The sequence below is a fragment of the Loxodonta africana genome, chromosome 9 (genome assembly GCF_030014295.1).
Source record: "Loxodonta africana isolate mLoxAfr1 chromosome 9, mLoxAfr1.hap2, whole genome shotgun sequence".
NCBI lineage: Eukaryota > Metazoa > Chordata > Mammalia > Proboscidea > Elephantidae > Loxodonta > Loxodonta africana.
Genome location: NC_087350.1, coordinates 118,682,578 through 118,754,666, shown reverse-complemented (window position 1 = coordinate 118,754,666; position 72,089 = coordinate 118,682,578). Strand labels below are relative to the sequence as shown.

Sequence of the window (72,089 nt, the reverse complement as noted above, 5' to 3'; positions counted from 1 at the left end):
TCCCTGCCCCCTGGGATTACACATTGGTGGTGCTGGCCCCTCCTCTCTCTCTGGGCTCTGCTAGAGAGGGCCAGCTGCTCCCAGGGCTTCCTTTTTCTACCACCCCCCTCCCCCGCCACCAGTGATTTGACACAATCCATGTTTGTCTCTTGCTGACTGTCCAGTGGGGGCCAGTTGTGGCTTTGCTCAGTTTAATCATGTAGGGATGCCATCTTTTTTTTTTAATTATAGCAAATATATAAGTAGAAGACCTGGTGGTGCAGCGGTTAAGAGCTACGGCTGCTAACCAAAAGGCTGGCAGTTCAAATCTACCAGTCACTCCTTGGAAACCCTATGGGACAGTTCTACTCTATCCTAGTCACCTCGAGTTAGAATCGACTCAACAGCAACGAGTTTGGGTTTTTGGTTTTAACAGAAGCTCAGGGTCCGCTAAGCATGGAGTCTTCCTTTCCCCTCCTCCGTCATCTTCTGATGCTGCCTGCTCAACATGCGGCTCAGGGGTCACGGCGGGAGGGAACAAACGACACTGACAAGACAGCATGAAGTGACACACGGCAGATGACACTTCCACACTTCAAGAGGCAGAAAGGACAACCCTCCTGGCACCTGCAAGGAGAGGAGAGCTGGGAGTTGAGGGCCCTGTGGCATACGCAAATGATAAGTAGGAAGTGAGTTGGACACGGCCCAGCCCACAGAGGCTCCATCATCCCGGGCATGGTCACCACAGTCCTACTCCTGCTTCCATGGTGGGAACGGTGAACACACTCAGCTGCTGACAGAAAGGCTGGAGGTTCACGTCCCCCTAGAGGCATCTTGGAAGAAAGGCTGGGCAATCTACTTCCAAAAATTGGCCATTAAAAACCCATAGAGCAGAGTTCTACTCTGACACACAGGGGGCTGCCATGCGTTGGGGCCGACTCATGGCAATTGTGGGTTTTTTTTTTTCTCTCTCTCTCTGAGAGCATGCAGCTTTGAGGTGTGAGTCTAACCATGCGGCTCTGGGGTATGGGTCTACTCCTGTAGCTTTGGGGCGTGGGTCTACCCACGTCATTTTGCCAGGATCCAATCCAAGCCCATCTGCTCCCCCATTTCAGGCTTATGAGGTGTACTCTGAAATTTTGATTTTGAGTCATTTGTGCACCTCACGTGTGCACTCAAGCCACCTCCAAGTTGCTAAACATCTGAAAGCTTCATGACAACATGACCACAGTTGTCATTTGATCACCTGGACACCTTACTGTCAGCTCAGATCAAATGAAAATCCCTGGATAGCTGACAGGCCTGCAGCTTTTGCTTCTCTCCTGTGTTGTAGCTCCTTTATTTGCTTCTCTTTTGTGCTGGGCATTGCCTTACTGGCCCCACTTCTCACCCTGTGTCCCGGCCCCTTGCCCTGTATCTTTGAATGGCCACTCCCTAATCAGGTAGAGTGTATTTCTCCACAAATGCAGAGTGAATGGCTTCACCTTCCACCTGGCGCCTGACTTAGAAACCTGGGCGTTGTCGTTGATGCGCCAGTCATCCCTCATCACCCGTTTCTGACTGCTACCGAATCATGTCAGCTCTACCTTTCAGTGTCTCTCAAATTCACGTACTTCTCTTCGTTACGGTCACTACTCTGGCTGAGGCACCGGCACTTCTCCACCAGCTTCGTGCTCAGCTCCCTGTCTCCATGAACCCCGAACCCCAATCTCCTCACGTAGCCAAGTGATATTTCCGCAACACAGCGTACTAGGCTCCTCTGGTCTGCACCACCTCTCCAGCCTCCTCTCGCCGCTGCGGCCTCACACTATGCAGTCCAGCCAAGGGGCCTGTGGTGGCTCCTCCAGGGTGCAGACTGGTCCGCTTTCTAGGCCCTTCCACCTGCTGTGCCCTTTGTGGGGTACCTCTCTCCTTCCTGCTCTTTTATCTGGCCAGTTCCTGCTTGTGTGAGTTATCTACCACTTGTAACAGCCACCCTGATTAGAGGTGTGAAACCTCAACAGTCGTTTGTAACTGTGTCTCCCTCGGTTCTGACTGGGCTCAGCTAGGTGGTTCTCTGGCGCTTTCTCATCTGCTTGTAGGCGGATGGTGTCTGGAGCTGGGTCACCTCAGAGGCCTCCTCACATTGTGGATGGTTGATGCCGGCTCTCAGCGAGGCACCTACACACGGCCTCCCGTGGCCTCCCTTGGCTTCCTCTCAGCTTGGTTGTGAAGCTCCACCATTGAGCTTCTTGAGAGAGACGACACTGGAGCTGTATCGCCGTCTATGGCTGGCTTCCAAAGGGACACAGCATCACATCCACCACACTTTGTTAGACATGAGTGACCACGCCAGTCCACGTGCAGCGGGAGAAGGACTCCCCTCTGGATGTGGTGGCAGGCATGTTTGAGGTGTCAGGCTGCTTGTTGTTGGCTGGGATGCCATGTGGAGGAGGGCGGAGGCTCTGCTGCTGGGCCCCAAAGCCCCCGACTGCTGCATGTCTGGGTCCTTCCAAGAGACACCCACCATGCCCAGGGCTTGTTCTACTGGCCCCATCTCAGACGGATCCGTGTCCCCACCTTGGGCCACACTGTCCCCCTTCATGGGGACCCCTGGCTATGTCCCTCCATTTGCATCACTGCAGCTCCAGCGACCACCCTAATAGCAGGTTGGCCAAAATGGAGAACCATAACACCCGGAACAGGCTTGCTGCAGGGAGACAGCCAACGTCACAGACCTCTGGGCCACATGACTGTGACAGCTGCTTTGGAAAGCAGTCTGGCTCTAGCGATCAACACTAATACTAAAACCCCTGTGTTCTTGCTCTGCAGTGTGGCTGCAGGAGACCCAGATGGTCTGCGAGTTGGGAATTTGTCAAGGTACCATCCCTCCCCTGGTACCCCCACATCAGGTGGTCCCCCCAGCCCTAGTCTGTACATGGATGTGCAGATATGCAGCCAACCCCCCTCCCCAGGCCTCCTTCCTGAAGGCTCTGGGGTGACTTTTCACCTTCCAGCCCCTGAGGGATCCGGGGCTAGTGGTGTTACTGCTGACCAGGTGTGTGCCATTCAGCTTTAAGCAGTGAGATCAGCATCCTGGTCTGCCAGGGCCTTGGGGTTTCCTGAGTGGTCTCTGTCCGTGCTGGAATTGCGAGTGTCCTGGGTACCCAGGATGAGGTGGTCACCCCACTTTTAAACACATCATGGAAATTCAAATCGCAGTCATGGCTGCTATTCCAGGCGGCCTGCTGGCTGGTGTTTCTTGGGTACCCTTAGCTGTGGACACTGCCACCGTGCACACTTTTTTATGGGGTGTTGCACCTGGCAAAGCACAGTAAGCCATTGCTGGAGCTGGCCCTGTGACAACCACTAGGGGTGGGCGTCACTCCCCCGGCTGCGCTGACAGGGGACCTGGCCTCTGAGAGCCACGAGCCTGCCCAAGGACACCAGCCAGGCTTCAGGCCAGGTGCAGGTGTCTGCACACCTGGTGGTTTCCCAACCAATCTCCTTTTCCCCACAGTGAATTAGAACACAACCCCTTAGATCTCTGCCCCCCGCCTTAAGTCAAGCAGGGTGCAGTGTGTCCCGGGGTCACTGAGTCCCATCCACCCATTTTACAGATGGTGAAACTGAGACCCCTGTGGTTCCCCACGTACCCCAGGGCTGAGTTTCTGCCCTGACAAAGGTGGCTCCAGGCCTCACAGTGTAGCTGGTACAGGGTGGCTTTTGCCCTGGCTGTTTGAGCCATGAAGTCCCTGGTGGCAAAAATGGTTTGTGCTCCTTACTAACCTAAAGGTTGGAGGTTCAAACCCACCCAGTGACACCATGGAAGGAAGACCTGGCAATCTGTTTTCATTAAGATTATAGCCAGGCAAACCCTATGGAGCAGTTCTCCTCTGTAACACACTGGATCGCCCTGAGTTGAAATTGACTTGACGGCAGTGGGTTTGGTTTTTTGAGGGGTTTGAGCAGAGCAACACCAATCCCCTGTCTTATTACCAAAAGCCAAAACCAAACCCATTGCTGTCGAGTCGATTCTGACTCATAGCAACCCTATAGCAGCCCACAGAGTTTCCAAGGAGCGGCTTGGTAGATTTGAACTGCCAACCTTGGCTCCAGGGCTCCCCTCTTACTACAGTCCTGTGATTTCCATGCAAACTCATTTACAGCGTTTTATTCTTTTAGGATGATGTACCCCCAGCCAAAGGTGCTAACACCCTGGTGAGTAGACTTACAGAAATTTGACATGCTCCACGGGGCTGTTCTGAAGATACTAAAGAGTGGTTCCATTGACTTTAAACCTTGGTGTGACCTTGCTGCCAGCTTCTTTTTCTTTTAGCTTTTCCTCTGGGTTTGGAGGCTCAGACAGTATTTTGCTTCCTTCCCTTTTCCCTTCCTTCAGTTTGCATTTCTGGTTTTTTCTCCCCTTGCCCCCCAAGACTTTGCTGAGGCAGGGGTCTGCTTCCTGCCAGCCTGGCGCAACTCTGCCTTTTGGCAAACTCGGCACCCCATGTGGGCCCAGCCAGCCCAGCACTCACTGAAATCGGAGACTTCAAGCAAGTCTGAGTCTGGATTTGCATCTAGTTGGTTTCCTGGCAAATGCCAAGTTGTTCTGGAAGCTGTGGTTAGCCTGGGGACCCCGAGGAGACGGAGGCTGAGGGGTGTTGAAGGGGGGGCCGGCCTGCCAGCTCACACTCTCCTGTGGCTTCTTGCTGTGCAGTCGGAGCGACGTCCTTGTCCTGACCCCTTGGCTGGCTCCTATTGTCTGGGAGGGGACCTTCAACATTGACATCCTGAATGCGCAGTTCCAGCTCCAGAACGCCACCATTGGGCTGACTGTGTTTGCCATCAAAAAGTAAGGGGGAGATAGCAGAGGGTGGGTATACATTCCCCTGAAGAGGGGTCTGCTGGCCAGCCAGGGATGGGCAACAGGTGCAGCAGCCACATACCTGCTCGAGGAACTCAGGGTCTCGGGGACACGACACACCTACCAGGTGATGGGTGTAGGGAGCACGGGGCCCTTGGGTGCACAGGGAGGGACCAGCCATCTGAGGGGGTTGGAGACTTGCCAAAGGAGGTGAAGGACCTAGGCCTAGAAGCCTATAGGTTGGATGTGAGATACCCCTTCTTCTTTCTGGAATCTTCTTCTCCCCTTTCCCCTGCCTCCAGAATCCGAGCCCGACCCCTGATCCAGTAGAATAGTTTAGGCAGACCCCTCTCCTAAACATATCAGCGGTTCCATGAAGCTCTCGTCAACAAAACACCCTCAAGCCTTCAAGGACAGAGGCGCTATGATGGGGGGACAGACATGTGGGGTTCAGCAAGACCCGCTTAGAGCAAAGAGAGCTGGTGGCTGGGTGGGTGCTCACTGGCCGAACCAGCCCCACCAGGCATAGAGAGACCCAAGCAATGCAGGGCCAGTCGGAGGGTGGGAGCTTGTAACGGTTGCCCCCTATGCTCAGGCAGAGATAGGCAGGGGTCCCGGCCCCAGCTCTCTTTGACTGCAGGGGTATAGGCACGTTCTGACCTCCTCGGCTGGGGCTGCGGGCCCTCCTTTCATAGAGTGGAGGCAGGGATGCTTGCAGGTGTACGGAGGCCTTGTGGGACAGCTAGGGGGGCTATGATGCTGTTGCTCTTTCCGGTTTTTCAAAAGGTCATGCTTTCGGCAGCCCAGAGGGCTTGGGGGTCACCAAGACCCCGCATTAACATTCTCCCTCTTTTGCTCCCGTGGCCCTGGCAGGTACGTGGTCTTCCTGAAGCTCTTCCTGGAGACGGCTGAGAAGTACTTCATGGTGGGACACAAGGTCAACTACTACGTCTTCACTGACCGGCCGGCTGACGTTCCGCCCGTCCCCCTCCAGGAAGGCCGGCAGGTGGTGGTCCTCCAGGTCCGCAACTACACCCGCTGGCAGGATGTGTCCATGCACCGCATGGAGATGATCAGTAGCTTCTCCAGGCAGCGCTTCCTGCGTGAGGTGGACTACCTGGTGTGTGCAGACGTGGACATGAAGTTCAGTGACCACGTGGGCGTGGAGATCCTCTCCTCCTTGTTCGGTACACTCCACCCTGGCTTCTATGCTGCCGATCGCCAGGCCTTCACGTATGAACGCCGCCCATTGTCTCAGGCCTACATTCCAAGAGATGAAGGTGATTTCTACTATGTTGGCAGCTTTTTTGGGGGCTCAGTGCTAGAGGTGCACAGGCTCACCAAGGCCTGTCACCAGGCGATGATGGTGGACGAAGCCAATCACATTGAGGCCGTGTGGCATGACGAGAGCCACCTGAACAAGTACCTGCTGTACCACAAGCCCACCAAGGTGCTCTCCCCCGAGTACGTGTGGGACGAGAGGATGTTGCGCAGACCACCTTTCCTCAGGAAACTGCGATACGTGGCCGTGCCTAAGAACCACCAAGCCATCCGGAACTGAGGGCTCACGGGCTCAAAGGGGGCGGGGGCTAGGCAGGCCCCATCTGCCTTCCTGCATGGTGTACAAAATCCGAACCAGTTTCAGCAGGAAGAGTGTAACGCCACGTCCTTTTCCTGTCCGGTAGAGAAAAATTTCTGGGCGTCACAAACAGTCAAGCATTTGACTAGCCAAAAGATTGGCAATTCGTATCTACCCAGAGGCACCTTGGAAGACAGGCCTGGTGATCTGCTTCTGAACAGTCACAGCCTTGAAAACCCCACGGAGAAGTTCTACTCCGCACATGCGGAGTCACCGTGAGTCAGAATCAACTTGATGGCAACTAACAACCACCACAGCACAGCCTCCGATTTAGGCAGGCCCAGCACCCCCCCGGCATTGAGGCAGGCCCAGCACCCCCCGCACTGAGGCAGGCCCAGCACCCCCCGCACTGAGGCAGGCCCAGCACCCCCCGCACTGAGGCAAGCTCAGCACCCCCCTACACACTTAGGCCTGACTAGGAGTCAGAGGTGGTCTTCCCAGCCACGGAGGGATTCTGACACACTTCTGGGATGCACACGCCCCTTCAGTTTTAAGCCAAATTGCTGCCCTTTTCAGACCTCTCGTATGAAAGCTGGAAAGCCCCTGTGTGCAGGTGGGAGGAGAAGGTGAAGCCAAGTCCAGGCCAGCTTCCCAGTGCTCAGCTCATGTCCGCCCCTGGCCAAGGGCCACCCATCTTCAGTTTTTCGAGACTTGCAGGTCCATGACGACTAAAAAAATTGTAGTATGGTACTAGGTTGTTGTTAGGTGCCATCGAATTGTTTTCAACTCATAGGGACCTCCTGTGACAAAGCGGAGCTGCTCCACAGACTTCTCTTGGCTGTAATCACCAGAGCGGGGCACCAGGGCTTTTCTCCTGTGGAGCCGCTGGGTGGGTTTGAACTGCCAACCTTTTGGTTAGCAGCCGAGCGCTTATGGTAACAACTGTGCCACCAGGGCTCCTTATGATAATATAGATTAAAAAAAAACTAAACCCATTGCCGTCTAGTCGATTCCAACTCATGGCAACCCCATGTGTTACAGAGTAGAACTGCTTCAAACATGTTCCTTGGCTGTAATCTTTATGGAAGCAGTGTGCCAGATCTTTCTTCTGGAGTGCCACTGGGTGGGCTCCAACTGCCAACCCTTAGAAGTTAAGCACAAACCATTCACAACACCCAGGGACCTAATATAAACCCAAACCAAACCCGCGGCCGTCAAGTCGATTCCGACTCATAGCACCCCTAGAGGACAAAGTAGAACTGCCCCTAGAGTTTCCAAGGAGCGCCTAGTGGATTCAAACTGCCGACCTTTCGGTTAGCAGCCGTAGCTCTAAGCCACCATGCCACCAGGATTTCCGGGACCTAATGTAGATATTAGCGTATTAATAATATAGAAATCACGTTCTTGTAATATGATAATAGGAAGTCCCTAATTGTCATAAAAACCTGTCTCTTTTACTTAAAACGATTTCTGTGCCTTCAGCCAGGCCCTCTGGTGGCCTGGAATCCTGCATTTTCTTGGTCCTGCTTTTCTTCCTTCTCACTTGCAAAAGACAAGGAACTCAACCTTTACCAGCCTTTCTTTTTCTTCTGAGGTGGTGAGTTTGCATCATTTCAGGGTCCTGGGAGCCCTGGTGGCATAGTGGTTAAGACCTACAGCTGCTAACCAAAAGGTCGGCAGTTGAAATCCACCAGTCGGTCCTTGGAACCTTTATGGGACAGTTCTACTCTGTCCTATAGGGTCATCTATGAGTTAGAATCAACTCCATGTCAACAGGTCTTTGTTTTTGCCAGCTCTAAGAGGCCCTGGTTCTAGGAGTGTGTTTTTCTGAGTCAGTGTGGAGCAAACATTTTCAGCCAGAATAATTCAGGGAAAATGTCTTCTCCCCAGTTCCAGTGCACAGAGACTGGAGGGCTCAAAGAGATGGCTGCCAGCACCCCTGGAGCACCAGTCCCCTCCCAGCCATGCTCACACCACAGGCGGTGCGGGGATGCCCCCAAGCAGCGCCTCAGGCTGCCTCTGACCCCTCAACTCAGCTGTAGGGGAACACGGGTTGTCTGTCCTTGGTTTCTGTGCTGGCTTTGCAAAGTACGGGGCCCTGGCATCTGGATACACGTCCTGCTGAGAGTCCTTATGTGCCGAGGGCTGTGTTTGAACTTGGGGATGGATCCAGACAGTCTGCCCTCACATTGTGTGCCTCATGGGGGTGCTTTCATTTCTGGAGAGAGTAACCTTCTGTGTACATTGTCATCATTCTGTGATGCCAAAATCATGTCAAAACCCCAGAACAGGAGAGTCAGGCAGGCGACGGAGTTTGGGTGGCTCTCCACCAACAAACATCTTTTGGGGCATGGGTCGTGCTGGGCCTCTGCACTTCCTGGACCAGGAGCAGTTTGGACAAGCATGTGGACCTCTCGGCAGTACCCACCCATGCCCCTGGCTGCAGGAGTGTAGGTCTGAAGTTCCCATTTCTCACCCCCTCCTCCCAGAGGTAGGCTAGAGACCCAGTGCCAGGTCCATCTGCTCGGATGGAGGCAGCCCTGGACAGCTGGGGAGGTGACAGCTGGGGAGGTGGCAGCTCTGGAAGCAGGGGAGACACCTACACAGCTGTGGAGATACGGGCTTAGCTGAGCTGATGGGCAGGAAGGGGGCAGAGACCTGGGGGCTTCTGGCAGCCAGCTAGGGGCAGAGCATAAGGAGGTAGAAAAATATCCACCATTCCTGCTTCAGGGTCCTCCTGGATGCAGCAAAGTCCCTTCCTCCTGGTCACTTTTTGCAAGGTGAGAGTCACGCCCTCTCCTGGGTCTCCTGCCTACCACTTGTCAGTCTCCTTAGCTCTGTCATCCTTACCTGCTGCCCTGAGCCCTGAAGCTCTACCCCGCCACCCACCACCTGCACAGCCCTGGACTCTGCTCCGCTCGCACCCACCCTGAGCGTCCAATCCAGTCTCTAGGCTCTGAAGACCACTGCATAGCTCCAACCTGTCTCCCTGCTCCAGGCACACCAGCTACCTGTCCCAGGTCCCCCAAGCTTCACCTGCCCTCCGCAGGTCTCCCCGTATGGCTCAAGGAAGGAAAGGCCGTTTTCCTGGTTGCTCAGGCCAGAGCATTGGTGTCATCGGTGGCTTCTCTCTTGCCGCCATATCCACATTGTCAACACCCTGTCGGCTCTGAGCACCTCCACCTCGCCCAGCCTGGTCCACGCCAGTGTCACGTTTGCCTGGATTGTCATCATGGCCTCCTCCCTGGCCACCCTGCTCCCACCCTTGGCCTCTCCAATTCGTGGGCCCCTCAGCAGCTGGAAAAGCAACAAAAAATTAGTTGCCGTCAAGTTGACTCCGACTTATGGCGACCCCACGGGTATCAGAGCATAACCGTGCTCCATAGAGTTTTCAATGGCTGATTTTTTGGAAGCAGGTCACCAGGCCTTTCTTCTGAGGTGCCCCAGGTGGGTTCAAACTGCCAACCTTTTGGGTAGTAGTAGAGCACTTAGCTGTTGGCACCACCTGGGGCTCTAGCAGCTGGAAGGTCCTAGCAATGGTCATTCACTCCTTTGTGGAGCACCCCAGGCTTTCCATCACTCTCGGAGCCAGAGCAGCCTCCCACCAACTCTCTGTCCTCATTCCTACTCAGGGATGGACCCAGGTTGTGCGGCCTAAAGCCTTCATGATTTGGGGACCCTCTGAGGAAGAGAGTAACACTTCAGGTACAAACAAATATCTATTTAGAATGACAAAAGAAGTTGGACACTGGCCTTCACCCTGTGCACCCTGTACTCCAGCTGCACCTGCAGCCTTGTCCTCTGTCATGGATTGAATTGTGTCCCCCAAAATATGTGCCATTTTGTCATCTGATGTGATTTTGCCATGTGTTGTAAATCCTACCTCTATAATGTTAATGAGGCCGAGATTAGAGGCAGTTATGGTCATGAGGCAGGACTCAATCTACAAGATTAGGTTTTGTCTTATATCAATCTCTTTTGAGATATAAAAGAGAGAAGCAAGCAGAAAGACATGGGGACCTCATACTACCAAGAAAGTAGTGCCTTTGGACCCTGTGTCCCTGTGCAGAGAAGCTGCTAGACCAGGGGAAGATTGATGACAAGGGCGTTTCTGCAGAGCCGACAGAGAGAGAAAGCTTTCTCTTGGAGCTGGAGCCCTGAATTTGGACTTGTAACCTACTAGACTGTGAGAGAATAAACTTCTCCACTTGTGGTATTTCTTTTACAGCAGCACTAGATGACTTAGACATCCTCCAAACCCCAAGCATGCACTTGTCTCCAGGCTTTTGAAGCATTCGTTGTGTCTGCCAGGTGCTTCCCTGCACATGTTCAAAGCACTCTTCTTCCTCCCTTCAGGGCTCTGCTCCCATGGCCCCTTGTCGGAGACTCCTTCCCTGGCCAATCTAGAATAGCAACCCCACTCCTAACAACACTGTTCCCTTATTTTTCAGTGTAGCATTTAGAAAAATTTTTTATTTTGAGATAATTATAGATTCACAGGAAGTTGCAAAAAACATTGAGGGAGGTCCCACATATCCTTCACCTAGCTCCCCCATTGGTTACCTCTTAAGAATAGTACGATAGCAAAACAGGGAAGGTGACATGGGTACAATGTGTACAGTTCTATGCCATTTTATCTCACATGTGGATTCCTGACACCACAGCCATCAAGATATAGAACTGTCCCAACACCACAAGAATCTCCCTCCTGTACCCCTTTATGGCCACACCCATCCACCTCAACCACCATCCCAATCCCTATAGCCACTAGTCTGTTCTTATGATTTTGTCTATTCAAGAATGTTATAGAAATAATCATTTGGTATGTGACCTTTTGAGATTTGTGTATCAACAGCTCATTTCTTTTTGTTGCTGACTAGTACGCCATGGCATGGATGTACTGCAGTTTGATCATTTCCCTATTGCAAGACATTCTGGTTCTCAGTTTGGCACTATTACAATAAAGGTGCCATGAACATTCATATACAGATTTGTGTGTGGATGTGAATTTTCATTTCTCTGGGATAAATGCTCAGGAGTGCAACTGCTGGGTCGTATGGTTAGTGTTTAAAATAATGGCCAAACTATTTTCCACAGAGGTTGTACCATTTCACTTCTCCACTAGCAATGTATGAGTGATCCAATCTCTTTGCATCCTGGATGGCATCTGGCATAATCACTGTTTTTTTATTTTAATGGTCAAGCTGAAAGAACTGAAGAAAAAATTCAAACATCTATACTGAAGGATTCTATGGGCAAAATATTGATCAATGCAGGAAGCACTGATGGAAGGAATGCAAAAAATCAATGTACCAAAAAGAAATGGTTGACATTCAACCATTTCAGGAGGTAGCATATGATCAAGAACCCATGGTACTGAAGGGAGAAGTCCAAGCTGCACTGAAGGCACTGGCAAAAAACAAGGCTCCGGGAATTGACAGAATACCAACAGAGATATTTCAACAAATGGATGCAACACTGGAAGCAACTACTTGTCTATGCCAAGAAATTTGGAAGACAGCTACCTGGCCAACTGACTGCAATTTGTACCCATTCCAAAGAAGGTGATCCAACAGAATGCAGAAATCATCAAACAATATAATTAATATCATAGGCGGGCACAATTATGCTGAAGTTTTCAATAAAAAATTATGATGCACATGTGATAGTTAAGGTTGTGTGTCAACTTGTCAGGGCCATAATTCTCAGAGGTTTGGCAGTTATGTAATGATGTAGTTCGGCAGTGATGTACTTTGGCAGTTATGTAATGATGTAATCATCTTCTATGATGTGTTCTGATGTGATCAGCCAATCAGCTATAAGGGGAGTTTCCTCAGGAGTGTGGCCTGCATCCAAAATATACAGATGTTCTGGCAAAGCTCCCTTGCACACTTTGGATTCTGCATTCGGCTTGTCATCATCTGACCTCCAGTTCTTAGGACTTGAGTCAGCAGCCTGCTGTCTGATCTGCCAATAATTGGGTTCCTCAGCCCTACAACCTCATGAATCAGGAGAGGCCTTAAACCAATGCCTGACATACAGATTTGGGACTTGCCAGCCTCCACAGCCAAGTCAGCCATTTCCTTAAAATAAATCTGTCTATATATATATATATATATTTTTTTTTTATATATATTTATATATACACTTCACTCTCTAGAGAACCCAGCCTAAGACACTATGCAAAGAGACAAGAACAATACAGCCTATACAAAAGAAATTAATAAAAACTATACATGACGAAGCCCAGACATTAAACCCTTACCCGTTGCCGTTGAGTCGATTCCGACTCATAGCAACTCTATAGGACAGAAGAGAACTGCCCCATAGGATTTCCAAGGAGTGCCTGGTAGATTCGAACTGCTGACCTTTTGGTTAGCAGCTATAGCTCTTAACCACCAAGCCACCAGGGTTTTCACCCAGACATTAGATTTCCTTTAAAAAACTAAGACTTTAAACCAATTATTTTATATTTTTATTGTGCTTTCAGTGGAAGTTTACAGTTCAAGTTAGTTTCTCATACAAAAATTTATACACACATGGTTATGTGACCCTAGTTGCTCTTCTGTAATGTGACAGCACACTCCTCATTTCCACCACAGGTTCAACCAGCTCCCATCCCCTTTTGCCTTCTCATCTCGCCTCGGGACAGGAGCGGCCTATTTAATCTCGAGCTAAGAAGCACTCTCTTCACAAGTATCATTTTGTGTTCTATAGTTCAGTCTAATCTTTGTCTGAAGTGTTGGGTTCGGGAATGGCGTCTGGGCTAACAGAGAATCTGGGGACATGCCTTCTGGGGTCCCTTCAGTCTCAGTCAGACAATTAAGTCTGGTCTTTTTATTAGAATTTGAATTCTGCACTCCACTTTTCTCTTGCTCTGTCAGGGACTCTCTGTTGTGTTCCCTGTCAGGGTGGTCACTGGTGGTAGTCAGGCACCATCTAGTTCTTCTGGTGTCAGGCTAATGGAGTCTCTGGTTTATGTGGCCCTTTCTGTCTCTTGGGCTAATATTTTCCTTGCGTCTTTGGTGTTCTTCATTCTCCTTTGCGCCAGGTAGGTTGAGACCAATTGATGTATCTTAGATGCCGCTCGCTAGTTTTTAAGGCCCCAGACACCACTCACCAAAGTGGATGCAGAACATTTTCTTAATAAAACCATGGTCCCCAGACCCCTACCCCTGCTTCTCAGTCCCTAGAAGTGTTTGGTTATTTTCAGGAAACTTCTTAACTTTTCGTTTCGTCCAGTTTTGCTGATTTCCCCGTACTGTATGTTGTCCTTCCCTTCACCTAAGATAATTCTTACTATTATCTAGTTAGTGGAAACGCTGGTGACATAGAGGTTAACAGCTACAGCTGCTAACTACAAGGTCAGCAGTTTTAGTTAATGGAAACCCTGGTGGCATAGAGGTTAAGAGCTACAGCTGCTAACTACAAGGTCGGCAGTTCAAATCTACCAGGCACTCCTTGGGAACTCATTGGGGGCAGTTCTGGTCTATTCTGTAGGGTTGCTATGAATCAGAATCGACTCGATGGCAATGGGTTTCGTTTTGATTTTTTGATCTAGTTAGTGAATACTCTCTCCCTCCTTCCCACCCTCGTAACCATCAAAGAATGTTTTCTTCTGTGTTTAAGCCATTTCGTGAGTTCTTATAATAGTGGTCTCGTACGTTATTTGTCCTTTCGTGACTAATTTCACTCAGCATAATGCCTTCCAGATTCATCCATGTTATGTTTCTTGGATTCATCGTTGTTCTTTACCATTGCGTATATTGTGTGAATATACCATAATTTGCTTATCCATTTTTCCGCTGATGGGCACCTAGGTTGTTTCCAACTTTTTGCTATTGTGAACAGTGCAGCAATACATGGGTATGCATATATCTGTTCATGTGATGGCTCTTATTTCTCTAGGATATATTACAAGGAGTGGGATTGCTGTATCATATGGTACTGCTATTTCTAGCTTTTTAAGGAAGTGCCAAATGATTTCCAAAGTGGTTGTACCATTTTACACTCCCACCAGCAGTGTATAAGTGTTCCAGTCTCTCCACAGCCTCTCCAACATTTATTATTTTGTGTTTTTTGGATTAATGCTAACCTTGTTGGAGTGAGATGGTATCTCATTGTAGTTTTGATTTGCATTTCTCTAATGGCTAATGATCACGGGCATTTCCTCAAGCATGTGTTAGCTGCCTGAATGTCTTCTTTGGTGAAGTGTCTGTTCATATCCTTTGCCCATTTTTTAATTGGGCTATTTGTCTTCTTGTTGTTGAGGTTTTGCAGTATTTGTAGATTTTAGAGATTAGGCCCTGATCGAATATTTCACAGCCAAAAAATTTTTCCCAGTCTGGAGGTTGTCTTTTTACTCTTTTGGTGAAGTCTTTGGGTGAGCATAAGTGTTTGACTTTTAGGAACTCCCAGTTGTCTAGTTTCTCTTCTGGTGTTTGCGCATTGTTAGTAATGTTTTTATTCTGTTTATGTCATATATTAGGGCTCCTAGCATTGTCCCTATTTTTTCTTCCATGATCTTTATCATTTTAGATTTTATATTAAAGCCTTTGATCCATTTTGAGCTTGTCTTTCTGCACGGTGTGAGGTATGGGTCTTGTTTCATTTTTTTGCAGATGGACATCTGGTTATGCCAGCACCATTTGTTAAAGAGGCTATCTTTTCCCCAATTAACAGAGTTTGGGCCTTTGTCAAATATCAGCTGCTCATATGTGAATGGATTTATGTCTGGATTCTCAGTTCTGTTCCATTGGTCTATGTATCTGTTGTTGTACCAGTACCAGCCTGTTCTGACTACTGTGGTGGTATAATAGGTTCTAAAATCAGGTAGTGTGAGGCCTCCCACTTTGCTCTTCTTCAGTAATCCTTTACTTATCTGGGGACTCTTCTCTTTCCATATGAAGTTAGTGATTTGTTTGTCCATCTCATTAAAAAATGCCATTGGAATCTGGATTGGAATTGCATTAAATGTATAGATCGCTTTGGGTAGAATAGACATTTTCACAATGTTGAGTCTTCCTATTCATGAGCAAGGTATGTTTTTCCACTTAGGTAGGTCTCTTTAGGCTGGTCTTTTATGTCTCTGGTTAGATTTATTCCTAAGTATTTTATCTTCTTGGGGGCTCTTGTAAATGGTATTGATTCGGCGATTTCCTCTTTGACGTTCTCTTTGTTGATGTACAGGAATCCAACTGATTTTTGTATGTTTATCTTGTATCCTCATACTTTGCTGAACTCTTCTATTTAGTTTCAATAGTTTTCTTGTAGATTCTTCTGGGTTTTATGCGTATAAGATCACATTATCTGCAAACAGAAATACTTTTACTTCTTCCTTATGAATTTGGATGCCCTGTTTTTCTTTTTCTAGTCTAATTGCTCTGGCTACGACCTCCAGCACAATGTCGAATAAAAATGGTGATAAAGGACACCCTTGTCTGGTTCCCGTTCTCAGAGGGAATGCTTTCAGACTCTCTCCCTTTAGGATGATGTTGGCTGCTGGCTTTGTATAAATGCCCTTTATTATGTTGAGGAGTTTCCCTTCTATTCATATTTTGCTGAGAGTTTTTATCATGAATGCTTGTTCAACTCTGTCAATTGCCTTTTCCACATCAATTGATAAGATCATGTGGTTCTACTCTCTTATTTTATTTATGTGATGGATTACATTGATTGCATACATGGTATGAATCCTACTTGGTCACAGTGAATTATTTTTTTGATATGTTGTTGAATTCTATTGGCTATAATTTGGTTGAGGATTTTTGTGCCTATGTTAATGAGGGATGTTGTTGTTGTTAGGTGCCACTGAGTCAGTTCTGACTCATGGCGACCCTCTGTACCACAGAATGAAACACTGCCTGGTCCTGGCATGCTCATAATCATTGTTGTGCCTGAGCCCATTGTTGCAGTCACTGTGTCAAACCATTTCTTTGAGGGTCTTCCTCTTTTCTGCTGACCCTGTACTTTACCAAGCATGATGTCCTTTTCTAGGGACGGATCCCTTCTGACAACCTGTCCAAAGTATGTAAGAAGTTGTCTCGCCATCCTTGCTTCTAAGGAGCATTCTGGTTGTACTTCTTCCAAGACAGATTTGCTCATTCTTTTGGCAGTCCATGGTATATTCAATATTCTTCGCCAGCGCCACAATTCAAAGGCATCAATTTTTCTTCGGTCTTCCTTATTTATTGTCCAGCTTTCACATACATAGGATGCGACTGAAAATATCATGGCTTGGGCCAGGCACACCTTAGTCTCCAAGGTGACATCTTTGCTTTTCAACATTTTAAAGATGTCTTTTGCAGAAGATTTCCCCAATGCAATGAGTCTTCTAATTTCTTGACTGCTGCTTCCATGGGTGTTGATTGTGGATCCAAGTAAAATGAAATCCTTGACAACTTTAATCTTTTCTCTGTTTATCATGATGTGGCTTATTGGTCCAGTTGAGGATTTTTGTTTTCTTTATGTTGAGGTGTAATCCATACTGAAGGCTGCAGTCTTTGATCTTCATCAGTATGTGCTTCAAGTCCTCTTCGCTTTCAGCAAGCACGGTTGTGTCATCTGCATAACGCAGGTTGTTAATAAGTCTTCCTCGATTCCTGATGCTCCATTCTTCTTTGTGTAGTCCAGCTTCTTGGATTATTTGCTCAGCTTACAGGCTGAATAAATATGGTGAAAGGATATAACCCTGATGCATACCTTCCCTGACTTTAAACTACACAGTATCCCCTTGTTCCGTCCAAACAGCTGCCTCTTGATCTACGTACAGTTTCCTCATGAGTAGCCTCTGTATTTTCTTTAACCCCTCCCCCCGCCATTCTGGGCTGCTTGTCACTGGTTCTGGAGGGTTGAGCAGGCTCTTCACTGTTTAGTCTCTCCTGATGTAGAAAACCCTTCCTAGAGACCACTGCTTGTCTCACCATGCTCGTCAGCCCATCTGGCCTGCAGGGTGTCAGTTCCCACTGGGTCAGGTCTCTCAACTCCTCCCTGCTTCTGAACTCTCTCTCCCTTCCCCTGCTGCTCAGTCTGGTTCTTCAACACTGCCTTTGATGTTCGCAGCTCCTACACTGTCATGTATTATTGATTCACTTGTTTTTTTTTGGTCTTTGTTTTAAGAGGGACCACCAGAAGTGTCTGACTACTTCACCATCTTGGCCCCACCTCTAAACCAACTGTTTTCAATATGCTCAAAGAGCTATATTAAAAACATGGACAAAAAAATTAAAAGAAACCAGGATAACAATGTCTCAACAAATAGAAAATATCAACAGACAGAAATTACAAAGAGAAACCAAATACAAATTATGTAGTTAAAAAGTACAATAACTGAGTGTTGTCCTTTGCTTCACCTAAGATAATTCTTATCTACTATCTAGTTACTGAATGCCCCTGGTCCAACAACAGATACACATTCATAGACCAACAGAACAGAATTGGGAGTCTGGATGTAAATTCATTCACCTATGAGCAGGTGACATTTGACAAAGACCCAAAGTCCATTAAATGGGGAAAAGAGAGTCACTTTAACAAATGGTGCTGGCATAACTGGATATCCATTTTCAAAAAAGTGAAACGAGACCCATACCTCACACCATGCACAAAAACTAACTCAAAATGGATCAAAGACCCAAATATAAAATTTTAAATGATAAAGATCATGGAAGAAAAATTAGGGACAATGCTAGGAGCCCTAATACATGGCATAAACAGAATATAAAACATAACTAACAATGCACAAACACCAGAGAAGAAACTAGATAACTAGGAGCTCCTAAAAATTAAACACTTATGCTCATCCAAAGACTTCACCAAAAGAGTAAAAAGACAATCTCCAGACTGGGAAAAATTTTTGGCTATGACATATCTGATCAGGGCCTAACTTCTAAAATCTACAAGACACTGCAAAACTTCATCCAAAAAAACACAAAAAAGACAAATAGCCCAATTAAAAAATGGGCAAAGGATGTAACAGACACTTCACCAATGAAGACATTCAGGCAGCTAAAGAAGCATGAGAATATGCTATCATTAGCCATTAGGGAAATGCAAATCAAAACTACAGTGAGATACCATCTCACTCCAACAAGGCAAGCATTAATCCGAAATACACAGAATAATAAATGTTGAAGAGGTTGTGGAGAGACTGGAACACTCATACACTGCTGGTAGGAAAGTAAGATGGTACAATCACTTTGGAAATTGATTGGCACTTCCTTAAAAGGCTAGAAAGAGATGCACCATATGAATCAGCAATTCCACTCCTTGGAATATATCCTAGAGAAATAAGAGCCATCACATGAACAGATATATTCACACCCATGTTCACTGCAGCACTGTTCACAATAGCAAAAAGATCGAAACAACATAGATGCCCATCAGCGGACAAATGGATAAGCAAATTATGGTATATTCACACAATGGAGTACTACGCAACGATAAAAAACAGTGAGTCTGAGAAACATTCTATAACATGGATGAATCTGGAAGGCATTATGCATAGTGAAATTAGACAGTCACAAAGGAGAAATAATGTATGAGACCACTATTACAAGAACTCAAGTAAAGCTTTAAACACAGAAGAAAACATCTTTGATAGTTATGAGGGTGGGCAGCAAGTGACAGGGGAATTCACTAATTAGATCCACTACACCAACTAGATAGTAGACAAGAATTATCTTCGGTGAGGATGAGGAGCCAAGATGGCAGAGTAGTCAGATGCTTCCGGTGATCCCTTTTACAAGAAAGACCCCCCAAAACAAGTGAAATGATTATATATGACAAGCTAGGAGCCCTGAACATCAAAGGCAAAGTTGGGCAATCAGACGGAGAGGCAGGGGGAGGGACGGACAGCTCATAAGCGGTGAGGATTTGCCAGATCGGACCAAGTGGGAACCAGCGCCCTTCAAGCACAATTCCCTGGACTGACTACGGTGGAGCTGGCAGTAGAGTTTGGGACGCAGTTTCCTCAGGGAGAGACAGAGAGCTGCACAGTCTACTCACACCTCCGGAACCAGAGAAGAATGGTGCTCTCGGCAAAAGCTAAGTACTTGCGTTTATTTTACCATGCCTTAGGCCCCAAGATGGCTTCAGTGCCTGTCAATTCCCCTGGGCCTGAGATAAGTCCTGCTGTGGGCTCTGTGCCATCCTCCGGGCCCTGGAGAAGAAATAAATGAGCAATTGGGGGAAAAGATAATCTGCCAGCTCCACTAAGCTGGGGAGCTCAGGACAGAAGCAGCTCCTGTCCAGGGACAAACGGTCTGTGGACTTTGACTACCTTTCACCCCTGCATGGACCTGTGTGGGCCCATTTCAGGAGATTAAGCCCTTGTTACTGCAACGGTGTATGTTCTTGAGATCTCACTTCAACTGTTTCAGCTGTACAGTCTCTGTGGTCCAGGAATGTGGCACAGCTTAGCTGATGACTCTGTCCCATGTTCTCTCACGAGGCTGGGACCGTGGTCTCAACTGAGGCTTGATTGGGGATGATCCATTCCCTGCTCACTCTGTGTTGTGGGCAGGAGTAGTTCTTGTGAGCTGCTGGACTGGGGTCCTCAGTTCCTCTCTGTTGATGGGGGCATTTTGGGTCATTGTCACATGAACATCATAGTGCAAGCCATACATCACAGCTGCTTTCCAGGGGGAAAGAGTGGGAAATGACAGAGAGTGAGAAAGAGAGAGAGAGAACAAGAGAGGAAGAGAGAGAGAGAGATGACAGAAAGAGAGCGAGCATAAAGGCAGTCGGCATTGTCCCTAATGGAGGCACTATGAGTTGAAACTGACTCAAAGGCATCTTACAACCACAACGTTCTTTTTTTTTTTATTATTGTGCTTTAAGTGAAATTTTACATATCAAGTCAGTCTCTCATACATAAATTTATATACTTCTTGCTACATACTGCTAGTTGATCTCCCCCTAATGAGACAGAACACTCCTTCTCTCTACCCTGTATTCCCCGCATCCATTCAGCCAGCATCTGTCTCCCTCTGCCTTCTCATCTCCCCCCCAGACAAAAGGTGCCCACACAGTCTCATGTGTCTACTTGATCCAAGAAGCTCACTATTCGCCAGTTGCATTTTCTATCTTACAGTCCAGTCCAATCCTTGTCTGAAGAGTTGGCTTTGGAAATGGTTCCTGTCTTGGGCTAACAGAAGGTCTGGGGACCATGACCTCCGGGGTCCTTCTAGTCTCAGTCAGACCATTAAGTCTGGTCTTTTTACATGAATTTGAGGTCTGCATCCCACTGCTCTCCTGCTCCTTCAGGGGTTCTCTGTTGTGTTTCCTGTCAGGGCAGTCATCGGTTGTAGCCAGGCACCATCTAGTTCTGCTGGTCTCAGGGTGATGTAGTCTCTAATTTATGTGGCCCTTTCTGTCACTTGGGCTCATAATTACCTTGTGTCTTTGGTGTACTTCCTTCTCCTTTGCTCCAGGTGGGTTGAGACCAATTGATGGCTTTGGCCATTTACAAGAACCTGACGGTAACACAGGGTGGCCCAAGGTGCCCATCTGGGCCAGACTACCAGTGTGATCCCACCTGGGCAGCCCCACAACCCTCCTGACTGACCTGGAATGGGGTGGTGGGTTGCCTACCCCATCCGGTTGGGTGCCTTGAAGACTGAGGGTTCAGGTGGCACAGGTGGAGACCTGCTTCACATTCCTGTCCCAACCAGGGGTCATTGTTCAGACCAGGCCTTTAGGGAGAGATGGTCTGGGGGGTCACAGGCTGAGTTGGCACTCTCACCTGGGCCTTTTCTGAGCTTCAGCTCATCCTGTGTGGGGCAGTCACCTCATGGTCCTAGCTGCAGTCATTGACTGCCCATTGCTGACCTTGTGCCAGCCCAGCTCTTCCCAGATCCTGGTGCAATACTCAGAGATCCGTATCATCTCCCTTGCTCCTGAACCCCCTCCTTCCCCTGCAAACTCTCCTCCTCCCAGGAAGGTGAGAGGTGGAGAGGGGCTGCAGAGCACGGGGTGACCTTGGTCGGTGGATGTGCCCTGGGCTGCATGCTGCAGCCTCTGGCTGAACGTTCCCATATTTGGTGTAGGCAGGGAACTAGGAGCTCCTTGAAGGTCCAGGGGGCACAAGGGCCTGAAGGGGCAGAGAGGGAAGGAGGAGGCTTGGAGCAGCCCTTAGTACCTCCTGGGCCGCTGCTGGGCACTGTCTCTGCAGAAGCCCCCACAGGAGATCTGCGAGGAGAAGGACGATGGCCTCATCTACTCCATCTACCCCAAGGAAGGGGCCAGGAAGGGCTGGCGCAGGCTCTTGGCGAGTGCGGGTTGGGGTCTCCACCCAGGGCCCTGAGATGGCCAGAGGGGACACGGGGGCCAGACTCCCCCTTGAGATCCCTAGCTCCCTTCTAGGGCTGTCTGTCTCAAGGGCCACAGTTCCCTCCGAAACGGATCTGCTAAAACCCTTTTCTTATCCCCCCCACTGCCCTCCCCGGTCTGGCTAGGTAAAGTCACTCTTTCCATATTTGCAGGAATATCAGAAACAAGTCTTTTATACTGTTTTCACTGCACATCAGCCCAGGCATCTTTTTCCATGTTGTTACTGTTTCAGCGTTGAACTCTCAGCTCAGGGCTGGGCAGCAGTCGGCTGGAATGTCCTTCCCCACCTTCTCCCACCCTCACACATCCTTACTCTTAGCTGTGTTCTTTTACCCAAAAGTATGTTGCTTGGGCTATGATACACATATTTCTGCAACCTGCAATCTCAGGGAGCACAGCAGCATGACCCCTCCACGTCAGGAGCCGTGTCCTGACTTGGCTGCTGAATGTTCCAGGTGTGAGGCCGGTCCCCACAGTGATTAAACCTCTCACTGCTGCTGGCCCTGGGCTGATGCCTTCTGCTGCCCTTTCCGCAAGGCTGCAGGAACCTCACGGGTGTCCTCATACACTGACCACCCAGGACACACTCCCAGGAGCGGCACGCTGGGGCAAAGGATGTGCACATTCCAAGTTAGGATCCCTAGAGCCAGACTCCTTCCCAAAACAGCTGTCACAGTCACGTGGCCAGGCAGTCGGTGACACTGGCTGCGTCCCTGCATCCAGCCTGTTCCGGGTGTTACGGTTCTGTTCCATTTTTGCCAATCTGTTGTCACTTTGGCCACTGGAACCACAGGATGGCTTTGAGGTGCTGTTGGCCTTGAGAAGCTGCGCCACCTCTCAGTCCTTTACTGGTCATTTGGATTTGCCCTCCCCGAGGCATCTGTTTAGATCCTCGGTTCTGTGGGGGTCTTTCTCCCACCCCGGGATCTCCAGGCCTTCACCTTTGGCTGGATCTGGGACCACCATAGCTTTAGCTTCTCCAAACCCCCTCTAATGTACAGAAAGGAAAATCTGTGTCTTGCTTTGCATTCAGAGGGGGGTCTCACGGGTGTGCCTGCTCTGTGCACTGGCTCCAGCTGGGGAGGGAGTGAGCTTTCACCAGATCCTCCCCTCTGAGTCAGGAGCCGAGAAGGCCTCACAGGGCACACAGGGAACAGCACGGAGCCCTAGCGTTGGACGGTTCTGGGCTCCTATCCCGTGACTTTGAACAGACACTGGACATCGCTAAGCTGTGTTTTCTCACCTCTACAACAGGGTGTTTTGTGAGGACTCACAAGGAAACCACTCTTAATACCAAGTCAAACCTAACTTGTTGCTGTCGAGTCCATTCTGACCCCTAGCGATCCTAAAGGACAGACTAGAACTGCCCATAGGGTTACCAAGGAGTGGCTGGTGGATTCAAAGTGTGGACCTTTTGGTTAGCGGCCAAGCTCTTAAGAACCACTGTGCCACCAGGGCTCCACTCTCAATAGAATGAGGTAATATTATAAACAAAATGACTTGGGGTTCCTAATATATGTAATCATCCCTACTTCCCATCTTCTGTTGAGGGCACTCGTGTCCCACCTCCTGCCACAGGTCACAGAGGTCCCAGACCCCAACCCTCCTGGTGGTTCATGGGGTGCCTCTGATGGTATGTTCCTCCTCTGTCTCACCCCAGTGTGTCTGTGGATCAGAGCAGGACCTGGATAAGACCTGCGTGGCGAGGACCGTCAAGGCTGGCTCGCTGGAGAAGCTGGTGGAGCACCTGGTGCCCACCTTCATGGAGGGTGGCTCATCCTACATCAACATCTTTCTGGAAACATACATAACCTTTGCCACCACCCATCAGGTCCTGGATCTGTTGTTCCAAAGGTGAGCACCCCGCCCTCCACAGGCCAGTGGGAACTCAGCCCCTTAACCAGCTGTGAGTCTGGGGAATGTCACTCACCTCCCTGTGCCTCGGTTTGCTCATCTGAAAAGTGGGCTGGTAGAGGATCGGCCTGCTTGAATTTACTGTCAGTACTACATGGGACAAGACACGGAAAGTGTGTACCTGCAGCCCCACCAAAACCAAACCAGTTGTCACTGAGTCAATTCCAACTCATAGTGACCTTAGAGGACACAGTAGAACTGCCCCATGAAGCTTCCAAGGAGCAGCTAGATTTGAACTGTTGACCTTTTTGGTTGGCAGCCAAGGTCTTTAACCACTGTGCAACCAGGGCCCAACACCCGGAGCCCAGCTTTAGGGAGAAGGCTGCTGGAAGGGCTGGGATGTTCACATTTATTGTTTTCTGCTCCTCCATGAAGAAGCTGTCTGCCTCACCCCTCCCTGACTACACGGCCTTCAGCAATGCTAGTCTCCATTTGAAAAGCGGGGAGTTGAGATTCCATCTAGTGGGTCCCTGTCCTTGATATAGCCAGAACAAGAATCCCTGGTGGCTGACAGAGGGGCCCTAGGACCCTCAGATATTGGAGAAGGTGCTTGTTGGGTTCATTCACTCAACAATTATCTATGAAGCCCCTGCTGTTACAGACCCTGTTCTAGGCACTTGGCGTCACTCAGTGGACAAAGCAGACAGGGAGCCCTGCCCTCCTGGGCCTCCATCCTAGTCAGGAGGCAGACAGGAACACTAGACATGGGAAGCAGGTAGTGTCCACAGTGCATTGGATGTGACGCTGTCACTACCTCCTCTAGGTATGAATACAACTGCCCCCATTCAGCCGGAGACGGTGGACCCCTGGACCAGCAGAAACAGTGAGTGGACACTGGGTGGAGAAAGAGGGTCTCTTGTCTCCAGGCAAGACTGGGGGCTGTAGGGGAACTGTGTCAGGACTAGGGCTGGGCATACCCTGGGTCCCACACATCTAGATCCCTCTGGAGGAATGAGTTCAGGGGTGCCCCCTGCAGGAGGAAAGCAGTCACACAGAGCTGGGGGTGGAGCCCCAGCTCACTGGGAAGCAGAAGGTGGCCAGAGGGCTCAGTGTGGCCCCTGAGTAGATCCTTCCCTTTTCCCCATAAGCCCTTCCCAGCTCTGGTTGTTCCTTCCTCATTTGGGGGAAAGGTCAGGGGGTGAGGAGAAACCTGCCTCACAATCATCCACCCCTGTTGTGGGTGCTCAGCTGCATGTGGGGCCCCTGTCCATCAGGAGAACAGTGACCTTGGGAGAAGAGACCCTCATGTGCATGCAGAGAACCAGGCAGCACACTGGTGCCCACACTCCAGGAGGAGGGGCCCGAGGGCCTGGGCAGGCTGGGGCGGGAGACAGACCCTGTGTATCCTCAGCCTCAGATATTCCTGGAGCACTACTGTGTGCCATGCTGTGAGATGAACACAGACACACCCTCCCCGCCCTTGGGGGTTTACTGCCCAGTGGGGAAGGGGCCAAGGGAGAAACAGGGACATAAGTCTGGCTTCTTGATGAGGGAGAGTTGGTCAGACCATTGATAGGATTCTGTGACCAAGGCTCTGTGTTAACCCCCTGCTCAATGACCAGGCTGCCACTGCCAGGACAGCCAGTGGGCCTGGTGCTCAACGGGGCTCGACTTTGGAAGGACAGGGACAGAGGGACCCGGCCCCTTGCAGGGTGCCCTGGGAGCCCAGTGTGATGGGAAAGGCTAGGCCTTTGACTCTGCTCTTCATCACATCCCCAGCACTATCTCTTTCATCCTGAACACCTAGATGGATGAATACTTGGAAGACTCTGACCAGCCCCTGCACTTTCCCTGCCTGAAGCTCCTGGTGGAGTTCGTGCGAGTGAACATGCGGCCTCAAACCTGGAGCACTGTGCCCATCTTCTCTGTGCCCAGCTGAATCACCTGGAGCCCACTGAGGCAGAGCCAGAGGGTAAGGAGGACTGAGCATGCCTGCATGTGAGCTTGTGAGGGGACATGGGGCTGCTCCCACACGGAGGACCCACAGAGGTGGGGTTGGGCCAGAGCTCAGAGTAATCTCAGACCCTCCTCTGGTGGACCTCAGTCTGGGAAGACTTCCTGGGATGGAAATATGGAACCTGGGCTTCTCTTCAAAGCAGTGGGATGTTTTCTGTCACAGGAAAGGTACAAGGAAAGGCAGTCATGTTGGCGAATGTTTCTCCTCTTGTACCTCTCACGTCACGGCTGGCACTGGCTCTAAAGGCAGTTCAGGATCTAGGGCCACCTCTAGAAGCAACTCTAGGACGACCTCCTGCTCCAACACCAACACTAGAGCTTGATAGAACATCAAGTCCTCCATCACCAGATCTGTCACCAGACTGAGTGAATGGTGGAGGGCTGGGCTGTTTTCCTGGGTCACCTCTAGGGGCAAATCAAGAACTACCTTCTGAAGTAGCTCCTACTTCTGAACCATCACAGGAGCTGGATAGAACACCAGCTCCTCCACCACCACCTCCCACACCAGACAGAGAGCCTCCTGGAGGGCTGAGTTCTCTTCTTGGGTCACCTCCAGAACCAGCTCCTGGACCCCCTGCAGATGTCGATCCTGCTCCTGCACCAACACTGGGGTTCAATGTAGCCCCAGGTCCTCCATCTCCATCTCTAGCTCTGGCCCAGGAACCAGATGAAGAGCCTGTTGAAAAACCAGGTTCTAATCTTGGGCCACCTCCAATACTGAATCCAGGACCACCAGTTGATGTCGATCTTGCTCCTGCACCAAGACCAGTTCTCAGTATAGCCCCTGGTCCTCCATCTCCAGCTCTGGCCCAGGCACCAGGTGAAGAGCCTATTGGAGAGCTCAATTCTTATGCTGGGCCACCTCCAGAACAAGCTTCTGGACAGTCAGCTGATGATGTTGATCTTATTTCTGCAGCAACAGCAGAGCTGCATGTGGTCCCATGTCCTCCATGTCCAACTCTGGCCCAGGCTCCAGATAAAGGGTCTGCTGGAAAGTCATATTCTTATCATGGACCATCTCCACTACTAGACCCCTGACCACAAGCTGATGGTGACTCTGGGCCTGCAGCAGTACTGGAGCACAGTGTATCCACAGATCCTCAATCTTCAGCTCTGGTCTAGACACTAGACAAAGAGCCTATTGGAGAGCTAGCTGCTAATCCTGAACCACCTCCAGAACTGGATCCCCAACCTCCAGGTTTTGTGGATCCTACTCCTTCATCGCCACCAGGTCCGCATGTAGTCCCAGGTCCTCCATATACAACTCTGTTCCAGGCACCAGAGGAAGAGCCTATTAGGAAGCTCGGTTCTTATTCTAGGCCACCTACAGAACTCGATCCCGGACCACCGGCTGATGTCGATCCTATCCCTTCAGAAACAGCAGACCTAGATGTAGCCCCATGTCCTTCATTTCCAGTTCTGGCCCTGGGTTCCAGAGGAAGAGTCTGCTGGAATCTCAGACTCTTATTCTGGCCCATCTTCAGAACCAGTGCCAGGACCACCTGCTGATGTGGAGCCTATTCATGCAGCAATACCTGGGCTCCATGTAGCCCCAGGTCCCCCATCTGCAGCTCTGGCCCAGGCACCAGACGGAGAGCCTGCTGAGAAACTCCACTGTTATCCAGGGCCACCTCCAGGACAAGCTTCTGGACCGTCAACTGATGTCGACCCTCCTCCTATAGCAACAGCAGACCTAGATATGGTCCCATGTCCTCCATCTCCAGCTCTGGCCCACGCTCCAGATGAAGAGCCCGCTGGAAAGTCGGATTCTTATCCTGGGCCACCTCCAGAACTCGATCCTGGACCACAAGCTGACTGTGATCCTAAGCTGGCAGCAACACAGGGGCTCAATGTAGCCCCAGGTCCTCCATCTCCATTTCTGGCCCAGACACGAGACAAAGAGCTGGCTGGAAAGCTCCACTGTTATCCTGGGCCACCTCCAGAATAAGCTTCCAGACTACCAGCTGATGTCCACTGTACTCCTACAGCAACAGCAGAGCTAGATGTGGCCCCATGTCTTCCATCTCCAGGTCTGGCCCAGGCTCCAGACAAAGAGCCTGCTGGGGAGCTGGATTCCTATTCTGGGTCACCTTCAGAACCGGCTCCAGCACCACCAGCTGATGTCGAACCTTCTCCTGCACCAACACTGGGGCCCCATGTAGCCCCATGTCCTCCATCTCCTTCTCTGGCCCAGGCACCAGAAGAGTCTGATGAAAAGTCGGATTCTTATCCGAGCCACCTGCAGAAACAGCCCCGAGACCACCAGCTAATATTGATCCTGCTCCTGCATCAACACCAGGGCTCAACACGGCCCCCAATCCTCCATCGCCAGCTCTGGCCCGGGCACCAGAGTCCCAACAAGTCACCACACTTTCTCCACAACAGCTCCTCAGCCCCAGCCAGGGAGCTTCAGCTTCAGAACAAGATCCTTCACCTGAGTGGGCATTTGTGTGGCTTATCTGTAGTATTTTTACAGCTCACTTTATACTTTATGGTTTTTACTATTTTAACTGGTAGATCTCTCATTAAATAAAGTTTTGTTCTAATGGTTTTAATGGGTGTGATACCGTGGCTTTCTGTACTTCACAATCCTATTCAACCATCACCAGTATCTATTTCAGAACATTGTCATCACCACAAACAGAAACCCTGGACCCATTAAGCAGTCCTCCCTGTGCCCATGGCAATCAGTGATTGGCTCTCTGTGCCTATGGATTTACCTGCCCTCGATTTCTTATCTAAATGCAAACATGTGGCCTTTTATATTCTGCTTCTTAGCTTCAAGTGTTCAAGGTCCATCCATGTTGTAGCATGTGTCAGTTTCTCATTCTTTCTAAGGCTCAATGGTATTCCATTGTGTGGATGGGCCACACTTTGTTCATCCAGTCACCTGTTCATGAACATATGGGTTGGTTCCACCTATTGACTGATGGGAGGAGTAGAGCTACTGTGAGCATCCATGGACAGGTTATTTGTGTGAGTGCGTGTCTACAGGATAAATCCCTGGGGTGCAGAAAGAGGAGATGGGAAGGGTGAGGACACAGTCCAGGTGTGGGGAGTAAGAGTTGGGAGGGATCAAGAGGCAGACAAGCTCTGGGGGTTGAAGTCCTGGAAGAGGCCTGGAGAACTCCCAGATGTGGGTAACAAGGAGTCAGGAGGAGCCCAGATCAGCACTGGTATGGTGAGTGAGGAGGTGGGAGGGGTCAGACCCAGTATGGGAAGTGAGAGGATGGGAGGGGCCAGCACATCACCACCAGGTGTGGTAATGATGAAGTGCGAGGAGTCAGGAGGTGGCAAAGTAATGGTAGGTAAGGAGGGTGTACGAATGAGGAGGAGGGATAGCCCACAAGGCACAGGTGTGGAAATGATGAGGTAAGAGGGGTCAGTGAGTGTACAGGTGTGTCAATGAGAAGGCCGCTGAAGTGTCAGCAATAAGGTGGGAAGTAGGGCAGCAGAAGGCAGATGTATAGGGATTGAGGACGTGGGAGGGGTCAGTTGAAGTCCAGGTGTGGTTACTGAGGTGGAAGGGGTCAGGGGACAGCAAAGGTCTGCAGAGGAAAGAAGGAGAAAGTGTAAGTAGAAGTCACAAATGTGACTAGTAAGGAGATGGGAAGGCCCATGAGGCAGCCCAGGTGTGGGCAGTGAGAAGGAAAGAGGAATCAGTAGAAGGCGCAGGTGTAGGGAGTACTGAGGTGGGTGGGTCATGTGGCTGCCCAGGTGAGGGTAATGAGGTAGAGGGAGGAATAAGGAGGAAGCCCAGGATGGGGAATGAGAGGATGGGCAGGATTGAAAAGGAAGCAGGTATGGTGACAAGGAGGGCCCCCAGGTGTTGGATAGAGGAGATGGTTGGTGTCAGGAGGCAGCCCAGGTACAGGAAGTGAAAAGTCTGGAGAGCGCAGAGTTAGCCCAGGTGTGGGATATCAAAGAGGTTGCTAGGATCATGAGGTGGCCAAGGTGTGGGGAGTGAGAATATGGGAGGAGTCAGGAGACAATGCAACTTGGGAAGTGAGGTGCTGGGAGGGTTTTTTCCCGTGTGGGGAGTGAGAGGAAACCCTGGTGGGGTAGTGGTTAAGTGCTACGGCTGCTTACCAAAAGGTCAGCAGTTTGAATCCACCAGGCACTCTCTGGAAACTCTACGGGGTAGTTCTACTCTGTCCTCCAGGGTCGCTATGAGTCGGAATCGACTCGGACGATGGCAGTGGGTTTGGTTTTTTGGTTTGGCTGGGGAGTGAGAAGGTAGGTGGGGCCAAGAGAAGGCCTAGGATTGGGCAATTGGGAGCCTTAAGGGGCCATAGAATGCCCAGGGTTAGGAACTGAGGAGGAAGGAGGGTCAGGTGAGGAGGTGGGCTAGGTGAGGAGAGGGCACAGTTGTGAAGACTAAGCCTGTGGACGGGGCCAGAATACCACAGAAGTGTAGGTAATGAGGGGTGGGAAGGCATAGGAGGCAGCCTAGTTTGGGTAAATGAGGACGTGGGTGAGGTCAGAAGCCCAGGTATGTGAAGATAAAAAGTCTGAAGGGTCAAGACGCTGCTCAAGAAGGGAAGTGAGCATGTGGGAGGGGCCAGGTTTCAGCCCAGGTATTGGAAGGAGGTGGAAGTAGCTAGGAGATGTCCAGGGCTCAGGAATGAGGAGGTGGGAGGGGCAAGAAAGTAAGGCTCAGGTGAGCCAAGGTGCGGGTACCAAGCAGAGGAACAGGGTCAGGAGGGCACCCACTTGTGTTAGAGAAGGTGAAATGGGTCAGGTGAAGGCAGAGCTTAGCGTGAATGAGGTAAGAGGGCTCAGGAGTAGGCTCAGGTGAGGCCAAGAACAGATGGGAAGGGCCAGGAGGTAACACAGGTATGGAGAATGAGGAGGTCCAAGGCGTCAAGAGGCAGCCCAGGTGTGGGTACCACAGCAGTTGAAAGGGTGGAAGCAGCCCTTTGTGGGAAATGAGGAGGGGGACCAGCAGGAGAACCCCCAGAAGTGGGTGATTAGGACATTAGAGGGGTTAGGAGCAGGGCTTCAACCTGGTTTGTTCTGGTTGGAACCCCTGCTGAGAACCTGCATTTCTAACAAGTCCCCAGGCGATGCTGGTGCTGCTGTTAGGGATCACTTCTGAGAAGCACTAGCAGAGCAGTGGTTCTCAAAATTTATCATACATAAGAATCATCTGGGGGTCTTGTTAAAATGTAGATTCTGATTCAGTATATCTGGGGTGGAAATGAAAATTCTCAGCAGGGGTTTGAACTGGAATAAACTGGTCTGAAGACCTGGTCAAGAGTTGGCCCTGCAGGAGGAGCTGCCCAGGGGTGGAGTAAAAAGTGGAAGCAGCCAGCTGATGCCCAGGTGTGGAGACTGAGGAGGTGGGTGGGGTCCCCTGTCCCTGCCCTCCACCGCTCACCCAGGTGACCTGTTACCATAGGGCTCTGCAAGGCTAGAGCAGGGACTACGTGGAGAAGGTGACCTAAGAGGCTGGAAGTGATAGAGGGCCAGGGGAGGAGTCAGGAGGCTATGGTGGGGGTTGGGCAGCATGCCCCTAGCCCTGGCCTGAGGCCCTCAAGTCCTGAACACATTCTCACAGATGGGGGAGTTCCTGTACACCCTGACCTGCCCTGTAGCCCTGGAGGTCCCAACTCCCCACTGCCTCTCAGTGGCCACCGACCACCCACGTGTGCCCTCTCTGAGATGAACTTGGAGTGGGTGCTGGGCTCAGAGGGAGCGTCACTGAGGGGTCAAAAGGCAGAGCTTTTCACCAGGGACAACGTAATGAGAGGGTGGGGAGGGGCTCATGCTAAGACGGGAACCATGTCCCTCTGGAAGATGGGGTACCGGGGCTCAGACATCACACACCTGAGGACCTGTGGGCCCAGAATTCTAGAGCCAGAACATCTCCTGGGTCCCACGGTGGCCCTGGGAGCCAAGCCCACTGTGTTCTCGAAACTGGGAGAGGGGACGAATCAAGAACAAGCACAGGTTTAGCGCCAAGTTCCTTGAGGTCTCTGGGCTTGTCTCCTCACCCCACAGTGGAGAGAAATATTAGTGGTCAATTCACACAGAAACATACATACTCATCTAGGCGTGCGTGCTGTGTATGCCATAAAGATGAACTACAAACATCATCACTACTGTCATTTCTCTTTGGTAAGCTGACCACCCTCCCAGCCACTAGCCCAGACAGTCGGGAATGGCCCCAGGGCCCTAGAAGCTGGTCTCTAAACCCTCTCTCATCATCCTGCACCATTTCCTGAATTGGGGAGGACAGGTGGCATCCACAGCCTACAGCAAAGAAGACTGAGGCCCAGGAACTGAGCTTCAGAAACTAAAAAAAGAGGGATAGGATGAACAGGTGCAGGCATCCCAGAGGTCTGTTCTGTTGTACGTGGGTTCTATATGAGTCAGACCCACTCGACAGTACTTAACAAAACCTCTCTGGAGGCAGAGCCAAGACAGCAGAATAGACAGACTCTTCCGGCAAGCCCTCTTTACAACAAAGACCCAAGAAAACAAGTGAAATGAGTATTTGTGACAAGCAGGGAGCCCTCAGCTTCAAAGGCAAGCTTAGAAAATGAACAGAGGGGCAGGGGGAGGAAGAGACGATTCAGAAGCAGAGAGGAGTTACCGGACCTGAATCACGGACAGCCCTCAGGCACCACTCCTGGAGTGGCAGCAGCGGGCTGGTACTAGCATTCAGCCACAGTTTCCTCAGGGAGAAGCAACCAGCCACACAGCCCACTCACACCTCTGGAACCTGAGAATGGCAATCTCAGCAAAGGCAGAAGCTAAGTATTTGCGTATATTTTACCGTGCCCCCCCACCCCCAAGCCGGCTTCAGCGGCTGAATTACCTGGGCCTGAGACAGGCTCTGTTGAGCGCCTAGAGCCATCCTCCCAGCATTAGAGAAGAAAAAATTTGCAATTGGGGGAAAAGATAATTTGCCAGCTCTACTAACTGGGGGAGCTCAGGACAGAAGCAGTTCCTGTCCAGACATAAACGGTTCGTGGACTTTGAGCACCTTTACCTTCTGCATGGACCTGTGTGGGGCTATTTCAGGAGAATAGGCCCTTGTTGGCAGACTACAACCATTTCGGCTGTGTGGTGGAGAGGTGGATATTTGATGTTTGACATTGGTCTGCTATTAAACAAGGTCTTCACCTACCCACATCGGGACCTAAGGACTGGTGGCTCCACTCAGGTCACCCAGCCACCCATGACAGGGGTCCAAAGTAACTGGTACCTCCCAGTCCTTACAACCAAAACCTTTGGGTGCCCATGGTCCGTCTGCAGAACCCACCCACCTGCATGCTCTAGGCAACAGGGATGCGCTCTCCTCGGAGACACTCGGGGGTTGGTTCTCAGACCCCTGCCTGTTCAGAGTGTGACCCCCTGCTGCAATCAGATAACAGCACATACACCAATCCCTCCTGCGCCTCTAAGCCTGTAGGACAGAGCCTGTACCGTACACTTGATGATCAGCTACCCAGAAACCTGAGCTGAATTCATACAAGAAAAGTGAGTGGACTCCTAGACTGATACACCTGATAACAGGTCTGGCCATCTGGGGAAAGGACATCAGAGCTCCAAAGGCAAAAATAATCAAGCTAGCTCACTCAAGCAACCCATCTGGGCATATCAAAACACAATAAAACAAAGCAAGAAGCTACGACACAGTAAGCAAGCATAAACTAATACAATAACTTATAGATAGCTCAGAGAAAACAGTCAATATCAAGTCACACAAAGAAACAGACCATGATCACCTCGACAAGCTCTCAAAACAAAGAATCCAGGGATCTTCTAGATGAAAGTGCATTCCTGGAACTACCAGAGGCAGATTATAAAAGATTAATAGACAGCCCCTTCATGACATCAGGAAGGAAATGAGGCAATACGCAGAACAAGCCAATGAACACACAGATAAAGCAACTGAAGAAATTAGAAAGATTATTCAGGAACATGAGGGAAAATTTAATAAGCTGGAAAAATACATAGACAGCAATCAGAAATTTGGAAGATTAACAATAAAATTACAGAAGTAGACAACTCAACAGAAAGTCAGAAGAGCAGAATTAAGCAAGTAGAACCCAGAAATTCTGAACTGGAAGATAAATCACTTGGCACTAATATATTTGAAGAAAAATCAGATAAAAGAATTAAAAAAAATGAAGAAACCGTAAGAATCATGTGGGACTCTATCAAGAGAAATAACCTATGAGTGATTGGAGTACCAGAACAGGGAGGGATAAAAGAAAATACAGAAAGAATTGTTGAAGATTTGTTGCCAGAAAACCTCCCTGATTTCATGAAAGGTAAGAAGATAGCTATACAAGATGCTCATCTAACTCCACGTAAGGTAGATCTTAAAAGAAAGTCACCAAGACATATTATAATCAAACTTGCCAAAACCAAAGATGAAGAGAGAATTTTAGGAGAAGCTAGGGATAAATGAAAAGTCACCTACAAAGGAGAGTCAATAAGCTCAGACTACTCGGCAGAAACCATACAGGCAAGAAGGCAATGGGATGACTTATTTAAAAACTTGAAGGAAAAAAATTGCCAGCCAAGAATCATATATCCAGCAAAACTGTCTCTTAAATATGAAGGTGAAATTAGGACATTTCCAGATAAACAGAAGTTTAGGGAATTCATAAAAACCAAACCAAAACTATAAGAAATACTAAAGGGAGTTCTTCGGTTAGAAAATCAATAATATCAGATATCAACCCAAGACTAGAACACTGGGCAGAGGAATCAAAAGTCGACCCACACGGGAAAACAAACAAAAAAAACAAAGCAAGATTAAAAAAAAAAAAAAAGCTCAAAACAGGGTAACAGCGATGTTATTATATAAAAGAAGACATTGTTAAAACAATAAAGAGGAACTAAGAAATGTAATCACAGATCTTCCACGTGGAGAGGAAGATATGGCGATACAAAGAAATAAGTTAGGTTTAAATTTAGAAAAATAGGAGTAAATAAGAACCACAAAGGAGACAAACTATCCTACTTATCAAAATAAAATACAAGAAAAAAACAGAGACTCAGCAGAAACAAAATCAACAACAATGAATATGAGGAAAGCACAATACATAGAGATAACCTACTCAGCACATAACATTAAGTGGGAAAAAGAAGCTGTCAACAACACACAAAAAAATACATCAAAATGATAGCACTAAATTCATACCTATCCATAATTACGCTGAATGTAAATGGACTAAATGCACCAATAAAGAGACACAGAGTGGCAGAATGGATTAAGAAACAAGATCTGTCTATATGCTGCCTACAAGAGACACACCTTAGACACAGAGACACAAACAATTTAAAACTCAAATGATGGAAAAAAAATGTATCAAGCAAACAACAATCAAAAAAGAGCAGGAGTGGCAATATTAATTTCTGACAAAATAGACTTTGAAGTTAAATCCATCATAGAATAACGAAGGACACTATATAATAACTAAAGAGACAATATACCAAGAAGATATAACCATATTAAATATTTATGCACCCAATGACAGGGTTGCAAGATACATAAAATAAACTCTATCAGCATTGAAAAGTGAGATAGACAGCTCCATAATAACAGTAGGAGACTTCAACACACCACTTTCGGTGAAGAACAGGACATCCACAAAGCAGCTCAATAAAGACACGGAAGATCTAAATGCCACAACAAACCAACTTGATGTCATAGACATATACAGAACACTCCATCCAACAGCAACCAAGTATGCTTTATTTTCTAGTGCACATGGAACATTCTCTAGAATAGACCACATATTAGGTCATAAAGCAAGCCTTAGCAGAATCCAAAACACTGAAATATTACAAAGCATCTTCTCTGACCCTAAGGCCAAAAAGTGGAAATCAGTAACAGGAAAAGCAGGGAAAAGCAATCAAACACTTAGAAACTGAACAATACCCTGCTCAAAAAAAAAAAAAACAAAAAACTGGATTATAGAAGACATTAAGGATGGAATAAAGAAATTCACAGAATCCAGTAAGAATGAAAACACTTCCTATCAGAACCTTTGGGACACAGCAAAAGTGGTGCTCAGAGGCCAATTTATATCAATAAATGCACACATCCAAAAAGAAGAAAGGGCCAAAATCAAAGCACTATCCCTACAACTTGAACAAATAGAAAGAGAGCAACAAAAGAAACCTACAGGCACCAGAAGAAAACAAATAATAAAAATGAGAGCTGAACTAAATGGAAAAAAAAAAAATGAAATAGAAGACAGAAAAACAATTGAAAGAATTAACAAGACCAAAAGCTGGTTTTTTGAAAAAATCAACAATATTGATAAACCATAGGCCAAACTGACAAAAGAAAAACAGGAGAGGAAGCAAATAACCCAAATAAGAAATAAGATGGATGATATTTCAACAGACCCAAATGAAATTAAAAGAATCATATCAGATTATCTGAAAAATTATACTCTAACAAATTTGAAAACCTAGAAGAAATGGATGAATTCCTAGAAACACGCTACCTACCTAAACTAACACAAACAGAGGTAGAACAGCTAAATAGACCCATAACAAAAGAAGAGATTGAAAAGGTAATCAAAAAACTCCCAACAAAAAAAAAGCCCTGGTCCGGATGGCTTCACTGCAGAGTTCTACCGAACTTTCAGAGAAGAGTTAACACCACTACCACTAAAGGTATTTCAGAGCATAGAAAAGGATGGAATACTCCGAAACTCATTCTATGAAGCCACCATATCCCTGATACCAAAACCAGGTAAAGACTCCACAAGAAAACAAAATTATAGACCTATATCCCTCATGAAGATAAATGCAAAAATCCTCAACAAAATTCTAGCCAATAGAATTCAATGACATATCAAAAAAGTAATTCACCATGACCAAGTGGGATTTATACTAGGTACTCAGGGATGGTTCAACATTAGAAAATAATTAATGTAATCTACCACATAAATAAAAGAATCACATGATTTTATCAATTGATGCAGAAAAGGCATTTGACAAAGTTCAACACTCATTCATGATAAAAACTCTCAGCAAAATAGGAATAGATGGATAATTTCTCAATATAATAAAGGGCATTTATACAAAGCCAACAGCCAATATCACCCCAAATGGAGACAGTCTGAAAGCATTCCCCTTGAGATCGGGAACCAAACAAGGATGCCCTTTATCACCACTCTTATTCAACGTTGTGCTGGAAGTCCTAGCCAGAGCAATTAGGCTAGATAAAGAAATAAAGGGCATCCAGATTGGCAATGAAGAAGTAAAAGTCTCTCTTTTTGCAGATGACATGATCTTATACACAGAAAACCCTAAGGAATCCTCCAGAAAACTACTGCAACTAATAAAAGAGTTCAGCAGAGTATCGGGATACAAGATAAACATACAAAAATCAGTTGGGTTCCTCTACACCAACAAAAAGAACATCGAAGAGGAAATCACCAAATCAATGCCATTTACAGTAGCCCCCAAGAAGATAAAATACTTAGGAATAAATCTTACCAGAGATGTAAAATACTTACACAAAGAAGACTACAGTACACTTCTGCAAGAAACCAATAGAGACTTAAATAAGTGGAAGAACATACCTTGCTCATGGATAGGAAGACTTAACATTATAAAAATATCTATTCTACCAAAAGCGATCTATACATTTAATGCAATCCCGATCCAAATTCCAAGGACATTTTTTAATGGGATGGAGAAACAAATCACCAATTTCATATGGAAGGGAAAGAGGCCCCGGATAAATAAGGCATTACTGAAAAAGAAGAACAAAGTAGTCGGTCTTACTTAACCTGATTTTAGAAACTATTATGCTGCCACAGTAGTCAAAACAGCCTGGTACTGGTACAACAACAGACACATAGACCAATGGAACAGAACTGAGAATCCATACATAAATCCATCCACATATGAGCAGTTGATATTTGACAAAGGCCCCAAAACAGTAAAATGGGGAAAAGACAGTCTTCTTAACAAATGGTGCTGGCATACCTGGATACCCATCTGCAAAAAAAATGAAACAGGACCCATACCTCACTCCATGCACAAAAACTAACTCAAAATGGATCAAAGACCTAAATATAAAATCTAAAACGATAAAGATCATGGAAGAAAAAATAGGGACAACGTTAGGAGCCCTAATACATGGCATAAACAGCATAGAAAACATTATAAAGAACGTAGAAGAAAAACTAGATAACTGGGAGCTCCTAAAAATCAAACACTTATGCTCATCCAAAGACTTCACCAAAAGAGTAAAAAGACTACCTACAGACTTGGAAAAAGTTTTTAGCTACGACATTTCTGATCAGCACCCGATCTCTAAAATCTACATAATACTGCAAAAACTTAACCGCAAAAAGATAAACAACCCAATTAAAAAATGGGCAAAAGATATGAATAGACACTTTACTAAAGAAGACATTCAGGTAGCTAACAGATATGAGGAAATGTTCACGATCATTACCCATTAGAGAAATGCAGATCAAAACTACAATGAGATTTCATCTCACTCTAACAAGGCTGGCATTAATTCAAAAAACACAAAACAATAAATGATGGAGAGGCTGTGGAGAGACTGGAACACTTCTACACTGCTGGTGGGAATGCCAAATGGTACAATTGCTTTGGAAATCGATTTGGCGCTTCCTTAAAAAGCTAGAAATACCATACGATCCAGCAATCCCACTTCTTCGAATATACCCTAGAGAAATAAGAGCCTTTACATGAACAGATACATGCACACCCACGTTTAATGCGGCACTGTTTACAACAGCAAAAACATGGAAGCAACCAAGGTGCCCATCAACGGATGAATGGATAAATAAATTATGGTATATTCACACAATAGAATACTACGCATCGATAAAGAACAGTGAGGAATCTGTGAAACATTTCATACTAGGGAGGGATCTGGAAGGCATTACGCTGAGTGTAATTAATCAGTTGCAAAAGGACAAATATTGTATGAGACCACTATTATAAGAACTTGAGAAATAGTTTAAACTGAGAAGAAAACATCCTTCTGTGGTTACCAGAGAGGGGGGAGCGAGGGAGGGTGGGAGAACAGTATTCACTAATTAGATAGTAGATAAGAACTACCTTACGTGAAGGGAAAGACAACACACAATACACAGAAGGTCAGCACAATTGGACTAAACCAAAAGCAAAGACGTTTCCTGAATAAACTGAACGCTTCAAAGGCCAGCATAGCATGGGCAGGGGTCTGGGGACCATGGTTTCAGAGGACATCTAAGTCAATTGGCATAATAAAATCTATTAACAAATATTCTGCATCCCACTTTGAAGAGTGGCATCTGGGGTCTTAAACGCTAGCAAGCAGCCATCTAAGATGCATCAATTGGTCTGAACCCAGCTGGATCAAAGGAGAATGAAGAACACCAAGGACACAAGGTGATTACGAGCCCAAGAGACAGAAAAGGCCACATGAACCAGAGACTACATCATCCTGAGACCAGAAGAACTAGATGGTACCCAGCTACAACCGATGACTGCCCTGACAGGGAAGACAACAGAGAACCCTTGAGGGAGCAGGAGAGCAGTGGGATGCAGACCCCAAATTCTCATAAGACCAGACTTAATGGTCTGACTGAGACTGGAAGGACCCCGGTGGTCATGGTCCCCAGACCTTCTGTTTCCCCAGGACAGGAACCATTCCCGAAGCCAACTCTTCAGACTTGGATTGGACTGGACAATGGGTTGGAGAGGGATGCCGGTGAGGAGTGAGCTTCTTGGATCAGATGGACACTTGAGACTATGTTGGCATCTCCTGCCTGGAGCGGAGATAAGAGGGTGGAGGGGGTTAGAAGCTGGCGGAAAGGACATGAAAAGAGAGAGTGGAGGGAGAGGGCAGGCTGTCTCATTAGGGGGAGAGTAATTGGGAGTGTGTAGCAAGGTGTATATGGGTTTTTGTGTGAGAAACTGACTTAATTTGTAAACTCTCACTTAAAGCACAATAAAAATTATTAAAAAAAAAAAAGGCTAGAAATAGAACTACCATACGATCCAGCAATCCCACTCCTTTGAATATATCCTAGAGAAATAACAGTCTTCACATGAACAGATATATGTACACTGATGTTCACTAGAGCACTGTTTACAATAACAAAAACATGGAACAACCAAGGTGCCCATCAACAGATGAACGGATAAATAAATTATGGTATATTCACACGATGGCATACTACGCATCGATAAAGAACAGTGAGGAATCTGTGAAACATTTCATAACATGGAGGAACCTGGAAGGCATTATGGTGAGTGAAATTAGTCAGTTGCAAAAGGACAAATATTGTATAAGACCACTATTACAAGAACTTGAGAAACAGTTTAAACTGAGAAGAAAACATTCATTCGTGGTTACGAGCGGGGGAAGGAGGAAGGGTGGGAGAGGGGTATTCACTAATTAGATAGTAGATAAGAACCTTAGGTGAAGCGAAACACAACACACAATACAGGGGAGGGCAGCACAACTGGACTAAACCAAAAGCAGTTTCCTGAATTAACTAAATGCTTCGAAGGCCAGTGTAGCAGGGGCGGGGGTTTGGGAAACATGGTTTCAGGGGACATCTAAGTCAACTGGCATAATAAAATCTATTAAGAAAACATTCTGCATCCCACCTTGGAGAGAGAGGCGTCTGGGGTCTTAAATGCTAGCAAGTAGCCATGTAAGATACATCAATTGGTCTCAACCCACCTGGATCAAAGGATAAAGAAGAACTCCAAGGACAAAAGGTGACTGCAAGCTCAAGAGACAGAAAGGGCCACATAAACCAGGGACTACATCAACCTGAGACCAGAAGAGCTAGATGGTGCCCAGCTAGAACCGATGACTGCCCTGACAGGGAATGCAACAGAGAACCCGTGAGGGAGCAGGAGAGCAGTGGGATGCAGACCTCAAATTCTCGTAAAAAGACCAGACTTAATGGTCTGACTGAAACTGGAAGGACCCCAGTGATCATGGGCCCCAGACCTTCTCTTGGCCCACTACAGGAACCATCCCCGAAGCCAGCTCGTCAGACATGGATTGGGCTGGACAATGGGTTGGAGAGGGATGCTGGTGAGGCGTGAGCTACTTGGTTCGGGTGGATACTTGAGACAATGTTGGCGTTTCCTGCCTGGAGGGGAGATGGGAGGGTAGAGAGGCTTAGAAGCTGGCAAAATGGTCACAAAAAGAGAGAGTGGAGGGAGGGAGTGGGCTGTCTCATGCTGGGGGAAGTAATTGGGAATATGTAGCAAGTATTGTGTTAAGTTTTTATGTGAGAGACTGACTTGATTTGTAAACTTTCACTTAAAGCACAATAAAAATTATTTTTTTAAAAAAGAGAGTAAGACCCTCAATGAGATGGACTGATACAGTGGCTACAACAATGGGCTCAAACATAGCAATGACTGTGAGGATGGGATATAGCTGGGCAGTGTTTTTTTCTGTTGTACACAGAGTCACTATGAGTCCGAACTGGAACCAACTTAATGGCACCTAACACCAATAAAAACATGTAGAGAAATGTATACTTAAAAATGATAGAAATAACAGTTACTTAGAAATATGAACCTACCTCACAGCATGTGCCATGTAAGATATTTATTTCCCTTGAGCAGTCTCACATGGTACCCTCGAGCATTGTCTGTCCTGGGTGCAGAGGAAACTGAATGTTTCTACAGCTAAAGCTAACACATCAATTAGGAAAAGAATTTATGTAAGAACACTGAATGGTGTAAAGGTATCGAGATGTTTTAAAAAAAGAGGCTTCTATGTATTGGTGTATCCTTTCAACTTATTAAAAGTAAGGATATTTTACAAAACGTTCTTTTAAAATAGAAGACAATTTTAGAAAGCAAGTTTGACGTGCAACTCAGAGACAACTGCAAATCCATTTCTAAAAAAGCAGTTACTGAAGGAAGGAGTCCCTGAACAGAACAAATGATTGACATGCTAACCAAATGGCTGGTGGTTTGAATACATCCAGCAGCGCCTTTGAAGATGGACCTGGTAATCTATTTCCAAAAGGTTACAATCATGGAAAACCTACGGAACACAGTTCTACTCTGAAACACGTAAGGTCACCATTAATCAGAATCAACTTCATGGCAACTGGTTTGGTTTTGGTTTTGAAGGCGAGCCTATGGATTATTTTCCAAAGTCTTTCAGTCCATAAAAATACCTCCCATACCTATAATTGAGTAGCCTCTGCTAAACTGCTTGTCTACGTGAAAACAAAACAAAAAAATCTACAAGTACTAACTCTGACCATCCCATAGCTCTAGTCAGGTCGTATTTGAAGAGTTACAAGATGGCCAGCATTCCACAAATGATGAATGGGCCCTGTTTCAATTAATAAGGATCAAGGTCATATTTTTTATCTGGAACTAAGAGTATTAGTTTATTTTAAAATGACTAACTTCCTTCAAGCCCTCAGGGCTACCTGAATGAAACCTGGCTCATCTGACTAGATTTTGAAGATGAAAACAAGAAGCCTTTAAAAATGTGGTCCTATTTGAACTTAAAAGGCTTACTATACTCTTTCAGGGTTGTCATTTGAGCCCAGCTCCTCAGAAATTGTGTCGACTTGTGTAAAAATTTAGGAGTAATAAAAATATCCTCTTACCAAACATGACACACATAGAATACAGAAAAGAATCCTACAGATATAAATATTTTGCAGATGAGCATGCATTAGCAACATATTGTGGGACCCCACTACTTTTGTCTCGTCTCTGTCAAAAATAAACTCAGACCACCATTAACAGACTGCTGTGCAGGTTTAACAGACAACTTCAAAGCCGGGCAGCACATCATTATCACGCTCAGTCATCAGGGCTCCAACCTAACTAAAATTTTCAGGGTCCTTATATATAATTTAGAAACCATCTCAAGAATAGATTAAACTCATTAAACACTAGTGACCAAAGACCAGGCGAGTTGTGAAAAGACATTAAGGACAACATCCATGAAGAAAGTAAAAGATCATTAAAAATACAGGAAAGAAAGAAAAGATCAAAGGAGAGGTCAGAAGAAACTCGAAACTTGCTCTTGATCGATGAGTAACCAAAGTGAAAGGAAGAAATCATGAGGTAAAAGAGCAGATCAGAAGATTTCAAAAAGCTTCTCCAGAAGACAAAGTAAAATTATACAATGAAATGTGCAAAGACTTGGAGTTAGAAAACAAAAAGCAAAATATATGCTTGGCATTTCTCAAGCTGAAATAGTTAAAAAAAAAAAAAAAAAATCAAGCCTCAAGTTGCAAAATTAAAGAATTCTACAGGGAAAATAATTAAATAACGCAGGAAACATCAAAAGAAGATGGAAAGAATACACAGAGTTACTGTACCAAAAAGAATTAGTTGGTGTTCACTTACTCCAGGGGGTAGCAGATGATCAGGAACAGATGGTACTGAAGGAAGAAGTGCAAGCTGCACTGAAGGCATTGGGAAAAAAACAAGACTTCAGGAATTGACAGAATACCAACTGAGATGTTTCAACAAATTGATGCAGTGTTGGAATGGCTCACTGGACTAAGCCAAGAAATTTGGGAGATAGCTACCTGGCCAACCAACTGGAAGAGATCCATATTTGTGCCTATTCCAAAGGAAGGTGATTCAAGAGAATTTAGAAATTATTCAACAACATCATTAATATCACACACAAGTAAAATTTTACTGAAGATCATTGGATTCAGAAGAGGATGTGGAATGTGGGATACCACTGTTAATATCAGATGGATCATGGCTGAAAACAGAGAATACCACAAAGATGTTTAACTCTGTTTTACTAACTATACAAAGGCATTCAACTGTGTGGATCATAACAAATTATGGATAACATTGTGAAAAGAATCCAGAACATTTAACTGTGCTCAAGATGAGCCTGTACACAGAACAAGAGACAGTCGTTAGAACAAGAGGACGCTGTGCGGTTTAAAGGCAAGCAAGGTGTGCATCAGGGTAGGGTTGCATCCTTTCACTGTACTTACTCAACCTGTATGCTGAGCAAATGATCCAAGGAACTGGACTATATGAAGAAGAATGGGGCATCAGGATTGGAGGAAGACTCATTAAGAACCTGCAATATGCAGATGACCCAACCTTGCTTAGTGAACATGAAGAGGACTTGGAGCACTTACTGATGAAGATCAAAGAATACCGCCTTCAGTATGGATCACATCTCAACATAAAGAAAACAAAAATCCCTCTACAACAAAAACACAAATAATCCAATTAAAAAATGGGCTAAGGATATTAACAGACACTTCACCAAAGAAGATATTCAAGCGGGTAACAGATACATGTGGCAATGCTCACCATCACTAGCCATTAGAGAAATGCAAATCAAAACCACAATGAGATGCCATCTCACCCCAACATTACTACACAAATCAAAAAAACAGAAAATAACAAATGTTGCAGAGACTGTGCGGAGATCGGAACTCTTAGGCACTGCTGATGGGAATGCAAAAAGGTACAACCTCTTCGGAAAACAACATAGCACTTCCTTAAAAAGCTAAAAATAGAAATACCATTATGATCCAGCAATCCCACTCCTAGGAATACATCCTAGAGAAATAAGGGCCATCACACGAATAGACATATGAACACCTATGTTCACTGCAGCACTGTTCACTATAGCAAAAGAATGGTGTGTAAGGTAATTAAAGAAAAATTTGAGGTACCTGATATGATCTGAAACGGACAATTTGAGGACTGGGTGTGATTCCCCGCAGCTCTGTTTTCACCCCAGAGGCAGCCATTTTCCATACTGTTTCTAAGAGAAGAATGTCCAGTAATGACTACATAACTGCACTGCCACCCATCCCTGTCACATGTCAGTGTGACCTCTGCACTGTAGCCAATCTAAGAAAGAAACATACACTCGTTAAATCCAATTGCCTTACAGAACTGGACACAAGAAGCCCTCCTTCCAAGTTCTGCTTTAAGATCTCATGCGTCACAAGTTTCTGCCACAGAAACCTTTGTTTTAATAGGTTTCTGCCAGCAGAAGCCCTGCCTTAAAATGATCGACTACCAATAGAGTAATGCCTTTTGATGATCTAAGCCTGTGCTTAACAATCAAGTAATGTCTTTCAGTGATCTAAGTTTGTAAATACCAATCAAATAACATGTTTCGCATCCATTGTTCCCCTATAAAACATCACTGCTGAGTTGCCATTTGGTATTTATGGATTCCACTGCAAGGATTTCCATTTAGTCCCAGCTCAAGCTATCTCTTTTCTTAAATAAATCTCTCAATTTTACACTAACCAGAGTACAGATGATTACTCTATGACAATGGAAACAACCTAGGTTCCCACCAACAGATGAATGGATAAAGAAACTATGGTACATACACACCACAGAATACTAGGCAACAATAAAGAACAATGATGAATCTGCAAAGCATCTCACAACATGGATGCATCTGGAGGGCATTATGCTGAGTGAAGTAAGTCAATCACAGAAGAACACATATTGTATGAGACCATTACTATAAAAACTCATGAAAAGGTTTATACACAGAAAGAAACAATCTTTGGGAGAGCGAGGGGTCAAGATGGAGGAATAGTCAGATGCTTCCTGTCGTCCCCCTTACAACAAAGACCCGAAAAAACAGATGAATTGATTCTATATGACAATCTAGGAGCCCTAAACATCAAAGACAAAGCTGAAGAGTTGGACTGAGTAGCAAGGGGAAGGAGAGACATTTCAAAAGCAGCAGAGAAGTGCCAGTCACGAGGCTGTCAGGACCCTCCTGGCTGGGTAGGCCGGCACATGCGGGTTGAGGTGAGCAGCAGCATTCAGGACATGTCTCACCATGCCGGGTGAGGCTGGGTGGTGGTGAGTCTGCACAGGCCTCTGGAGCTGGGTGGAGGCAGCGCTGGACCTACAAAAGTTTAGTGCAAGCATCCAACCTACCGTGCAGGGGCAAAATAACCCCTCCCCCACCAGAGTTTCACAGTGAAGTGCTTCTGTCTTTTCACCCATCCCCCACTCCACTCCACACCAACACCAGTCCAGCAGTATTCAACAACTGCCATACCCCCTAAGCAGGAACTCAGGGTTATCCACACACACACCAGTCTCCTGGCTTTAAATAAACACCACGTCACCTAAGCCAGGAACTCCGGTCAGGTTGGGAGGCCCTGCAGCTCTGCCCAGCCACTAGCATAAGGTGGGCACAGACCTGAAGCGTCCTTCAGCCCTGCCTAGATCTATGTGGGCCGATTCAATACCACATGCCCTCGTTAGGATAAAACAGCTGAGCACACACCTGCGATTTTCAACTGCAGCATCTAATGGGGAGCTGCAGATTTGAGACATTTGACACCAGCCTGTCCCTTAAGCAGGGACCTCACCCACCCACATCAAGGGCCTCAGGGCTAGCAGTACCACCTACTCCATCTAGCCACCCATGACAGGCGTCTGAGAGTAAGTGGTGTCTTCCAGTTCCTCCAGTCAACAGCACTGGGTGCCCAAGGACCAGCTGCAATATCCCCTCACCAATACATGCTCTAGGAGACGGGGACATGCCCTCTACCCAGGCACCCAGGGGCAGCCATCAGCCCCCTGCCTTGCTCTATACATAGCTCTTTACTGCAGCCAGACACCTGTGCCTGCTCCAAACATCCCTACACAACCGTTCTCATCTAGGACTGTAGGTGAGAATCTGTACCACTCACTCAGTGACCAACAATCTGGACACCTGTGCTGCACCTGCACAAGAAAAGTGAACAGACTCCTGGCCTCATACACCTAGTAGCTGCTCTAACCACTTGGAGACAAGATGTGAAATCTTCAAAGATACCAATAACCAAAGTAGCCCACATGCCCAACCTACCTGAGCATATCAAAACAAACAAAAAGTTAGGACACAGTAAACAGACATACAGTAATTAAATACAATAACTTATTGATGCCTCAGTGTGAACAGTCAATATCAAATCACACAAAGAAGCAGGTCAAGATGTCTCCAACAAGCAACCAAAATAAAGAACCAGGAAACCTTCTGGAAGAAGATAACATAATGCAATTTTACCTGAGATAGAATGTCTCCAAGACATCAGGAAGGAGATCAGGCATAACTCAGACCAAGCCAAGGAACACACAGACAAAGCAATAGAGGAATTCAGGAAAAGAATACAAGAACAAAATGACAAATTCAACAGGGGGCTAGAAACTATAGAGAGACAGCAACTAGAAATCCAAAAGATTACCGATAAACTCCCAGAATCAGACAACACAATAGAAGGTCACAGGAGCAGATTTGAGCCAACAGAAGCAGAATTAGCGAGACTGAAGATAAATCTCCTGACACCAATTTATGTGTTGAAAAAAATCACAAAAAAGAACTTAAAAAAAATGAAGAAAGCCTAAGAATTATGTGGGACACTATCAAGAGGGAAAACCTATGAATGATCACAGTACCAGAGCGGGGGTGGGGGGGTGCAGGGGGTGCGGGGAGGAAGAGGATAACAGAAAACTGTTGAATATTTGTTAGCAGAAAACTTACCTGATATCATGAAAGACAATATCTACCCGAGAAGCTCAACAAACCCCATACAGGACAGACCCCAAAAGAAGGTCACCAAGACATATCGTAACGAAATTTGCCAAAACTGAAGACAAAGAATCTTGAGAGCAACAGGAATAACTGAAAAGCCACCCACGTAGGAGAACCAATAAGACTAAGCTCCAACTACTCAGCAAAAACTATGCAGGAAAGAAGGCAATGGGATGACATATACAAAGCTTTGAAGGGAAAAAACTGCCAGCCAAGAATTATATATCCAGCAAAATTGTCTCTCAAATATGATGGTGAAATTATATCATTTCCAGATAAATGGAAGTTAAGGGAATTCGTAAAAACCAGACCAAAATTACAAGAAATACTAAAGGGACTACTCTGGTTAGAGAACCAACAATATTAGACAACAATCCAAGACTAAAACACAGGACAGATCAACTAGGTATCAACCCAGACAGGGAAGTTGCAAAAACAAGTCAAAGCTAAAAGGCTCAAAATAGGGAACCAGAGACATCAATATGTAAACAATGACAATGTCAAGACAAAAAAGAGGGAATAAACTGTATAATCACAGAACTTCCATATGGAGAGGAAGTTAAGGCGATAGCAAGAAAAAAAGATCGGTTTAATCTTAGGAAAATAAAGGTAAATTTTAAGGTAACCACAAAGGAAGCTAACAAACCTACCCATGAAAATAAAAAAGAAAAAAATAAATAAAGGCTCAGCAAACACAAAATCAACAATAATGAAAAAGAAACTAAATAAAGAAAAATGACTCAGCACACAAAATTAAGTGGAACAAGGAAATTGTCCACAACATACACACACAAATCAAAACGACAGCACTAAACTCACACCCCCCACGTGTCTGTCAGTTTGTCGTACTGTGGGGGGTTGCATGTTGCTGTGATGCCAGAAGCTATGTCACCCGTATTGAGATATTAGCAGGGTCACCCACGGAGGACAGGTTTCAGCTGAGCTTCCAGGCTAAAACAGACTAGGAAGAAGGACCTGGCAGTCTCCTTCTGAAAAGCATTAGCCAGTGAAAACCTTATGAATAGCAGCGGAACACTGTCTGATATAGTGCTGGAAGATGAGCCCCCCAGGTTGGAAGGTACTCAAAAGATGACTGGGGAAGAGACTGCCTCCTCAAAGTAGAGTCGACCTTAACGATGTGGATGGAGTAAAGCTTTTGGAACCTTCATTTGCTGACGTGGCACGACTCCAACTGAGAAGAAACAGCTGCAAACATCCATTAATAATCGGAACCTGGAACATAAGAAGTATGAATCTAAGAAAATTGGAAATCGTCAAAAATGAAATGGAATGCATAAACATCGATATCCTAGTCATTAGTGAGCTGAAATGGACTAGTATTGGCCATTCTGAATCGGACAATCATATAGTCTACTATGCTGCGAATGACAACTTGAAGAGAAATGGTGTTGCATTCATCGTCAAAAAGAACGTTTCAAGATCTATCCTGAAGTACAACGCTGTCAGTGATAGGATAATATCTGTGTGACTACAAGGAAGACCAGTTAATACGACTACTATTCAAATTTATGCACCAACCACTAGGGCCAGAGATGAAGACACAGAAGACTTTTATCAGCTGTTGTAGTCTGAAATTGGTCAAACATGCAATCAAGACGCACTGATAATTACTGGTGATTGGAATGCGAAAGTAGGAAACAAAGAAGAAGGATCAGTAGTTGGAAAATAACAGCCTTGGTGATAGAAACAGTGCCAGAGATCGAATGATAGAATTTTGCAAGACCAATGACTTCATGGCAAATACCTTCTTTCACCAACATAAATGGCGACTATACACATGCACCTCGCCAGACGGAACACACAGGAATCAAACTGACTACCTCCGTGGAAAGAGACAATGGAAAAGCTCGATATCATCAGCCAGAACAAGGCCAGGGGCCGACTGTGGAACAGACCATGAAACGCTCATTTGCAGTTCAAGCTGAAACTGAAGAAAATTAGAGCAAGTCCACGACAGCCAAAATGTGACCTTGAGTATATCCCACCTGAATGTAGAGACCATCTGAAGGACAGATTTGACACATCGAACACTGGTGACCAAAGACTGGACGAGTTGTGGAATGACATCAAGGACATCATCCATGGAGAAAGCAAGAGGTCACTGAAAAGGCAGAAAGAAAGAGAAACCAAGACGGATGTCAGAGGAGACTCTAAAACTTGCTCTCGAACATCGAGCAGCTAAAGCAAAAGGAAGAATTGATGAAGTAAAAGAACTGAACAGAAGATTTCAAAGGGTCACTCGAGAAGGCAAAGTAAAGTATTATAATGACATGTGCAAAGAGCTAGAGATGGAAAACCAAAAGGGAAGAACACGTTTGGCGTTTCTCAAGCTGAAAGAACTGAAGAAAATATTCAAGTCTCGAGTTGCAATAGTGAAGGATTCCATGGCGGAAAATATTAAACGGCACAGGAAGCATCAAAAGAAGATGGAAGGAATACACAGAGTCATTACACCAAAAAGAATCAGTTGATGTTCAATCATTTCAAGAGGCAGCATGTGATCAGGAACCGATGGTACTGAAGGAAGAAGTCCAAGCTGCTCTGAAGGCACTGGCGAAAAACAAGGCTCCAGGAATTGATGGAATATCAATTGAGATGTTTCAACAAATTGATGCTACGCTGGACGTGCTCGCTCATCTATGCCAAGAAATATGGAAGACAGCTTCCTGGCCAACTCACTGGAAGAGATCCATATTTATGCCTATTCCCAAGAAAGGTGATCCAACCGAATGTGGAAATTACAGAACGGTATCATTAATATCACATGCAAGCAAAACTTTGCGAAGATCATTCAAAAGCGGTTCCAGCAGTGTATCGACAGGCAACTGCCAGAAATTCAGGCCGGTTTCAGAAGAGGACATGGAACCAGGGATATCATTGCTGGTGTCAGGTGAATCCTGGCTGAAAGCAGAGAATACCAGAAGGATGTTTACCTGTGTTTTATTGACTATACAAAGGCATTCGACTGTGTGGATCATAACAAATGATGGATAACATTGTGAAGAATGGAAATTCCAGAACACTTAATTGTGCTCATGAGGAACCTTTACACAGATCAAGAGGCAGTTGTTCGGACAGAACAAGGGGATACTGATTGGTTTAAAGTCAGGAAGGGTGTGAATCAGGGTTGTATTCTTTCACCATACCTATTCAATCTGTATGCTGAGCAAATAATCCGAGAAGCTGGACTATATGAAGAAGAACGGGGCATCAGGATTGGAGGAAGACTCATTAACAACCTGCGTTATCCAGATGACACAACCTTGCTTGCTGAAAGTGAAGAGGACTTGAAGCACTTACTAATGAAGATCAAAAGCCACAGCCTTCAGTATGGATTGCACCTCAACATAAAACAAAAATCCTCACAACTGGACCAATGAGCAAGATCGTGATAAGCGGAGAAAAGATTGAAGCTGTCAAGGATTTCATTTTACTTGGATCCACAATCAACAGCCATGGAAGCAGCAGTCAAGAAATCAACAGACACACTGCATTGGGTAAATCCGCCGCAAAGGACCTCTTTAAAGTGTTGAAGAACAACGATGTCACCCTGAAGACTAAGGTGCGCCTGACCCAAGCCACGGTATTTTCAATCGCATCATACGCACGCGAAAGCTGGACAATGAATAAGGAAGACCAAAGAAGAACTGACGCCTTTGAATTGTCGCGCTGGTGAAGAATATTGAATATACCATGGATTGCCAAAAGAACGAAATCTGTCTTAGAAGAAGTACAAACAGAATGCTCCTTAGAAGCAAGGATGGCAAGACTTATGTACTTTGGACATGTTGTCAGGAGGGATCAGTCCCTGGAGAAGGACATCATGCTTGGCAGAGTACAGCGTCAGCAGAAAAGAGGAAGACCCTCAACAAGGTGGACTGACACAGTGGCTGCAACAGTGAGCTTAAGCGTAACAACGATTGTAAGGATGGCACAGGGCCGGGCAGTGTTTCGTTCTGTTGTGCACAGGGTCGCCATGAGTTGGAACCAACTCGATGGCACTGAACAACAACAACAAACTCATACTTATCAATAATTACACTGAATGTAAATGGGCTAAATGCACCAATAAAGAGACACAGAGTGGCAGAATAAATTAAGAAAAAAACATGATCCATCTATATGCTGCCTACAAAAGACACACATTACACTCAAAGACACAAACTAAAACTCAAAAGATGGAAAATATACCAAGGAAACAACAACCAAATAAAGGAGTGGCAATATTAATCTCTGACAAAATAGACTTTAAAGCACAATCTACCATAAAGGACACAGAAGGACACTATACAATGATTAAAAGACCAATACACCAAGAGAACATAACCATAAAAAATACATATGGACCCAATGACAGGGATCCATAATTCATAAAAACAAACTCTAACAGCATTGAAAAGAGAAACAGGCAGCCCCACAATAATAATAGGAGACTTCAACACACCACTTTTGGTGAAGGACGGAACACCTACAAAGAAACTCAATGAAGACACGGAAGATCTAAATGCCACAATCAGCTTGACCTCAGAGATACACGCAACACTCCACCCAACAGCAGTCAAGTATACATTCTTTTCCAACACACATGGAACATTCTGCAGGATAGACCGCATTTTAGGCCACAAAGCAAGCCTTAACAGAATCCTAAACATCAAGATATTACAAAGCATCTTTTCTGACCGCAGTGCCATAAAAGCAGAAATCAATAACAAAAACAGCAAGGAAAAAAAATCAAATACATGGAAATTAAACAACACCTTGCTCAAAAACTACTGGGTTATAGAAGAAATCAAGGATAGAATAAGGAAATTCATAGAATCAAATGAGAAGGAAAACACATCTTACTACAACCTTTGGGACACAGCAAAAGCAGTGCTGAGAGGTCAATTTATAGCAATAAATACATATATCCAAAAGAGAAGAAACGGCCAAAATCAAACATTAACCCTACAACTCGACCAAATAGAGAGCAACAAAAGAAGCCCTCAGGCAGCAGAGGAAAGGAGATAATAAAGATTAGAGCCGAAATAAATAAAAACAATAGAAAAACAATCGAGAGAGTTAACAAGGCCAAAAGTTGGTTCTCTGAAAAGATCAACAAAATCGACAAACTACTGGCTAAACTAACAAAAGAAAAACAGGACAGGAAGCAAATAACCTGAATAAGAAATGAGATGGGCGATATCACAATGGACCTGTCATTAACTGAACTGTGTCCCCCCAAAATATGTGTATCAATTTGGCTAGGCCATGATTCCCAGTATTGTGTGGCTGTTCACCATTTTGTCATCTAATGTGATTTCCCTATGTCTTGCTAGTCCTATCACTATGATGTTAATGAGATGAATTAGTGGCAGTTATGTTGATGAGATCTACAAGATCAGATTGCTCTTTAAGCCAATCTCTTTTGAGATATAAAAGAAAGAAGTGAGCAGAGAGACAGGGATACCTCATACCACCAAGAAAGCAGCACCGGGAGCAGAATGCATCTTTTGGACCCGGAGTTCTTACTTGGAGAAACTTCTAGTCCAGAGGAGGATTGATGACAAGGACCTTCTTCCAGAGCCAACAGAGAGAGAAAGCCTTCCTCTGGAGCTGATGCCCTGAATTTAGACTTGTAGCCTACTAGACTGTGAAAGAATAAATTTCTCCTTGTTAACGCTATGGTATTTATGGTACTTCTGTTACAGCAGCACTAGATAACCAAGACAAGATCTAACTGAAATTAAAAGGATCATAACAGAATACTATGAAAAATTGTACTCGAATTTGAAAACTTAGAGAAAATGGAAAAATTTCTAAAAACACACTACCTACCTAAATTAACACACATTGAAGCAGAAAAACTAAATAAACTCACAACAAAAGAAGAGAATGACGAGGTAATTAAAAAAAAAAAAAGTCCCAACAACAACAAAAAAGCCCTGGCCTGGATGGCTTCACTGGAGAATTCTACTAAACTTTCAAAGAAAAGATAACACCAGTACTACTAAAGGTATTTGAGAGCATACAAAAGGAAGGAATACTCCCGAACCCGTTCAATGAAGCCAGCATAATCCTGGTACTAAAGCTAGGTAAAGGCACTGCAAAAAAAAGAAAATTACAGACCAATAGTCCTTATGAAGATAGACGCAAAAAATCTCAACAAAATTCTAGCCAACAGAATTCAAGAGCATATCAAAAAAATAATTCACCATAACCTAGTGGGATTCATACCAGGTATGCAGGGATGGTTCAACATTAGAAAATCAATCAATGTAATCCATCACATAAATAAAACAAAAGAACCACATGATCCTATCAATTGATGCAGAAAAGGCATTTGACAAAGTCCAACACACATTCATGATAAAAACTGTCTGCAAAATAGGAATACAAAGGAAATTCCTCGACATAATAAAGAGCATTTATACAACGCCAACAGCCAACATCATTCTAAATGGAGAGAGACTAAAAGCATTCCCCTTGAAACAAGGATGCCCTTTATCACCACTCTTATTCAGCGCTGTGCTGGAGGTCCTAACCAGAGCAATAAAGCAAAAAAAAAAAAAAAAAAAAAAAAAAGAAAGAAATGGCATCCAAGTTGGTAAGGAAGAAGCAAAAGTACCCCTATTCTCAGATGATATTCTCAGATGATATGATCATATACACAGAAAACTCCCAGAGTCCACAAGAAAACTACTGGAACTAACAGAAGGTTTCATTAAAGTATCAGGATACAAGATAAACATATAAAAATCTGTTGGATTCCTCTACATTGACAAAAAGAACGTTGAAGAGGAAATCACCAAATCAATACCATTTACAATAGCCTCCAAGAAGATCAAGTATTTAGGGATAAATCTAACCAGTGCCGTAAAAGACCTATCAAAGAAAACTACAAAACACAACTGCAAGAAACCAAGAGACCTACGTAAGCGGAAACACATACTCAACATTGTGAAAATGTCGATTCTCACCAAAGCAATCTACCGATACAATGCAATCCGGATCCAAATTTCAATAGCATTCTTTAACAAGATGAGGAAGCAAATCATCAGCTTTATATGGAAAGGGTAGAGGCCCCAGATAAGTAAACCATTACTGAAGAAGAAGAACAAAGTGGGAGGCCTCACGCTACTGATTTTAAAACCTATTATACAGCCACAGTATATAGCCTGGTACAACATACGCATAGACAAATGCAACAGAATTCAGACCCAGACATAAATCCACCCATAGCAGCTGATGTACAACAAAAGATGTAAGTCCGTTAAATGGGGAAAAGACAATCTCTTTAACAGTGTTGGCAAAACTGGATGTCCACCGGTAAAAAAAAAAAAAAAAAGAAACAGGACTCACACCTCACACATATACAGAAACTAACTCAAAATGGATCAAAGACCTAAATATAAAATCTAAAACTATAAAGATCATGGAAGAAAAATAGGAACAATACTAGGTGCTCTAATGCATGGCACAAAACAGTACAAACTAACAATACACAGACGCCAGAAGAGACACTAGATAACTCTTAAAAACTTATGCTCATCAAAAGACTTCACCAAAAAGAGTAAAAAGAGAATCTACAGGCTGGAAAAAAAAAAAAAAAATGCTGGCTAGAACATGTCTGATGAGGCTCTAATTTTTAAAATCTACAAAATACTGCAACGCCTCAACAACAAAAAGACAAATAATCCAATTAAAAATGGTCAAAGGACATGAACAGACACTTCACCAAAGAAGACATTCAGGTGGCTAACAGACACACGAGGAAATGCTTGGCTTGCAATCATTAACCATTAGAGAAACGCAAACGAAAACTGTACTGAGACACCATCCACCCTGACAATACTGGCACTAATCCAAAAAACATAAAATAACAACTGTTGGAGATGTTGTAGGGACACTGGAACTCTTATGCCCTGCTGGTGGGAATGTAAAATGGTACAACCACTTTGGGAAATGATACAGCACTTCCTTAAAAAGCTAGAAATAGAACTACCACACAATCCAGCAATCCCACTCCTAGAAATATACCCTAGAGAAATAAGAGCTGTCACAGGAATAGACATATGCACACAGATGTTTACTGCAGCACTAATCCACAGCAGCAAAAACGATGGAAGTAACCTAAATGCCCATCAACAGGTGCATGGATAAACGAATTACAGCACATACACACAATGGAATACTATGCACTGATAAAGAACAATGATGAATCCACAAAACAGCTCACAACATGTATGAATCTGGAGGAGACTATGCTCAGTGAAATAAGTCAGTCAAAAAAGGACAAATATTGTAGGAGACTAGTATCATAAGAACTAAAGAAAAGCTCTGCGCACAGAAAAAAAAAAAGGCATTCTTTAATAGTTAACAAGGGTGGGGACGGAGGGGGAGGAGAAATCACTAACTAGATAGTAGCCAAGTGTCGACTTCAGTGAAGGGAAGGACAACACACAATATAGGGGATGTCTGCACAACTGGACCAAACCAAAAGCATAGAAGTTTCCTAGACACATCCAAACATAATGAGGGACCAAGTAGCTAGGGCTGGGGGCCAGGGACCATAGTCTCAGGGGACATCTAGGTCAATTGGCGCAACAGTTCATAAAGAAAATATTCTACATCCCACTTTGGTGAGTAGCATCTGGGGTCTTATAAGCTTGCATGTGGCCATCTAAGATACATCTACTGGCCCAAACCCATCTCGAGGAAAACCTAAGACACAAGGAAAATATAAACTCAAAGGACTAAAGGACTGCATGAACCAGAGGCTCTACCAGCCCGAGAAAAGAACTAGATGGTGTCCGGCTACCACCATTGACAGCTGTGACAGGGATAACAACAGAGTCTGGAGCAGAGTGGAGAAAAAAGTAGAACAGGTTTCAAATTCATGAAAAAAGATCAGACTTCGTGTTCTGACAGAGACTGGTGGAACTCCTAAAACTATGGCCCCTGACATTCTGCTAACCCAGACCTGAAACCATTCCCTAAACCCACTTTTCAGACAAAGATTAGACAAGTCTATAAAACAAAAATTAACACGTGAGGAATGAGCTTCTTAGTTCGAATACACGAGAGAACCCCCGAAACTATGCCCTCCCCCAACACTCTGCTAACCTAGAACTGAAACCATTTCCTAAGCCCACTTTTCCGGCAAAAGTTAGGTCTCTAAAACAAAAAATTACACACCTGAGGAACGGCCTTCTAATTTCAACCAAATATATGACACCAAATGGGCAACACCTGTCCAAAAGCAAGACGAGAAGGTAAGAAGGGACAGCAACTGGATAAATGCGCACAATAAACCCAGAGTGGAAAGAGGGGGAATGCTGTCAGACCATGGGGATTGCAACCAATGTCACAAAACAACGTGTATAAATTTTTGCATAGAAATTAACTTGAGCTGTAAACTTTCGCCCAAAGCACAATTAAAAAAAAATTAACCACCACATTTTTTACCCAGCATTTATACAGAAAATGCACCTAAATAACAAGTTATTTCCCTCCAACAAATATCTGTACACAGAATTACAGGGTATGAAGACAGCAATTCTCATATTCCGAATTCCACACATAGCTAATCATAACTAAATCTCTGGGATTAAGTACTCACTTCTCGAATTTTTTTTTCTTGAATGAGGAAGCAGAGACCAAAAGAATGTGAAACTTCAGGAAGAAAGTCAACATTTTTCAAGAAACGAATTTTCATCACGGAATCTTTCTTGTTGATTTAACCCTTCTATTTTTATCTTATTTACTCCCAAGTATTATTTCTAAAAGTGAATTCCAGAACTTCATTCTCTCCAAGGACTCCTCCCTACTCCACCTTCCACTAGTTCTTACCTCGTACTTAACTGACAACACTGGGGTCTTTTGCCACCGTTCAGTGACTTGGTCTCTATAAGGTGGTAGTGATAGTGTCAGACCTTGTCTAACTCCAGGGAGAATAAGAATCACCATCAGGATCAGCCCAAAGTTGATATCCTGTGTGGTAGAGGTTGGACATATCTCAACTCCCCAACTTTTACCAAGCCTGACACAGCTATCGTCCCCACGGTATTCTCTGCTCGTCTGCTGGATTTGATAATTGACTGCAATGGCCACACAGAACTCACAGATCATACTCAGCAATTACATGGTTTATTAGGAAAGTAACACGGGATCAGAATTAACTTGGAAGGAACAGGAAGAGGGCCAATGTCAGGGAACACACAGGAAGGCCTGGAAGACTCCCTCAAAATGAAGAGTGCTCTCTCTTTGCCATGCATATCCCCTCAGGACAGGCCTCCTCTTGGCCCCCTCAGTATTCCCTTTACAACAAGCCTCTTCGGCCCCCTTAAGGCAGGCCTCCTCTCCGCCGCTGCCCTGCTCAGGCAAGTGTTACAGCTCCTCCAGCTCTGCCAACAAGTGCCTGGACACACCCCACTCCACCAGCAAGCCTCCTGCCTGAAGGCGCTCAGCTCTCTCTGAGTGGGTCAGGAAGCCCACTGTAGTATCTTTAATAAGCAAAGAAAATTATCTTCACATTAACCCTTTCTCTGCCAAACTAATCAAACTGCTTCTCATTCTTTACCTCTCAATCCCTCTGGGATTCACAATGAACAGGCTTCCCTAATCCAATCCGACTCTGTTAGATTCCACTCTGGCCTCCAACGCCTAAACTCAGTGGCTATTCTTAGTTCCATTCTCTTTGATATTTGGCTCTATTAATGGCCCTCTGTTAAGATTCTCTTTTTCTTTTGCTTTCCTGACATGGTATCATTCTGCTTGCATCCTCTTTGACTCCATCTGCTTTTCTCCTTCTTTAGCTCTTTTCTCTCTTCTCCCCAAATGGAATTCCCTCTTCTTTTCTGTTTTGAAGCCATATACACTGCCGTCAGCCAGAGTTCATTAAGTTTCATGGCTTTCGCTCACAACTCTCCACTGCTGACTTCCACATCTGGAGCCCCAGGGCTGATACTTCTAGCCTGGTATTCCCAGTAGTTTTATTAGGCAATTTCTCTTGCTTGTTTCACAGTCATCTCAAATTCATCATGTCTAAAGCTTTACCCTGGGTCAAATTCCCCTCACAATTCCTCTCAATGTCATCAGCATTTTCATTCCCCACAACTCAAAGCTCGGGTCTTTTTAAATTCCTCTCTCCTCCAACTCCAGTTTACATGATTTACATCAAATCCTATGATGCTTCTTTTAAATATCACTTTCACCTGTTCATTTTTGTTTGTTCTCACTCTTTCCATCCTATTCCTGGCTCTTATGAACTCACAGAACAATGACAGAGACTTCTAGCTGGTCTCTCCACTTTCAATCTTTCTCCCTCCTCTCCATACATATTTGAGTACTTCAACTTGTCCACACCTTATCCACAAATTATTTTATACCCTCTGATACCCTTGGGGAAACCCTGGTGGCATAGTGGTTAAGAGCTACAGCTGCTAACCAAACGGTCAGCAGTTCGAATCCACCAGGTGCTTCTTGGAAACTCTATGGGGCAGTTCTACTCTGTCCTACAGGTTCACCATGAGTCGAAATCGACTCTATGGCAGTGGGTTTGGTCTCGAATCCCCATGGGATAAACAGGGTAAAATCTAAACTCCAAGTCTGAGTTTTAAAACCCCTTTATTCTCTAGCCATACTTCATCTTCTACTAACCCTAACACAAGTATTGGCCAGGTTGCTTTCTCATACTGTGTCTTCCTCCTGAAATGGCAGCCCTGCCTCTTAATACTCATCCGTCAAGGCCCAGCTAAGTCCTGGGTCCTAGTTGAAGACTTCCAAGACCATTGCAGCCCATATCTCCCCTTTCTATAAATTATTTTTATTTAAATTCTCCATAATTCACTGAAACACTTAACCAGAAATGGTTTCATTCAATTAGGTTTTCAATATAATTAAAGTAAGTCCAAGCTTCTTGTGCTTGGGGACATTTCATTTATATCTCCTAAACACTAAAATGGAGCCCTGGTGGTGCAGTGCTTAAGAGCTCAGCTACTAACCAAAAAGTCAGCAGTTCAAATCCACCAGCCGCTCCTTGGAAACCCTCTGGGGAAGTTCTACTCTGTCCTGTAGGGTCGTTATAAGTCAGAACCGACTCAACAACAGCGGGTAGCAGTAGTAGTAAACACTAAAATAGACAAAAAACCCTACCTGTATGAAATTTACATTCTGGTAGAACAAGATAGATAAACATACAGAAAAGTAAAACATGTTGAAAAACAAAATTCTTACTTGGTTAGGAGTGAAAAAAGAAGCAGGCTTTATCAAAGAATAGAGCAACTGCAGGTGGGGAGCATGAAGCAAAAATGCTTAAATGCTTCAAAGTACAGGAGCTGAAAAAAACTATACATTAAAATGTAAGGAAACAGTAACCACAAGTCACCTAACAGCTAACCTACAAACACCCTAGAACCAATCTGCACGAGTATTTTGTGAAAATGATTCTGCCTATCTTTCAAGGACAAGGGCAGTTTGCAGGAAAGCATTCTGACAATAGCCACAGTTTTGCCCCCCTCCCCTCGCTCCCTCACAGCCAGTGCAGACTAACCTTTTATCGGGAGCTCGACTTGAACACATTTCATTTTAGAGGTCTGCTAACAAAGATACAGTATGTGAGTACAGAAATACAAAGCAAGGCAAGAATATAAATAGTGCAAAGAGAATGCAAATCTAATCAAATTTGCTGAGTTCACACATATATTGATCGAGAGATCCTTTATTTATTTAATCTTCCTTTGAGTATAACGGGTATTTTCCTTTCTCACAGGAATTCTCTGATAAAGTCCTGAATGGGACTCACGGTCCACTACAGCTTGGTTATTAGCCGTAATTCAAAGAAGACGATGAAATTTTGCCAAGCTACATCACATCGACCTTTTTAAAAAATCCCTGATTGCTACTTAATTTAACAGCTCTCATGGATGCCACTGGGAAACAAGGCAAAGCTGGGGGAATGGGAAAGGCAGGAGAGACACACAGAGTCAGAAAGACTGAGGACTGAGGGAGAAAAATAAAACTGTACAGCGAAGTCCCAAGAATGTCACTGACAATTAAGCTGGCGCCACCCTATGGCTTTGGCACCTTAATACTTACTACTCCTGAAAGGCCTCTGGCTGCCCCCTTGTGGCTGACAACATAGCTGCTGAGCCAAACCAGAAAATCAAAGCTTGCAACGGAGTGGATCCCGGCTCACAGCGACCCTATAGAACAGACACCTGCCCCATAGGGTTTCCAAGGCTGTAATCTTCACAGAAGCAGGCCGCCACGTCTTTCTGCAGCACCGCAGCTGGTGGGTTGAACCAACCGGCGCTTTAACCACTGTGCCACCACGATTCCTTCTTCTGGACCGACACATACATACATTTTTTTAAAACTTAACTTACAATGACAAAGCAACCTATACCTGTTGCACTGCACTTCCGTCCCGTCCCTCCTAATTTCGCACTTTATCCCATCTAAAACTGCACGTCATGCCGGCATTCTTAGGGGCAAATCCTCTAGGGGTCCCTGGGCAAACGAGTCACAACGTGGAAATGGGCAAGTGCCCCGAATCTGTGACCGGAGGAACCAGATTTTCAGCCGAGGTCCCTGAGGGCAGCACCCCTAAGTCTCTGTTCTGGAGACTGGGGCTAAGGACCGTTTCCCCCTTGGAACGGGCAGGGATTTTCTGAAGAATCTTTGGACTGACTTGGGAAGCACCTGCACGTGGCCTGGCACCTCGGCGTTTTAACACCCGCTGACGGGGGGCCAAGGGCCAGGGCACAGGAAGCCTGGGGCGCGGGGAGACAGTTCTCACACCAGTGCACAGACACACCTCGCGGGACAGACACCGAGGGCGTGAGAGGTTTCTCTGCGGAAGCAAAGTCTCATGAAAAGCTGGACAAAGAGGGTGGAAAAGCCACTCCAGGTGGAGAGAGCGGGAGCTTTTGTGACCACATGCTTGGTGACTGGGGCCCCACGCTCCCATGTTTTATCTGCTGAATCTCTCCAGTGAGGAAGGCGAGAAAAATGAGGTATTTCTGGCCTTACGGAAGGAGCCTGCTGCCCTTCGGGGCCTGAGAACTGTGAGGTGGCCGCTATCGTCGTCGTCGTCGCCGCGCCCTCGCCTCAGCGCTGTCCCGCGGCCGCACGCGCTCAGACGCCCCCGCGATCGCCGTAGACCCGCGCCTCGCCTCACCTCAGCGTTCTCCCCCGGTCGCACGCGCTCAAAAGTCTCCATGGTCGTCGCTGCGGCCTCGCCTCTGCGTCCTCCCGCGACCGCACGCGCTCAGAAGCCTCCGTCGTCGTCGTTGCGGCCTCGCCTCTGCGTCCTCCCGCGACCGCACGCGCTCAGAAGCCTCCGTCGTCGTCGCTGCGGCCTCGCCGGATTGCTCTCCCGCGGCCGCCGCCGTGGCGTCACCTGTGCGTTCTCGCGAGGCCCGCACGTGCTCAGGCGCCGCCGTCGGCTCGCGCCTGCTCAGTTCCTCCTGGCCGGTCTCGCGAGGCCCGCATGCGCTCAGAAGCCGGCTGGGTAAGCGCGCGAGACTCCGTCAGGCGCAGGCGCAGGCGCAGAGCGGGGGCAGGGCGCCTTGGACGACCGTTAGGGGCCCCTGCGGGCCTGCCCAGTTCGCCGCCCTGTTCTCCCTCGGTCCACATGCGCTCAGAAGCCTCCGCTGTCCTCGCGGCGGCCCCACCTCTGTCTTCTCGCGGGGCCCGCACGTGCTCAGGAGCCGCCGTCGGCTCGCGCCTGCTTCGTTCACTGGCCGTTCTCGCTAGGCCGCATGCGCTCAGAAGCCGGCGGCGTAAGCGCGCGGGGGAGACTCCGTCAGGCGCAGGCGCAGAGCGGGGCAGGGCGGCGTGGACGACAGTTAGGGGCCGCAACGGGCCGGCGGGGCCCGGGGATGCCGCGTCTCCTCCGCTTGTGTGGGCAGCCGATCGGGCTCCTGCTGGTTCTGTCCTCCCTTGAGCTGGGCAGCGCCGCCCGGGCCAAGAAGCTATGCGGCAGGCACCTGATGCAGGAAATAGTACAGCTCTGTGGCCTGGAAGACTGGAGCCTGTTCCCGGAGGAACCCCGTTACCGGCAGCCGGTGCCCCGCGCTGTGGACGCGGTGGGAGCCTTCCTGCGCGCCGGGCGCCCACGCCCCCGAGCGCTGCCCCCCGGTAGGGGCACAGGCACGCAGCCAGGTAAAACCCTAAACCAAAGCCATGCTTGCCCACCTCTGTACACCGGTTAGCCTCGAATCTGCTCTGCCAGGCGGTCGTCCCCAGGAAGTGGGATTTGTGCCTAGTACACAATTAAAAAAAGAAACGTACAAACAAAAACGGTATATGTTGAAGATACGCAAAGTCTGTATGAATCTCTCTCTCTCTCGTTTTTTAACCTAGAAGAAATAAGCGTGCGCATATCGGACCGCACATTGATGTGAGAAAGCTGATGCTTCCCTAGCCTGCCTTGTCTGGAGTGGCCTTGTCACCTGGCAGACTTACTGCCCTTTAAAACCCAACTTTGGTATCATGTTCCCTTTGAAGTCGTTACTGACCCTTTCATAGCTAATCACTCCTGCCTTACTTGTACCACGGTATCTAGCACAGAGTTCATGTGACTATCATCAAAACCAAACCCATTGCCATGCATCAGTTCCTACTCATGGCGACCCCATGTGACAGAGCAGAACTGCTCCGTAGGATTTTCTTGGCTGTAATCTTCACAGATCTCTAGGTCTTTCTTCAGGGCACCACTGTGTGGGCACCAGCCGCCAAACTTGAGGCTTGTAGTCAAGTGCATTGTAAGAGAAGATCAAAACCATTTGTACCACCCAAGGACCCTGCGTGTCATCAGGACTGGCTGTGTAATTTGCCAGGCCCAGTGCAAAATGAAAATGCAGGATTCCTTTGCTGAAAAATCAGGAAAGGATCATTAAGAAGGATTTTTTAAACTGTCTTTTGAGTCTCCTCTGTTCACATGCATGGTCCATTGTCCCATCAGACTTTACTTAGGAAGGTCACATACTTAAACTTCACTTACAAGTTCAAAGGCAAAATTACTGAGATAGTCAAGCCAATGACAACAGAGCTTTAAACCAAATGCAGGGTCCTTCTAAGCCCTGGGCCTCTTCGCACAGGTCTTACTCCCATAAAGCCAACCCTGAATATCGTCCCAACTCAAATGTTTTAATCTGAAATGCTGAGCTGAGGGCCTACACATTAAAAAAAAAAAAAATTTTTTTTTTTTAACACATATTGGGTGCCTAATATTGAATTTATACTTCTTGTGGGGACAGTGATGGTTCAGTGGTAGAATTCTCACCTTCCATGTGGGAGACCCCAGTTTGATTCCCAGCTAATGCACCTCATGTGCAGCCATCACTCATCTATTAGTGGAGGCTTGCACGTTGCACTGATGCTGAACAGGTTTCAGCAGAACTTCCAAACTAAGACTGGGAAGAAAGTCCTGGTGATCTGTTTCTGAAAACCAGCCGGTGAAAACCCTATGGCTCACAATGGCCTGAGCCACAACCTATCACAGGGTTTGTGTAGGAGCGGGCAGCATTAGGCTCTGTTGTGTGTGGGGTTGCCATGAGTTGGGGGCCAACTCTACAGCAGCTCACGAAAACGGCAATATACTTATTGCTTTTAAGGAGCATTTAGGAGGAATATTCTTGTTTCAGATCCATCAGTATCTTCCAACTACGTTGTTATGTTTTATAACTACCACATTTTAGTCCCAACATGGTCTACCATTTTAAGAGAAAATATACTTTATTTATGGACTATTAATAGCAGGGTATCATTGAAAGCATTGCCTCAAAGTAATTCAGCTGATTTGATTTGGACAAATCTTAACAAAAGTCAAGATTTCTGAAATTAAGAAAGCAGTTCATGTCACGAAGAGTCTTTAATGTAGATGACTAAAACAGTGCCTGGTACACTATAGGCACTCATCAGCTCTTTTTTTTAATGAATGAATGAACAAGTGGAATTTAGAGCTGCTAGGAGAATGGAAACTTTTAAAGACAGAAACAACAGAAACCATCACGACCGAATCTTGATCATTCTCCTTCATCAAACGTACCTGCACATAAATTCCTTTTGTCTTCCTGTAATGGAGGAAGTGTCTCTCCTCCGATTCTTCCACCTTGGTTCTGTGCTTCTCCAACTTTAATGTGGATTACGTATGAAGCACTGAGAAATCCTGTTAATATACAGATCCTAATTCACTAGGTCTGGGATGGGGCCAGAGATTCAGTAGTTTAAAAAAAACCCTGGGTGATGCTGCTGCTGCTGCTGCTAGCCAGTGGACCACACCTTTTAGTAGTAAGACCGCGGTTCACCTCCTCTCCCTCTCTCTCTTATTCCTTTCTCTTGGTGCTATAAGGAGGGCTTTCCTTTCTGCTTCACGTTGAGCATTTCTCTTACATCAGATACCGTGTTCTCACTACCTGTACTATAGTCATCATTTTACCATTAGACCTCCAAGTTTGAGCTTGTTAACTAAAGGAAAGTTTGGGGTTCCTTTTCTTAACAAATATTTCTCTGGAAACTATTTTCTTAATAAAAAAGGGTCAGCTTTAAAACTCAGAGTTGATTAATGACCCCTTTGTTCTAGCTCTTATTCACCTTCCACCTAGGAAGAAATGCCTTTAATTCAGTAAATGGAGAGCTACAATGAAACAAGATTTGTAGAAAATAAAAATATATCTGATGATATTTCAAAATTGTTATACCCATTAAACCTGTTACTATGGAACTATGTAAAGGATAGTTTGCAAAGGTGGAAATATCAGGTGGCAATAAATCCATCATCGTTTTGAAATATGCAGAAGGAAAATGAGTTTAGGTTATCAATATGAATTTGTATCTGAAATTATTAATCTATGAGAAAAAATGATATTTAATCTGTCCTGATAATTTCCAGCGAATAATTTAGAAGTTGTCCAGAGGCATTATGGATTGAGTTGTGTCCCCCAAAAATGTGTGTCAACTCGGCTAGTCCCTGATTCCCAGTATTGTATGATTACCCACCATTTTGTCATCTGATGTGATTTCCCTATGTGTTGTAAATCTTACGTCTATGATGTTAATGAGGTGGGATTCGTGGCAGTTTTGTTAATAACACAGGACTCAATCTACAAGATTAGTTTGTGTTTTAAGCCAATCTCTCTTGAGATATAAAAGGGAGAGACCAGCAGAGAGATATGGGACCTCATACCACCAAGAAAGTGTGCCAGGAGCAGAATGTGTCCTTTGGACACAGGGTCCCTGCGCTGAGAAGCTCCTTGATCAAGGAAAGATTGATGACAAAGACGTTTCCCCAGAACTGACAGAGAGAGAAAGGCTTCCCCTGATTTGGACTTGTAGCCTACTAGACTGTGAGAGAATAAGTGTCTTTTTGTTAAAGCCATCCACTTGTGGTATTTCTGTTATAGCAGCACTAGATAACTAAGATGAGAGGTATGTGTTTCCAAGATAGAAGATTACTCTATAGTTAAGCCACTTGCAGAGGAGACAGAAAAGAAGCAACCAGTCAGGTGGGAAGAACACCAAGAGAGTGGGGCGTCCTGGAGACCCCATGAAGAAAGTGTATCAAGAGAGAGTGTTTGGACAAGTCAAGTAAGATGAGAATTGGCTGTTGAATGGAGGTCATTTGTGACCTTGATAGGAGAAATTTTGGTGGAGTAATGGAACAAAAGCCTGAGTAGAGTGGGTTTAAGACAGAATGAAAGGACGGGAATTAATTAGTGAATGTAGAAAACTCTATCAAGGAGTTTTGCTACAGAGGGGAAAAAAAATGGGAGGGGAAAAAAAATGGGAGGGTAAATGGGGCCAAAAGAAGTGGTTTGTTTGTTTTTAAGTGAGAGAAATAACATTTGTTTGCTGATGGGAGTTATTCAGTAGAAGTGAAAAACTGATGATGGATATAGTGATGAAGTGATGTCCTTGAGTAGGTGAGAAATGAGATTAGTACATAACTGGAGGAACTGGCTTTAGAGTGGATACACAACTGTGGAAAAACTTAGGTCGGAAGGCAGAATATGCGGGTACAGATGTTAAGAAATAAGTTTAAAAAAAACAGTGGTGAAGAGAACAAATGAAAGTTCGGTTCTGATTTTTTCACTTTTCTCATGAAGTAGAAAGCAAAGTCAACAGAGAGTGAAGCTGGGAGGCTATTGTGGTAAATTGCATTGATAGATTTTCTAATCTTGACTTATTCATGCATTTCTGGGATAAACCATTTCTTAATAACTTTTTAAAAAGATGTTTATGGGTTCAGTTAACTAATACCTTATTTGGGACTTTCAAATCAACATATATAAGTGAAATGGGCTTGTAAATAATTTTTTAATGTCATATCGTTTTTATCTAGTTTTGGAATAAATATGATACTGTTGTAATTGGTAGGTGCTGTCAAGTCAACTCCAGCTCATAGCGACCCTATGTACAACAGAATGAAACACTGCCTGGTCCTGCCCCATCCTCACAGTCATTGCTGTTTGAGCCCATTGTTGGAGCCACTGTGTCAGTCGATCTTGTTGAGGGTCTTCCTCTTTTTCACAGACCCTCTACTTTACCAAGCATGACGTCCTTCTCTACTGGTCCCTCCTGGTCACGTCCAAAGTACGTGAGATGAGGTTTTGCCATCCACGTTTCTAAGTTGCATCCTGGCTGTACTTCTTCCAAGACACATTGGGTTCATTCCTCTGGCAGTCCGTGGTATATTCGATATTCTTCACCAACACCGTAATTCAAAAGCATCAGGTCTTCTTCCTTATTCATTGTCCAGCTTTCACATGCATGTGATATGACTGAAAATACCGTGGCTTGAGTCACATGCACCTTAGTCCTCAAAGTGACATCTTTGCTTTTTAACACTTTAAAGAGATCATTTTTAGCGGATTTCCTCAATGCAATTCGTCATTTGATTTCTCGACTACTGCTTCCACAGGCATTGATTGTGGATCCAAGTAAAATGAAAGCCTTGACAACTTCAGTGTTTTCTCCATTTATCATGATGTTGCTCATCGGTCCAGTTGTGCCGTTTTGTTTTATGTTGAGGTGTAATCCATACCAAAGGCTGTGGTCTTTGGTCCTCATCAGTAAGGGCTTCAAGTCCTCTTCACTTTCAGCAAGCAAGGTTGTGTCATCTGCATAACACAGGTTGTTAATGAGTCTTCCCTCAATCCTGATGCCTCATTCTTCTTCATACAGTACAGTTTCTTCGATTATTTATTTCTTCAACATACAGATTGCATAAATGTGGTGAAAGGATGCAACCCTGACACACGCCTTTCCTGACTTTAAACCATGAAGTATCCCCTTGTTCTGTTTGAATGACTACCTCTTGGTCTATGTACAGGTTCCTTATGGGCACCATTAAGTGTTCAGGAATTCCCATTCTTCACAATGGTATCCATGATTTGTTATGATCCACACAGTCGAATGCCTTTGCATAGTCAAATATGCAAAAAATTGCATAAAACACAGGAAAACATCTTTCTGGTATTCTCTGCTTTCCCTAAGATCCATCTGGTATCAGCAATGATACCCCTCATTCCACATCTTCTTCTGAACCCAGCTTGAATTTCTAGCAGTTCGCTGTCAGTATACTGCTAAGACCATTTTTTAAACTATCTTCAGCAAAATTTTACTTGCATGTATTATTAATGATATTGTTCGATAATTTCTGCATTGTGCTGGCTCACCTTTCTTTGGAATGGGCACAGATACGGACCTGTCCCAGTCGGTCAGCCAGGTGGCCGTCTTCCAGATTTCTTGGCGTAGATGAGTGAGCACCTGCAGTGTTGCATCCATGTGTTGAACCATCTCAGTTGGTGTTCCGGCACAGTAAGTGTTGTACTGGCTTCATAAACTGAGCTGGGCAGCTTTCACTCTTTTCCTCTTATCCTGGAACAACTATACTGTGCTGTTGGGATCTACTGGTCTTGAAAAATAGGTGGAATCTCTGTCTGCATTTTTCTTAAATACTGTGACTGTGCTTTTTTTTTTTGTAGTATTGTTAGTGTATTTAAGTCTCCATGTGCCAGTTTTGGCATCTTGTATTTTTTAGGAATTTATGCATTTTATCTAGGTTTGAAAATTTATAAACATTCATGATACTCATTTATATTAAAAGAAATTGTGGTTATACCTGTGGCTATCCCCTTTTTCCTACTAGATTTTGTTCGTTTTCATCTTTCTGCGTTAGTCTGGCTGGACTTCTGTCCATCTGATTACTCTTATAAAGAACTAACTTGTGGTTTTCTTAACCTTTTTATATTTGTTGTGATGGTTATGTATTTCATTATTTTTTTCCCCTTTTTTCTCCTTTGGGTTGTCTGTTGCTCTATTTCAAATTCATTTGAGTTAATACTCATTTTTACCCCTTCCTGTTTTCTGATGAGTGTAGCTTGTTTCCCTTTAAAGTACACCTTTAGCTCTGTCTTCCCAATCAGACATGTACCTTTTAATTGACCAGGCCCTAGTTCCCCTCTTTCATGAAAGTTCCCTTCTTATTATCTGCCTTTTTTTCTCTTTAAGTCAGAACATGGCACGGCTCATCCACGAAGCCAAGACAGTTCAGTTCACCTTTTCCCCTCAGTGCATATTCATGTCTTAGATGACTTGGTCACTTTGTTATCGACTGCTTTTGTTTTGGCACTTGTTCTTTAATATCTGTCCTACAGTTTCATGTTCCACAGTTCAACTTAAGCATTTGTTAAATACAAAGCTATTAAAGGGTGTTCTAATAGAATTCTTTAACTAAAAGGAAGAGATTCACCTCAATAACCTCAAGAAAAGTGAGAGTTAGTATAAAAACAAACAAGGTCTAGAAATAGACCTGGAAAGGCTCTGGAAAGTCTAAAGAATCACATCAGCTCTTAAAAATCACTTTCTCTCTTTTTGAATCTTCTGTGTCTTCCTTTACGACTTAGCTTATCATGACGAGCCTCATAGAATCCTTTCAGCTTTGGTTCTCAGGAACGCCTCATTATTTCTTAGTTCTAATTTCAAAGAGAGAGAAAATGACCAGGCAATTCATTTTTTTCCACATGGCATGGATTACTGTGGGCCACTGTAATAGATTTATATCTTCGGGATCAGGTGCCAGCTTCCAGTCTGTTCAACTATGGCGATCAGGTAGAGTCCCGTGGTTCAGAACATGGCTGTCTAAGGGGTGTGGGCAAATATGTTCTCCTAGAAGGGATTGTGGATCGACTGGGACCATGATGGAAGTTTAACAAGCCTCCAAATAATAACCTCCTGGAGCTCATTTCATTTCTTTCCAGTAATACTGAATAAGTTAAGAGCAATACGATCGTGAATGTTAGTAACAAGCGGTTCACTGTACTTTGAACATATCACCACTCCTTCATTTCTTTATATTTCAATGAACAAAATGGTTTCTACTAACCACTTAATTATAAAATGTAAATAGACAACCCAATTTTAAAAATGGACAAAGAATTTGAATAGACATTTCTCCAAAAAGATATACAAATGGCCAATAAGCACATGAAAAGACCCTCAGCATCATTAGTCATTAAAACCAAAACCCACTGCTGGGAGTCAATTCCAACTCATAGCGACCCTATAGGACAAGAGTAGAACTGCTCCATAGAGTTTCCGAGGAGTGCCTGGTGGATTCGAACTGCAGACCTTTTTGGTTAGCAGCTGTGGCTCTTGACCACCGCTCCACCATCAGTTATTAGGGAAACGGAAATCAAAACCACTTCACACCCACTAGGATGACTATAATCAAAAAATGGAAAATAACAAGTGTTGGCAAGGATGTGGGGAAATTGGAACTCTTACACGTCAACGGTGGGAATGTAAAATGGTGCCACCACTGCGGAAAACAGTTCGGCAGTTTCTCAAAAACTTAAACTGTAGAATTCCGTATGATCCAGCAGTTCCACTCCTAGGTGTATAACCACGAGAACTAAAAACATGCTCATGTAAAAACTTGTACACAAATGTTCATGGCAGCATTCAAAAGAGCAAAAAAGTGGAAGCGGCCCAAATGTCTACCAACTGACGAATAGATAAAATGTGGACCATTCGTACCGTGGAGCTATAAAAAGGACTGAAGCACTGACACATGATACAGCACGGATGTACTTTGAAAACGTGATGCTCAGCGAGAGAATCCTGACACAAAAGGTCACCTACGCCATGATTCCATTCTGTGAAATGTCCGTAATAAGCAAATCCCTAGAGATAGAGAGATTAGTGGTTGGCAGGGGGCTGGCAGCAGATGGAAATGGGAGTGACTTCTAAGGATACAGGGTTTCTTTTTGGGGTAGTAAAAATGTTCTAGAATTACTGATGATGGTTGCACAGCCTTGTGAATATACTAAAAACCACTCAAGTGTATAATTTAAAATTCACGTTTAAAAATAATGTGAATTATATCTCAATAAAAAAAAGTTAATACAAAATACGTGCAAAGGTTTCTAAGCCTTTTTATAAGAAAACACTACCTAAAACTATGTTACTTAAAAATGATATATTTTGAATAACCATACCTTCTATTCTTTATTTAAAATGTGATGATTCTTCAATATCGGACCAATTTTGGTATTCTAGTATTATCATTAAATTTTCATCTAAAGAATATTTTAATAAAGTAGGGTTTTCTTGTCTCTCCACAGTCTCTACGGCCGCCTCTACGGAAGAAGCGATCAACAGTTCGAAGATGCAGTCACTAACTGAACATCAGCATCGAAAGGACCACTCCCCACCTGATAAGACGAGAGAAGTTTCCTCTTCACACAGCCACCCAGATAGTCATGAGATCATGGAATTTCAGGAGAAACATACGAACAAAATGAAAGCCTCAAGTGATTTGTTTTGGGGGAATCATCCCCAAAGAAAACGCAGAGGATATTCAGAAAAGTGTTGTCTTAGCGGATGTACGGAAGACGAACTTAGCATTGCATGCCTTCCGTATATCGATTATAAACAGTTACAACTAGACCACCAGTTGTGACTGAGTTATGCTAACCATCATAGGAATTATACTAACTTAATAAAAGCTTAATATATTTATTTTACCTTTTTATTTTTTTGGTAATTGTGCTTGTAGGTTCAATGCTATGAACAATATCTAAATGTACTACAAGCACTTTTGACAATACTTTATGGTGACATCAGGAATTTTAGTATTTTCTTTGGTGACCTTTTTTTCCCCATATTTTTAATATATTTTTATATTTGAAGATGTTATTGGAGTTGTCATGATCCAGGTAGACATCTAAAAATTATCTGTCCTTCCTCGCCATTGTGATAGAAACTCCCTTACACTGCATTTAAATAGATTTAGGACTGTTCTGCCCTCCATCTCTGTAAGGTACAGACTGATGCCCATGGCAATTAAGCTTTCTCCAGTATGCCAGTGCATCTGTCCCACCAGCTGAAAAATACCTAACCAACTACCACTCCTAATAGGAGCTCTTGTACTGTAATAGGTACGCGTTTACTTCCTTGAGTTTTTTAAAATAGTAGCTGATGAGATTCTCTTCACAATTTCTACTAATGACTTAGCAAGCTTTCAGAGAGTGTCTTTAGGGATAGTTGTAAAATCTCTCTGAGACGCCTTGCTTTTGCTTTGAAGGTGCTGACAAAATGTGAGTCAACACAATTCTCAATGTTACTGAGAAGTCTGTAGCAGTGGTTCTCAAAGTATGGTTCCCAGCAGAACCAGCAGCATCAGAATCACCTGAGAACTTACTAGAAGTGTAACTCTGAGGTCCTATCCAAGAATGACCGAGTCGGAAGCTCCGGGGATGGGGTCCGGGCACCTGTGTTCATAGAGGCTCTTCAGGTCCCCTGACGTACGCTGAAGTTCAGGAACCCCTGGTAGTGCAGTCACCACGTGAATTCTGTTGAAGTCCTGCAATTACGTGCTTGCACATCTCACTTAATGGAGATGATATAAAACCAAGATTTCT

At 45.4% G+C, this 72,089-nt stretch overlaps 2 protein-coding genes across 3 annotated transcripts; both read left to right on the top strand.

The window, feature by feature from the left end:
- The first annotated feature begins 2,707 nt into the window (after positions 1-2,707).
- Positions 2,708-6,817, top strand: ABO (ABO, alpha 1-3-N-acetylgalactosaminyltransferase and alpha 1-3-galactosyltransferase). Its single transcript, XM_064290861.1, has 4 exons — positions 2,708-3,016; positions 4,144-4,179; positions 4,629-4,813; positions 5,699-6,817. The coding sequence occupies exons 1-4, from the start codon at positions 2,708-2,710 to the stop codon at positions 6,384-6,386; spliced, it is 1,218 nt and encodes a 405-aa protein (XP_064146931.1). The 3' UTR covers positions 6,387-6,817.
- Positions 6,818-62,042: 55,225 nt separating this feature from the next.
- INSL6 (insulin like 6) lies at positions 62,043-71,408 on the top strand. Of its 2 annotated transcripts, none has more exons than XM_003420471.3 (2): positions 62,043-62,325; positions 70,791-71,408. In XM_003420471.3, the coding sequence occupies exons 1-2, from the start codon at positions 62,043-62,045 to the stop codon at positions 71,126-71,128; spliced, it is 621 nt and encodes a 206-aa protein (XP_003420519.2). In that variant the 3' UTR covers positions 71,129-71,408.
- Positions 71,409-72,089: the final 681 nt, after the last annotated feature.

Bases quoted from the DNA above. Each gene is read 5' to 3' on its own strand.
- ABO (XM_064290861.1), top strand. From the start codon at position 2,708: ATGACTGTGACAGCTGCTTTGGAAAGCAGTCTGGCTCTAGCGATCAAC. The intron at 4,180-4,628 runs GTGAGTAGACTT...GGGGTGTTGAAG, and splicing joins CCAAAGGTGCTAACACCCTG to GGGGGGCCGGCCTGCCAGCT. The intron at 4,814-5,698 runs GTAAGGGGGAGA...TGGCCCTGGCAG, and splicing joins ACTGTGTTTGCCATCAAAAA to GTACGTGGTCTTCCTGAAGC.
- INSL6 (XM_003420471.3), top strand. From the start codon at position 62,043: ATGCCGCGTCTCCTCCGCTTGTGTGGGCAGCCGATCGGGCTCCTGCTG. The intron at 62,326-70,790 runs GTAAAACCCTAA...GTCTCTCCACAG, and splicing joins GGGCACAGGCACGCAGCCAG to TCTCTACGGCCGCCTCTACG.